The sequence below is a fragment of the Cyanistes caeruleus genome, chromosome 2 (assembly GCF_971803275.1).
Source record: "Cyanistes caeruleus chromosome 2, bCyaCae1.hap1.1, whole genome shotgun sequence".
NCBI lineage: Eukaryota > Metazoa > Chordata > Aves > Passeriformes > Paridae > Cyanistes > Cyanistes caeruleus.
Window position 1 is genome coordinate 32,757,686 of NC_141702.1, and position 72,089 is coordinate 32,829,774.

Consider the following 72,089-nt stretch of genomic DNA (forward strand, 5'->3'; position numbering starts at 1 on the left):
CTTCAGCATTCTGCAGGCTAATGGTAAAGCAGCCAAGGCTTGGGCTGTCCCCAGAAAATTTGGACTTTTGGGAAAAGAAGAAAAAAGGGATGCCAGGACAATTTAAGCAGTGCTCTGGAGGACTGACCCATTGCTAGGGCAGAGGATCCCTTTGCAGAAACATGAACTATATCAGCAAGACCTGAGGTTTCCCTGTGGGAAAGTTCAGACCTGAACAGGTTAACTCAGAAAAAACATATTAGATCTTTAGAAACAGCATCGGTGGGCAGCTCTGCTCTGTGAAACAGAAAGAATACCCAGCACATGGCTGGATAATCCTGTGATATTTTGAAGAAATTGTGCCCCCTGCTGATTTAATTAGTTTTTTTAAGCCTCAGCTCTAAACCTGGTGAGAACATTCGAACATACTGATTAGTGTTCAAGGTCAATAACTCAGATGTCCTGCTGGATAGTAAAAATCTTCTCTTTCAACACTGAAATAAGATGCTTATTATTGATTTGTTGGAAGCAGAAGGCAAGAGATGAATGGCTTATCCTTGCAGGACCAGCATTCTGAGGCCATGTCTAGCATTTTACATGTCCTTTGCAGTATTTAATGGGGAAATAAAAGCCTGGAATAAAACAAGCAGAAATTTGCGACCAGGGGGTTTGGTGGGTTTATAAAGCCTCTGTTTGTGCCTTAGTTGCATGGTAAAATTATCTAATTTTCTAGCAAAAAATGGCTACCCATTTAAACTGATCATGACTGATTAACAAAAAAAATAGATCACTGTGGAACAATAATCACTGCCCTTTCATGAGATGTGTGGTTATACCACAGTATCCCACATCAACTCTCTCAATGGCCAGCAGTATGAAAAGATGCACATTTTTTTCCTAGGAAACCTCATCTATGCCAAACTAGTTTGCACAAAGATCACCCCAAATGCTGGTCAGACAGCAAAAGAAGGAAAGAAAGGAAGAAATCCCAGCAATGCACTGTCACAGGTATGTGAATTGGGTTCCAGCCAGCCCCACATCCAGCACAGTGGGGCTGGATATGGGCTCGCAATTCCCAGGAAAGGGCAACAAGCCCCCATTTCCCATTGCCCCATCTCCATCTGGCAGTCTGGGGCCACTGGAGCTGCGGTACAGATGTGGTCCTGATGGATTTAAGCTCATACAACATTTCTTTCCTCTAAAATCCTACTTAGTGTGCTGCTTTCCGGTGCTGCACTGTGCTCTGCTATTGTTAATGCGGCGATCAGGGACATTTTCTTTTGGCTTCCCTCTCCCAGTCGCCAGACCGCAAACCTGTCTCCACTAGGAGGTCATGGAGTACCCTCTAGTGGATATTTTGGAAAACATCTCTCAGCTCTTTATGGGCCCCGGGAGCCTTGGCAGCAGCTCTCTGGAAAGCCCTGTGTTTATAGTTAAGGTACACAGGGGATGGATTACAGTAAGCACAGCACATGCAAAGAGTTGCAAACCCTTACAAGAGCTCCTTCTCTTTGGTTAAATCAAACATGAAGGGCAAACAAGATTAAAAATCAATACTTCGAGACAAATGGCTTGATTTTTTTTGATTTTTTTTTTTTTGTCTAGTAGATGTGTACAAGGCAAAAAATACCTGTAAGGAAAATCAATCTGTCAATAGCATTCAATTTCAGTTTTTAGAATAGCCTGAGATGGCAACAGGCCCCCAGCCTATGGCATCCAAGTACAGGCTCCTGGGAGAAGCAAGAATATATCCTTATGATTGGCCTCCTTACCCTTTATTTATTAACTTCATTAATCATCTGGGGTTTTTTATAAATTAGTTAACTCATTTGCTTGTTGCTTCCCATGATCTGTATGTGGTGGATTAACCTTCCCAAAAAGCCTAAATCCCTCCTGGCTGCTCTCTCACTCACACCCCAATACTCAGAAAATGTGTGAGAAAGGTCTTGTGTCACAGGAAGGACAGAGACCTTGGGAACTTGCCAGTTAGCATCACAGGCAGACTTGAGGGAGGTGAGTGGAAATATTTTAAGTCGTTGCCAATTAAAGTAGATTCAGGTAGTGAGAAACAAAGATATACATTAAAATATTACTTTTCTCCTCACACTTCTCACAGGCTCAGATTCATCCCCAACTCTTCTACTTCCCTTTACCCCCAGGCTGCACAGGGAGATGTGGGAATGGAAGTTTGGGTCAGTCCATAACTGCTTTTCCCCTGTTCCAGCATGGGGTCCTCTCTGGGCTGCTGTTTTTTAGGATAAACATTCTCTGATTCACTGATCCTCATCAGTAGTGGATTTGTGCTTCAGCTCCTGAAGCACCTCCTTCCCCACCCCTTTCCATCTCCTCCTCTGCCCCTGGTGTCCCCTCTGCTGTTTCTCACTTCTTCCCTCCTCCTCCTCTGCCCATCCAGAGTTATCTGCTCTTTCTGATATAATATACATTGTACAATTCTGGTACAATGGTACCAGTAACATGTTCACATTTTCACAAAGTGTTGAGCAGCATTAGTTTCTGTTCCCATCATCTGTCAGTCTAGTCTTGTCAGTTTGTCTTGATTTGATGTCAGACTAAATGTTGTTCCATTAGCATGCTCATCTTTATGCCTTTTATCAGTGGCTTTATGATAATGCTCTGTAAGATTTCAGGAGTTTCCCTGGTACACCAGGATGTTCTCAAAATGAAGATGAGTAGGTCAATTATATCATTGGCAGGTTTTCCAGGCCTTCTGAGTATGGAGCAAGGCTTAAACCTGCTTATGTCTAATACAGGTTCTTAATGTCCTCACTTGTAACTTTGTAGCTAAAAAAAAAATCACTTCTTTCATTATGCTTGAAAATACCATCCTGCTTCTTTCTAAATGTGTAAGAGAAATCTCTGTTTATCTGTTTACATTCTCTTGCACTTCTCCTTAGTAAGGATGTTGCTGCTGCCTGCTGTTTTTCAGGTTTCTGTCAGGATTTCCCCTTTGTATGTCCTGTTTCCCTTCTGGAGCACAAGTTCTGAGCTGGTCTGTGGGGTGTTTCATACAAAATACAGACCTTAAGCTGTATACACAGCTTAAAAGGCTTCAGGGCCTCTCCTGGTGGTATGTTGTAAATTCATCTCCTTTTTAAACATTTTTTTCTTGTGGAGCTTTTGGCCATGGCTCCTGAAATCAGGCCATGTTATTATGCCACATTCTGAATTTTCAGTTTCTGAACCATCCTGGTGGGTGAGGTTTTGCTTTTTTTTTCACTGGGAATTGCCATTATTTCCAGGAAGTGGCTGGCTCCCAGTTTGCCATGTTTTAAAAGAAAACCAGACTGTCTCTATGTGCAGGTAGGTAACAGATGGGCCAGCTGAGGCTCAAACCCTCTATCTAACCTCTTATTTCAGATCCTCCATGGTACACCCTCCCCACTAACAGCTGAGACACCTCCAACCCCTTCTGCCCAGTCCCTGGGTTAGTCAAGGTGTCCAAAGAGTGAATGCTTGGAAAGGCACATCTTCAGTAATGGGAAGAGGTTATCTGAGGGGCTTCTTGGTCATTAAAAATTGGTCCTGACCTGAGTAGAAAATTGGGTCAAAATGTTACCAGAGAGACCTCCTAGGTTAAATTGTTCTATAATTCTGTGCAAAAACATGGTATATCACTTAGTAAGCTGGCTGAACATATTAAAGAGGCAAAGATAGGGTACAGCATGAGACACATGACATAATTACATTGTTGAAAAAACTTTATTATTTTAAAATTTATTTCCTGCAGTAAAAAGTCTATAGGAAGTATGTAGCCATTCTTTAAAAACTTTATATTCTCTAATCCAATGATATTTTCAATTGCTTTGAAGGTTTTCAGTTGATGACAGCCTGCAGTGCTAGTGCCCAGGGATGCACCCAGCACACGATGATGTACATTTCTTTGTGAGCTTCTCTGCTACACAGAACTTGTCCTCTCTGTTAAGTGAGACACTGATAACACTGCTGTTTTGAAAGCAGTGAGTCACTTGCATTTGCTAATAATACATTCAAAATCTGTGCCATTTCTGGCTGTGTTTTAGCCAGGGCTCTGAGACACCCACCAGACAGTGCAGGGCTGTGGGAGGAAGTTATCCAGCACCAGTAAATGATAAAAGTGATTTTCTAAGAAACTGACCCCAAGATGCACACAGCCTTGGCTTGTCAGAGAGCTCTGCAAGGGCACATCTACCACACAGGAGGCTTGTGCTGCCTCTCCAGAGTTAGCAAGTCCATGGGTTTGGCTTTGAGAGTGTAGTGGTGAATAAGGGAGGATTTTTTTTTTCTTTCACTTACTCCATATTCACATGGCATTGGAAAACAGGGTGTATTGTGTTTGCACAGCAAGGTTTTGGTACCAAGGGTCTACAGCGGAGGCTTCTGTGAGAAGGTGCTAGAAACTTTCCCCACACCCAACAGAGCCAGTGGGCTCCAAGATGGACCTGCTGCTGGCCAAACTGAGACCATTGGTGATGGTCATAGCTCTGCTGCCATAGCACATTTAGGGAGGGTGGAAATGTACTGCCCAGGAGCAAATTTAGGCCAGAGAGGGGTGAGACTTTGGGAGAGGAACACTCTGCAGACACTGAGGTCAGTGAAGAAGGGGGAGAGGAGGTGTTTTGGGTGCCAGAGCAGAGATTCCCCTGCAGCCTATAGTGCAGACTGTGGTGAGGCAGCTGTGTCCCTGCTGCTCAGGGAGGTCCATGGCAAAGATCTACCCTTGAAGATCCCACACTGGAGCAGGGCAAAAGTGAAAGGAGCCCCCTTTTGAGGAGGAAGGATATGAAGAAACCAAGTGATAAATTGACTGCAGCCCTCATTCCCTGTGTCCCTGTGCCACTGGGAGGAAAGATAAATCAGGAGTGATTCAGATAAATTCAGCCTGGGAAGAAGGGAGGGGTGGGGAGAGATGTTTTCAAATTTGTTTTTATTTTGTGTTTCTCTACTCTGGACTTAATTTGCAATAAATTGAACTAATTTCCCCAAGCTGAGTTTGTTTTGCCCATGACAGCAATTGATGAGTGATCTCTTCCTGCCCTTATCCTGAGCTGTTTGTAGTATTTTCTCTCCCCTGCCCCAGCGAACGAGGGGAGTGCTAGAGTGACTTTGGTGGGCACTGTGCATCCAGCCACCACTCAGGGATGTGCCAACTCAAGCACTAAGCAGACAGGCTATTTTACAGAGCAAGCAGAAGTAGTTTTTTTTCCTGTGTGATTTCAAGCATGAGCAACAAACATGTATAGCAAAAAATAAATTGGCTTAGCCAGTGCTTCAAAGGGTGTGAGCTGCCACCCATGGTAATTTCAGTGTGATACCTGCCGACTTCCCTTTTGCAAAAGGTCTCTTGAATGATTCATGCTCTCACCTACTGATGTTCCTGGCTTCTTAAACCACACCACTAACCCTTTGCCTTGGACTCAGAATTTCCAAATTGTTTTTAAAAGGTGCTTGTACGTGTGTGTGTGTGTGTGTGTGTGTGTGTGTGTGTGTGTGCCTTCTTTTGAAGGACAGGCAATCCCAGCCTGTGCCCCAAGAGACAGACCTGGCAGTGGAAAGTCACCATCCTCCCTAGCCTTACTCATCTTCCTCATGCTTGCTTTTCCTCTTGAAGGGATGGAGTGTGTCCTCCCTACCCACAGGCGCCAGCTGAGACAGAGATGCCAGGAACTCTGCATCTCTTCCTGGGTAGTGGTGCCTGGCCCTTTCCTGATTAGACTGATGATGCTGACCCAAACAAAAAGCCAGGATGAGCAGGCACTTCCTCCTACTGCTTTACTACTGGGCAGAGTAGGGAAGCACCATGTTTCCAAACTCTCCTTCTTCTGGATCCCTCCATACTAGCTCAGATGTTCCCCATTTAAAGAACTTTCAAAATTCTTTTCTAAAATGCATCAACATTTTTTGTTTTAATTAGCCCTGATGGCAATGACTACTTTTGAAAAGGCACAAGGAGCTCCCCATCTCTCCAGGCCTGCAAGTGAAGCTGCAAGGCAGTGGCATGGTGGGTGGCAGTGTTTCCCATGGTGGCAACCCCGTGAGAGTCCATGCTTTCCCAATGCCTCCTATGACTGATCCACTTAGGAAAGCAGCTCTTCTGGTTATGATTAGCTCTTTAATCCTTTTCTCTCCCTTTCCAGAAGTGACAACTTTTCTGTTTGCACCTCCATTGCATCACCATTCCCCTCTACAGCTGCCCTGCATTTTTTTTGCCTAACAGCATGTAATTAATCAGCTTAGGTTTGTAATAAAATATGACGCCCATTTAATAGACTGAGTCACTGGCAGAGTCAAGCAGAATGAGCTGATGGGAAGGATGGCAGGGGAGATAACACAGGGCTGTCAGCAGGCGAGGGACAGGCCTGCCTTTCCCAGCCAGTGCTCTTTGCAGGCAGCCTGGGCGACACCAAGACCAAACCTGCTCGTGTTTCCCTGTTGCTTGGTGAGATTTTGGCATGTTTTCCTGCCTGAGCCAGCGCTGCTGCAGCAGCAGCCAGACTGGTCGATCCTTTCTGTAAGCGGTGGGCATGAGCTGAGCGTTGGGCTGGGAATGAGGACACACGGAGAATGAGTGGAGAGGTGACTGCCAGCCCTGTGGGGACACTCATCCTCTGGACAAGGTGGAAGGGTTGGACCCCACTGATGAGCCTTTCAGGGGGAAGCCACCAGTCTCATCCCTGAGCTGTTGCTGGCTTTTCAAAACGCTTCCATATGTAGTATTTTTTGTTGCTGGCTGTGGTACTGTCACATCATTAATCTTCATTAGAGGGTGATAAAATACTTATACAAAAACAACTCATAAAACTGGCTGATCTTTGGCACTGTACTACTCCAAGTGCTCCAGAGTTTCAGGACAGAGGAGTTCTGTGACGTTATAAAAATTACTCTCCTGTGGCTCAGAGCTAAGCTAAAGTCAAAGAGCAGCTGACAAAGGCTTCAGGGCTTGCACACAGGCAGGTAAACTGGTGTATCTTGGAATGCTCATGAGCAGCACCAGAAAGATGCTGGGCATTTTACAATTTATTTTGCAAGAGCTGTAGAAAAATTAAAAAAGTGCAGCACCTTGATTGGGAGATGGGTGCCTGTGTCTGTATATCTAGATATATGTAGCAAAAATAAACACTTTCTGATTTTCTGGCTAACACAACTACTGTTATGCTAGAAGCTTTTAAAACAAAATAGTTTTAGCTGTATTTCCAAAAGTTATGGATATTTCCATGTGACTGCTTTTCAGCTGTTTGTTAGAAAATGCTTATCCTGAGTTTTTTTATGATGTAAGCTAATTATATCCCAAATTAAAAAAGACCTTATTAATGAATAAGATACTGGGATTTGGCATTTGATTTCAGCATTCAGCACAATTCCTGCTTAATGCTGTGCAAACTAATTCAGTCTCTTATCCCAGACCAGAAACTACAAAAGCTGTGACGGTACAAATCACGCGTTGCGGGACATTCATTGCACGAGAAGATTCAGGGTGCTCTGGGGATGGGCAGGAGAGCAAAAGCTCTGCCAGTTCTCGGTGTTTCTCCACACCACCATGTCCCAGGAGGCAGCAGTGGCTGCAGGACCTCATTTCCAGCCCCACAGTGTGACAAGTTCCTGCACTGAGCTTGCAAATGCGGCACCAGCCCTGGATTAGCCTGCCACGCTGCAGAAGGAACAGGATCAAAGGAGAGAGTCATCCTTACCCAAGTCCTTGCAAGTCTTGTTTCTGGTTGTTTACCAGGTATTCCAACCACTTTCTAAATGTCTTTTTTTTTTTTTTCCTATTAATGAAGAGCTAGGACTAACGCAAATTACCTACTCTGCTTTTTACTGTTAAATTAATAATATCCTTACTTTATAGCCCTGCCAGGAGGGATAACACTACTGTTAAGGCATGACACCACACTGCAGAAAGAGTGTCTGCTCAAAACTTGTTTAGTCCTCTCATCCTTGCCTGTAAACCACTGGAAAACATACAAACCTCTCAAAATTTGTACAGTAGCCACTCAAAGTAAACTTTAAGTTTTCTTGTGGTCTCCTTCCCCTGTTAAGGTAAGGAATACCCCAAAGCTAAACAACTGAGAGTGGTCTTTTGCCAGTGTTGAGGAGCTCTGGAAAGAGCAGCTTTTGCTTTTGTGGTAGGTACATGCCAGAAAAGCCATTTTAAGATTGCCCATCAGTTAAAGCTCTAAAGCCGTGGAGGTGGAGCTGCAGAAACGCCCTTCCTATTGATGCCAGAACATTATTTAGCTCTTCCTTAGAAAACATCAGCAGTTAGGAAAGGCTCCAAGTTTTCCCAAGGAAATACTGTAATGAAATGCATCATCCAGCTGTCTGTGCCTTCACCACCACTCACCTGTACCCATCTTTTCATCCTGCAATCTGGCAACAGCTCACAGGTTGTGCAAACCTGCTAAATTCAAGTGCCACCCAAAAAATGTTTTGCAAAGTGCAGTTTCCAGCTATGGGAATTTTCCCTTTCCCCACTAAAACACCAGGAAGAGATATTCTACATCTGCTATTTTTATTTATTTACATACTAAAATTGATGCTCAGTCAATCCAATTGAGTCCTCAAAGGTAAGCCAGTCTCAAGAAATAGGATTGACCAGTGATGAGAATCTTGTCATTTTAAAAGTGGGTCAGGGCTGAATATTGCTATGCTTTCTTATCCTTTCAACTTCCATAGGACAGCAGGGCCATCCCACTGGGTGTGGATGAATTCCTCCTTGCTAACATACAATGCTCCTTTTGCTCTGGAGTTTCCAGTTTCAAGACCTGAAATTCTGGCATAAACATTCAGATTGCATTATAACAACAGCTGAAAAAAAAATAATTAAGAAATATAATTAATTAGCCCACCCCTATCTCTGATTGAGTGTATCATCAATCTCTTCTCTAAAGCATTCTTCACAACTGTAATGGCTATTTTATCTAAGCATCAAAGAGAAACAGGCTCCTGCTGGGGATTTAAAACCTGATACTGATTTTTTAAAAATAAATAGCATTAATAAGCAAAAATGAGGGCATCTCTTAATTTGGTTGCTTTAGCTACTGAAATAGAAGAGGGCACAAAAAGGACAGTAAGTAATAACCTCAATGAGCACAGTTCAGGGATTTTTCTTTCTTTTACCTTATTCCTCAATGCTGAAGAGAGACACGACAAAGTTGTATTGAATGCAATGACCTTTAAAACCTATTTAAATCAAGGAAATAGAACACAAACAATCCGTTGAGTTCTTTAATTTCTTTTTCTGAATGCCTAGGTCCTAAACATAGCTTTTACAGCTAATAATCTCTATACCTGGCCTAGTCACAGTGCTGTGAAAAGCTGTCAACCATATTGATTCTGTAGCAGATTATGGAATTCTTTTAAATTTGTAATTTAGATCCAGAATGCACTGCTCACCAGGTCACAATGATGTTGAGAACTAATCTTGGTGCCTGGTGTTCTGCTTATAATGGGAAATTTGCTCAGTGAAGGAGGCACTGCACAGCATTCTGCTGCTGTTTTAACAAAGAACTACATTGCCTCAAGATGTCATGCTGCCAAAATTGCTACACCAAAAATTAAATAGAGAACAGAGTCTCAAATCCTTTGTCTGGCTAAAACACCATGTTATTTTCAGCATCTTTGCAATGCAAAAGCAAGCAGCCCACTAATGCTTTTTGCATCTCTTTGCTCCTACAGCACATTCCTACTCCCCACGAAAACATGCATCAAGAGATAATGTGAAGAAAATATCAAGAATATTTTGGTCAGATTGAAATACCCGCTTTTTCCCCAGTCAATAAAAATTCCGAAGAAAACACATGACAAAGAAAATGGATTCCTTCTACTTAGTGCATCTCCTACAAAGCTGAGCAACCATCTTCTAATAGTTGCCATGAACTGCAGACAGCCCAGTGCTGCTCCCAGGTAGTCAGTGGCTGGACCAGAGGCTGGAAAAGTCAGACTCAAGGTGTTGAAAGAGTGAGAAATTGTCTCACTGCCAAAAATGTGCTGAAATATATTTTGAAAGGCACCCTGTGAATCCGAGTATGAAAAAAATTACAGGCTTGCTTAATTTGGAATTGAAATTGTTGTTCTAATGGTTCAGCTTAAGGATTCCAGTAAATCAATCCCCCTGTAGGTTTCAATGGGCTTCAGACGAGACTTTCTGGATCCAAGAGATTTTACAGACCTGTGAGACAGGCAACTTATGCCAGCTGCTTATCAAGATGGTACTACAGGTGTATTCCATAGTGCTGGTGCAGCTAGAGGCATTAAGGAGAGTTTGAGTTACAAGCATTGCACATACAAGTCTCATATCTCATCCCTTATCAAAAGCAGATTTAATAAAGTGCCATAAAGCAAGAAAAAAAATCACCCATGCATTGGTCTGCAGCACAAAGCGGAGTTTTCTCAGTAAGAATTCTGCCACAGCCAACACTGTGTAAGTTCAAAATAAGTTGCCACTTTTAGTATTTTGGTAATTATACCTTCATTGTAAAGTCTTCAAAAAATATAAAACCAAAACCAAACCAAACCAAAAAAACCAACCAACCAACAAAAAAAAAAAACCCAAAACCAACCAACAAAACCAAACAAACCAACAAAAAACAAAGTGGAAAAAAAATAAAGGTTGTGGTCCTTATTTTTCTATTATACTCCAAATTTTCTAGTGTGCAATGTGAGGTCTAGATGATATGTAAACTTTTATAAATTCTGTTAGCATAATGGACTGTTCTTAGTGAAAATTCTCACTGAAATAAGTGAAACTTCACTTAGAGAATACCAAAAAGCATCAAAAGTCACAGTGAGGGATTTTACCTGTGCAAGAAAACTTACCTGACCAAAATAAAAAATACCTTAAAGTCAGATTTATATCAAAATCTAGTATTTATTAAATTGTCATCACAGAAAAGCTCAGTATAAAATCTCTAACAAGGTGATATTATAGCGCAGTAAACTCTGTTTCTCACAGCCAAAAGCTCTGGTTATGAATGTACACTGTGCCTTCATATCATAGAATACAGTACTGGAGTTTGTCCTTGTAGCCCTGTATTTGTTAAGCAGGAAGACAAAATTTAATAAAAAATAAAATAAAAATTTGAATAAAAGCTGTTCTTTCTCTTAGTTTGTTGTATCCAGAACACCCAGTTTTGAGATCATTAATTGAAAAATATTACTACTCAACCTGCTCAGACTGTGCAGCCGCTATTTGGCATTTCAGACTGCCAGAAAAGTCACTTCACATGCCCCAGTGACAAATCACAGCAGTAACCTATTCCCTGAACACACATCTCAGTCCTCATCCACAGAGCCACTCTAGCAGAGCAGAAAGGCCTGCACAGTGGTTCAAGAGGACAAAGAGGAAAAAAGGGGACTTTTTCAGTAAAGAACTAGCTATTATCTAAAATCTCATTTTCTGACTAAATCCTAACAATGTGGTGGGTTTTTTCCTATTTAATTGGAGCAGTTCCAGCATATTTGGTTTACGTCATGCAACTAAGAACTGAAAAGCATGCCAGCCTCTCTACAAGTACTGAATCCAGGGACACATTTTCTTCAAACTCCGTACTTCTTGCTGTCAGCAGAAAATGTTCCAACAACTCCTGCCAAGTTTGATGTTTTGAGAACAGGTAGAACTACAAAAAACCACCATTCCTCCTTGGCCCAGGGATTTCTTCTGTGCCGTCTGCCAAATGTGCGGAAACCAGGTCAGACACCAATTGCCAGGTGAGAATCTATTGCTCAGTAAGAAGAATTCCTATCAGGCTGGGTACCCTGTGCCCTAGAGTGGCATTTGAGGTGAAGCCAGTGTACAAATGATGCCATGGCCTTCAAACCCTTGACTGTAAAACACCCCAAAGTTTGTTTTAACATTTTACTTGCTTGCAGCTACTACAAGATCTATGACATTTATCCCACTCTGGAATAATCTAGTAAGCAAGCACCTGACCTGAAGATACATGTACAAAAAAGAAACAAAGCAGTAACAGAAGCTCTGTAAAAACAGGCTTTGAGCAGTTGTACAGCAATTTTCAGCTTTGAAGGGCTTTGTGTACTGCAAGAAGCTACTCAGAAGCTCTGAAGATTATTAATGAGAAAATACAAAGTGAATCCTGCCAATGCAGGAGTACGATGCTTGTCATTACCTTCACTCCAATCACCCTCTTGATTGTCATCTAAGACAGAGCAAACTTTTATGTGCTTCAGAATGTACTTATGCGCAACTTGTATACTACTTGTATACCATTACAGCATCTGTAATGAACACACAGCAGTAATAGTTACAGGGTAGTCATTTAACTCCTGCAACACCTAGGGGCAACAGCGAAAACTAGAGGAGAAATTACCTCATGTTCTCTAGCTTTGGCCCAAGTTGTTTCTTGTATTTCTCTAGTTTTCTCTCATAAACACACTGTAAAAAATACTAGCCTAACAGCAGTTTCCTCATCAAACAAATTAAGGCTATACCACTGCAAGAACAATAGTTCTCTATCTAAGGATAAGGACAGAAAGCAGTTTGAATCGTTTCAAAAATCAAAGATTTCTTTTTGTTTAGCACACTAAAACCTACCTGACATTGATTTGACAGATAGCAGCGATGCCATACGAGCTTGTTATCAATTCCCACCTACTGAATCAAAATGCAAATAGCTTTTTCCCTCCAAGCAGCACTGACTGTGTGGTGCTCTGGCAGGAACTGCACTGTTTTATAATGTGCACTGATCAGGGCCTGGATGATCAAGAGACAAACTTACCCATCAATAAGTATCTTTGTAATTAAGTCAAATGTGATGTCACTGACATGTCAGGCAGTCAAAAGAAAATTGTGCCTGCATTCACGAGGTGACCTAGAAGTCCAAGCAAAAAAAGACACTGAAAGGCACCAGTCCATAGAAGGCTCTGCCTTCAAAGCCACCTTGGAGTACATGTTTCATGTGCGTGTCTGAGAATAGCCCACGTTCACCCAGTGCCTTGAGCTGTGCAAGAACACAGGAAATAAAACCCTTCCCCCACCAAACCCCAATTTCTCAGATGTTAAGAAGCAAGTGATGCAAAAAAGAAAATCAAACATCAGAGGATCCAGTCTATTCTAGCCAATCATCTGATGAATCTGATCACGTTCTTATTTTTAATTACTGGTGGGAAAAACAGTTATGTTTTCATAATAGAAAGATGCCTGCAGAGGGAGCCTACCCCAGCACATGTTAATCATCTAAAGGACGAATCTTGTTCTGAACACTTGGTGTATTTTCTGATTCCAGGGAGGATGTAAGCAATGGATTGAAGCAATAGCTGAGAATTGTGCAAGATATAATTGACCACACCATATTTTGCTATGATGGCAGACTTGATTCTCTGCTACTTGACATCCAGAGTAGCTATTTGCACTGAGATTCTAGGAGAGCAACATAGGTGCAACTTGATATTATAAGGTTGATTACAGAGATCATGCTTGGCAGACAGTGAAGGGACCTACTGTACCCAGCACATGTAACCACGAACTGCACCTAATGCCAAAAGTGCTCCAGATTCTCTGGAATGAGACACTTCATTAACACCACACAGTGTCCATCAAAAGCTAAACTTCATGGCTAATTGTACTCCTAATTGTTAACACTTCCAAGACCGAAGAAGGAAACCTGGGAATCTTTTGTTGTTGTTTTAAGTTGACAATTTTCAGTCAGTTTCCTAAGGGTGATTTCAAAGCCACTCCACTATTATCTGGGGACAATATTCAAAATTAAGAAGTCCCTGTAACCTTAAAACGGGAGGATGTGTCACAAAAATGATTTTCTCAAAGTCCTGGGCAACAAAACAGATTACATCACACGATCTGCACAACACTGAAATTAGCAAGCATCTTGATGCAAGATGGGACACAGAGAACATACTACAGAATGTATAAAACCAAACTCAAACAGCATGAAAAAAGTAATGTTTATTTTTAATGTTTACAAAAGCATGAACACCTTATGCAAAAGCAGCACCCTGAACCATACATTTCCCCCAATCCTCCTGGGATATTGGCAGAAAGCAAGTATTTTCTCTGCTCTTTAGTGCTCAAAACGTACTCTGCTGAGGTAAATGGGAACCAACCCACGCATTTCCATGGAGCTCCCTCTGCTTACAGTAGCAAAGGGGCCGGCACATCAGACTGCAGTGCACTGAGATGTCATATGGGTGTCTTGCTTTAGGTATCAAATTAGACAAGTCTGTGTTTCTAACCAAGAGAAATACACTATTCAGATAGCTAATTAGCTCCCCATTCTCTTCAATTTTAACTGAAATAGATCCCATTTTAAATATGACTCTCAACCCATACTAGCTTCAATCAAGGTTTAACTTGATGCACCAGGAACAGTTTTATTCAAGTTTTTAAGAGATAGCTAGTGCTTGTAAGCTATTTTAGGGCTGACATCTCGCATCATAAAAGCTATTTGTCCTTTCTTGCCTCCCTTCCCAGCACATGCAGTTCAAGTGTTTACTCTGAAGAAATGTGCCCTTAGGTAAACCTGAAAAAAATGTGCAGCATTTTCATTTTGCCTTCACCTTTCTCTCCTGATCTGGAGCTGGAAGTAATTGATGGTCCTGAAATCAAATAGGCCATGCTTTTGAACTTACAGAGAAACATTTGTTTAATGGTTAGACTCAGTCATCTAAATGGTCTTCTCCAACCTAAATAGTTTTATGACTCTGTGATTTATTTCTAGAAGTTTTCTGAACAGAGAATATGATTGCAATGATTTCAAAGACTCACCTGGAGCAAGTTATTCATACTAAAACGATCCCTACTATAATACAGCATAATTCCCCAGCTACCCTGAGTTGAGATCCCTCCCCTCAGAATCTACAACTGATGCCTCAAAATATTTATTACACTGGTAAAAATGGCTCTGTCTTGTCTGCCATCCTATGTCTAAAATCACTGACAAATACTATTTATGTTTGCAAGACTGATATAGGATCTGTGGAACAAAAACTGCTTCATTTTACTGCTGGAGCTGTAGGAATCATTCTATTAGCTCCTGCCAAATTCACATTCAAGAAATGTAATTTACTTCACATATTGAAATAATCTGCTAAGAACCCATACATATATACACACACACATACACTATGTATGTGTACACATATATACACACATGTATAGATAATTTGTATTTAATTTTACACTGAAAAAGTGCTAAAGTAATCCAACAACTGTCATTGCTAGAGATGAGGCTAAATTAAATGGTATTACTTATATGGCATCAAATATTTAGAGACTCTGGTCCAAGAGCTTCAGAACTCTTAGCAAAAAAATTATCATTCATTGGCAAAATAAGTTTCAAATTGTTTGAATTTAATTTTTCAATAAATTGAAAGGATTTAGAAAAACAAAATCCCAATAACCCTGTAAAGAGTAATAGTACTGCAAAAGATTGTATAATTTGAATTTCAGTACTGTGTATAGAAAATACACATATTTATACATACTTTCATGGCAAAACTTTAAGGTTCCTCAGATTCAAAGATGACACTAATGAATCTGTCAGTATTTCACATGTGCATTATTGCCTCATATTTTGAAAAACAAAAAGCTGTACAAGTTCAGCCCTGTATTCTGTGAGTCTGGCTGCATAGTCAAAACAGAAATATTGCACTCAAGACCATGCCTACAAAAATGCACATTTAATAAGGCCATTATATTCAAGATTGTAATGGGACTTGAATTACATGAACAATCAAATATATCATAAATAGACCTAGGAAAGTCATACTGCAAAAGATGTTCTCAAAACAGCAGTGTTCCAGTAATTTAATAACTGGGCTTTTTTTCCCATGAAATAGCAATCTCTCAAACTGGTTTTATGCACAGGGCCAGACAACATGATGTGTACATACACATGCATTCTCACAGTGAGCTTTTTCATGTTTTCTTAGAATTACCCCAGCATTTGACAGTAGGCTTCTACTCTAGCTCTGTCAACAAGGTTCAAGTGGCAATCAACTTTAATCCACTTCCATGCATGATGAGGGGGAGAAAAAATTTGACTTTCATTTATTTAAATATTTAACGTCATGCAAGACATAATTCTTAACTCAGAAAGTGGAGCAAAGACACAATTGAACCTGCATGGAATACTCCCCAGTATGCTGTTGCAGAGCCAGATCACATTAAGAGCATCAGTTTAGCTGATCTGGCTTATTGAATGAATGACAGAGCAAACAACCAATTTAACACGATTCAAGGAATGACACAGATTCAGAAGTTAGCTGCCCAAATCCCATGGCAAATAGAAAGAATCTACCCTTTAATCACAGTGGGGTATTTGACTTTGAAATTACAGGAGGGTAACTGTACTCACACCAATCACTACCTTGGAGTAGCAGGTGTGCTGTAAATGTGCTTTGTAGTTATTTACTCCTTTAGCCATTCCAAATTTACTGAGTCAGCCAGCATTTTGGCTTGGTTAAGGGTAGTGGCATTTGTCCAAGAAGGAAGGGTAGATCACCATCCCTCTTCCCCATGCCACACTACATAAATATGCAGTTCTACAAATGCAAAAAGCATCATTACAAAGGCTGGAAGAATCAAAAGACACAGCAGATAAGAAACTTAATGGTCACGTGCATTTGAGTTCAGCAGAGACAGTTTTTCACAATCCTATATTCTGCCCAAAAATCCACAGTGGTGGTGATTAGGGATGAACCACCTTCCAGCTGAACCAACTCCAGCATTAGGAATTACTGTTTATTTACAAAAGACTATACCCAAAACTGTTTTTCCTAGGACCTGTTTTCTGAGTTTAGATTTATTTTTTTTTTTTTTTGAGACAAGACAAACCTGAGACACAGAATATGTGACCTGCTTGCATATTATAACCAGTCAATGGATGACTGAGACGCAAAACTCAGTTAAACGTGTCACCCACTTTACACTCAGTTCCGTGTACACTTTCTGCACCAATGGTGCCGCTTGCCAGATGTATGTTTGTTGCTACCTCTGGGTATGTTTTTGGCCAGAGCTGGGGTGGGGGGGAATGCATTTGGACAGTAACAATGCAGCTCTTGCAGCGAGGGCCAAGGAACACAGTAATTCAGGATATAGTTTCTAATTCCACCCATCTTCTATTCATTGCATGCTAAGCAGCTCAAAATGTATCTCTTAGTAATCACATTATTCAGAAGGAGTAAAAATCTTTCCCTGTTTTCTTCACAAAAGGAATGGTAAAAAGCCCTTTATGTAACATGTAAATGAAAATCCATCTGAAAGTTTCTAATTATTTTAGCAGTTTTGACTTAAAATGGTGGCCTGTCTATCAGCAATACTTTGTCTAGAAGTGTCTAACAGAGTTTTGACAGGTATCAAGCAATAGCAACATTTTCAATGTTTTATGTTTGCTGTATTTAGTACTTTTAAACCAAATTCTCTCTCCCAAGAAAGTGATGGTTAGTCTTTTAGTTAGCATGACTACCCATGCACACAACATTTCAGAAATGGAATTACATGCTGTTTTCTCTCCACCCTAGCATTATCTTACCATTTTGAGTATCAGTCAGTGCCACAGATTTAATGCAGGTCACGGACAACAAGCAGCAAGCCTATTTTTTACTGCTTGCTTCAACCAATATATTCATTCATATTTATACATTGTTAAAATGTATTCTTGACTTGACTCTACTAAAAGTACCACTCCAAAATTTCAGCTGACATTAAAATGATGACTTGATCAAAGGATATCACCAAAAATCCCTTTTACTCCCACAAGGAAACACACGTTCTCCTGAATTAGTATTAATAGATATTTAGATTAGAGGAGTCCATATTTCAGAAACCAGTTATTTAATGCTCAATATTCTTTTCAGCAGATGAAGAGGTAGGTATATTTCCACACAAGAAAAAATAATAAAACAAAAACCAAACTGTAACAGATACTCAATTAAATCAAGTAATGTCTGAAAAGTCAAACACTGTTCTGACAGCACATATTTTGTGAAGGTACTCTCCAAGGAGGACAAGAAAAGTTGCGCATTCTGATTAGATAATACGTCATAATTTGAAATTTAATAATTTTCTGGAAAGAAAGCACAAGTATTCAAATGCTACTTCCTTCCCCTTCCCCTCACCCCCCCCCCCCAAGAAATGTGGGTGCCTGTATCAATGGTAGCATTAACTTTTGGACTGCTAAACATGGAATCAACTGCAATTCTTCCTTACATTCACCAACACCAGCAGTCTACAAGTTTACACAGAGACCATATGCATGATAATTACATAATTACAATAGAAATTCAACTTTAGTGTTGTTCTTAAAACAATCTTCATAAATAATGAAAATATCTGTGTTCTAGCTCTTCAGTAACCTAAGGTTAATTGGTACAGATAGTGTTTTTTTTCTTCCTTTTATAAACCAAACTGGAGGTTCCTCACTGCCAACAATGGTTAAGGCCTGGATCAAGTTACTCTCCTTTTGCTTTTCCCTTTTTCTGCTTTTTTCCATTTTCCACCACCGCATTATTTTCTGGTTTGCTTACTCCATTTGCGACAGCACCATTTGCTATTTTGCCATTCTTTACAGGTTCCTTGGGCAGCTTATATGTCCGATAGTAGAAGTTACCAAACAGGAAAATGAAGGTGACAGCATAGAAAATGACACCCCAGTGCATCCATTTAGGGAAAGGACAATCAATATAAATAGACAAGGCTGTGTGGCCAATAGTCACATGGAACTGCACCTGAAAGACAGAAAATATAGAATCAAAAACGTCTGGATATATTCTGTAGGTATGGGTGCATCCATTTATACCGATTCATTAAGTAATGAAAACTGCTGAATTGGGAGGTGGTAGGGAAGCTATCTTTGGCTGTCACATTCCTGCAGGCACATCCATGCTTGACCAGGAACACCAAATTTATTGTAGTATCTGGCACCAGTTTTCAGAAACAGGAAAATGAGAAGATAATGAGAAGATAATAAGAAGATAATAAGTGAGCTCTACATTTTGAACACCTTTTTGTTATTCAATTGAAACAACCAGCAAGGAAGCATTAGACTTTAACTCACACAACAGTTAACTATGCTGTGTATTTTTTTTCAAAGCTGAATAAATGCTTCCACCTCCAGGAAGTACTCTAATTGAGGAGTGTCAGACAGAGAAGAACTTTTGGAAGAAGCAGCATCTGATCCAAAGCTCTGCAAATGGAAATCAAGGCAGAGGCAACATCTTTTATCCCAAAAGGAGGAATTTTACTTACCAATTGCAATATGGTCAAATATCGTTTCCACCACAGGTATTTCTGAAATTTAGGGCCGCAAGCTGCTAATCCATAATACATGTACATAATGACATGTATAAATGCATTCATTTGAGCTCCGAAAAAAGCTGTCCAGGAACAGAAGGAAAGACCATCATGTAATTTTGGAAAAGGAGGATTTTTCTCCTAGTATTACTTGTATCGTTATTTTTAATAGTAAAAATTACAAAGCACAGGATATGTCAGGATTCCATCTCCAAAATATTGAACAGTATAATTCAGACTTGTCTATAATGGTCTAATGTATAATACAGGCTGCCAACATGTGCTGACACAAACAAATGTAAATGCAAGTAGTATGTCACATCTTCCACGTAACTACTTATGCCAAAGCTTTTTGGTTTCTGTTGAACAGACATAAATGACATCAATTCTACATTGGTTGTTGTAGTGTAACTGCAATGGTTTTTCCAAAGGATTATTACAAGCTTTATTTGACAATGTAAAGTATAAAGTACCAGGCTCCAAACTTAAATCTTTTAAACTGTATTTAAAAGCAAAAGGTTCATTTCTCAGCAGGAAGTCAAGAAACTCACATGGAAGTCTGATTAAATAAGCCAAAAAAAGCCCATACAAAGCAAAACTTGACTCGTGTTTATAAGAACTTTAAGGCATTGCCAGGTGAGTTTGTCTAAATTAATAATCATTCGTTTCTTTATGATTTAAGATACCCAGCATACTTTTATATATGTATCAGTGCATAGTAGAACATTTTCCAGAATGATTCATGTTAGACCCCTGTTGACAGTTTCATTTGCATTAAGACCTCTTTGCTTTGTCAAGATTAGCAGCCATTTAACAGAAACACATGATATCTTGTTAAGGTATTCTTACAGTGACAGAGTGGCTCAAAAATGCTCTAATGTGTAAGATTAGGGCAATACAGACAATAGCTGCTGACATCAAACAGCTCAGATGCCCGTGTGGCCTGGACCCACTTGTTAAAATAGGGTCTAGTTCATAATAGACCTGTCTATGTAAGCAGTGTGCTATCAACTAGAAAACAGAAGAACACAGATCTATCCACATTTATGCAGTGGTGCTACACAAATGCAGAAAAGCAACTGCTACTTTTCCTTTTGCAGGCTCTAGGAACTATGAGGCAGTGCTAGAACACCAAAACCTGAAAGAAATTTAGAAATAGTTGCAACTGTGGTATTAAAAACTGCTGATATTTAGGATGAAAATTCTGTAAATGCAACAAGGGAGAGGGCCTTTTGAGATATCCAGGGAATTTCTCAGCAAGACTACAAGTAACCATCCAGTCTCCAATAATCTTATTTTATAAGTGCAGTTACAAATAAAGATCATTAAATATCTGGTTGAGTACCTGCTTCCTGCATATTATCTGAGAGAAATTAAAAGGCAGTCACAGATACTAAATTTACATTATTTCTTCTTTGCAATTAGTACACACTATCTATAGTAAATGGGAGCATAAACCCCCCCATGCATTAAGTATTAGTGTGGTTCAAAAAAACCAAAAAACAAACCCAAAGTATTAGTTTGGCATTCATAATATGGTATTTTGTGTTTACTATATGGTATTTTCAGTGTTGCAAGCCTACAAAGCACACATCAAACAAAACAGGGCATTTTCCCTGTACCCTCAGATCTGCAGAGTTTTCAATTTGAGAGAGACAAGGCTAAACAACAGGAACAAGAGTACAGTGTAGACAATTAAAAATGTGGCAAATGCAATAATAAAATTATTTGATGGAGGCTTTAGCAAGGAAGCAAGGAAAAAAAAAAAGGCTGATAATGAGTTTAGACTTGTGTCATTTTGAATAGGTTTCAAAAGTGATTTGACATTTATTGGCTGAACTCCAAGGGAAGGTTTCAGAATTTTATACATGCTTTTTACAAAAATAAAAGTAAACCTCAAATTCATATGCAATGCCAAAATAACATCTCCACTGACTTCATTAAATTTGCATACAGAATGTTGCCCACAATTAGATTTTTCAGCTCCCTGTATCTGCAAAAATTTAAGTTAAGCAAGACACACATCTTCTGTTTCACACAGACACAGATACTTTGAAAGGCAGCACTTCAGGCTTGCAATTGATGCTCATGAGGAAAAGAAAAGAAGTTTTGCAATTCATTAGATTATTGCCCTGCTATCTTTTCCTCCCCCATATTTCCCACAGAGGGAGACTGTATGCATTAATAAACAGTTTTGTATATTATAAAGTCAAGTCTATAAAATTTTCTTCTACTGCTCCCAAACAATAATAATTCTTCCTCTGACCCAGTCAAAAGCAAATGAGGGGAAGGGAACTCACCTTGTCCACCTGCAACCCACTTGATACCAATCCACCACAAGGTGAACATGGTGAAATGGTGATAGACATGAAGGAAACTAATTTGGTTAAATTTCTTCCTCAGGATGAAGAATACTGTATCCAAATACTCAATTCCTTTAGAAACATAATACCACCATAAAGCAGCAGCTATCTGCAATGAAAAACAGAGAATCCATAAGTTTTAGAGATTCCAAGCTGAATGGAATAAAGTTCTCACCATCTATCTGCTCTAAGAGAAGGATACCTCTTCCTTCCCTAAATCCTGGTTAAATGTTGAGGTGGAGTCAAACATCTAACAGTATGAGAACAACAAAAAAATATTCATTTCATCTATTCTGGACATGGAAGAAGATTATGGAGGAAGATTATTCTGAGCCAACTGCTCACAAATCACATCTGTAAAAAAGAGCTGATATAGTTAAAAGCTTTGCCATATCTGAACAGTTCACTGGTTAAACACATGAAGTTTGTGTCCTCATTCTCTCCTAAACTTTGCAGAAGTCGTCTCCCACAGGGCTTCCCTTTCTAATGAGGCAACACTGATGTGGTCAGAACAATAAGGCAAAAAACATTATGATAAATGAAGCTGCAAAGGGGAAACCTTCAGTACCACAGGCATAGGGGTGGAAAGGTATCAAAAAATAGTTAGATGCAGTACAGATTTCACATTCCTTATAGCACTATTCCCTCAGCTTCTTCTGCCCTGCTCAGTAACTCCTTCTCTAAAGCAGCATTCCCCCAGTGGCTCTCTGCTACTCAGGGAGTAGAAAAAAAAGAGACCACAGGAGGCATGAAAACTGAACAGATATAATCCATCTACCCAATAGGGAAGTGCTACACACCCAAAATTCTTTTTCTAATCCACCCATCACAATGCATCTTGCCCAGGATGCAACATAAACAGGGCTTCCTGCTGAAATTAGGATATTGTCAAAGCAAGTTAAACCAAGAAGCTCTGTGTAGCAATATGCTAATGCCATGATATGGAAGTATGGTGGCGGTAAGGACTCCCTCCCAGATCCCAAAACATAGCAACAAGTCTAGTTTTGGCATTGTAAGTCATCTAGCTTGTTATGCAAGGGTGGGACCAGATGGTGACTCACACAGGAGTGGGGAAAAAAAAAAAAAAAAGTTGGAATTGGTACCACCAGCAAGGAGAGCAGGCAATGTCACAACACACCTATTTGTAAGAAGTTAGCCTTGTCTTTCTGGACCAGTTGATGGTGAACCAGACTTTCTCAACTTAATATGGTATGAAATAACCCTAGCACCCCCTCAGTGTCCAGGGAAGACAGAAGAAAAGAAAGTTAACACGGAGTAGCTTCCCTTTCCAACTACACACATATTTTTAGGTGAGACAAAGGGGAATTATAAAGAGCTGTAGAGAGCAATGCTATAGCTCTGCATGGTGTTTTCCTCCACCTCTCCAAACCAGTGGGACAGAACAGCATCTCTCCACAGACTAAGTTTGTCATAGCCATAACTGGTCTGGTGAACAGCTTAGGAGAAATTACAGCAGAGGCAAAAATGCAGCATTGGAGAAGAGTGCTACATATCTGCATTGCAGGCTCTGCAGTTTCCCAGAGGGACTGCACATCTTACTGATGCCAAACTGCAGCCTTCCAAGTACCTGTTAATGAACTTCTCACTCTCTGGATGTGATTGAGCCCACTTCAGGTCTTGGGAAGAGCAGGCAGATTTTTTCACTTTTACACAAAGAGATATTAATATCTAAAGCTGGAGAGAGGCTTAATGACAGAAAAGTGACTCCCACAGATCTTGGAGTTCCCAGACACACAGGCAAGCTGCAAGAATCATATATATGTATATTTATATACACATATATATATGCATATATTTCTCAATATCCAGTACTGCCTCTGGGACAGGCAGTCAGGTAATTAATGACACCCACATCAAGGTTTGTCTCACACCCAATGGGTTAGCATAACAGTCCAGCATCTTTCACAGGTCTTTGCTAAAGTTGCATCTTTTAAATAAATTAAGATAAGCATCTTTTCATTTCACAAGTTAACAATAAACACTTTGGACTGTATGTCTATAAAATGACAATCTAGCACTGCAATACTCGAGCTCTTTGGAGGTCCTCCCCTCAAAGGAACTTCGAGAGAACCAGTAGGTCAGTTACAAGCAAGCTGCCATAAAATCTTTTATAAATTAAATGAACATTTTTGTATCAAACAGGGGAACAATAAGTCAAATAGGCAACAAGCAAATAGCCAATTTACTGTGACATAGAGGAAAATATAAAAATCCTACAAAAATATTTGTGTCTTATACCCAAAGTGCCACAAGTTCAGTATATGTTCTTGGAAAGGTCACACTCCACCTAGCACAGAAAGCAATTACAGTGCACGGGTAAAAATAATCTGAACTTTTGATCAAAATGCTTCCCATCACTTAAGAAAAACAACAGGATTCTTTGAAGGATTATACCTGCTGATTTTGTGTTCCTGTAGATTTTTTTGCCTGTCAGCTTCTTTGCTCTCTTACTATCATCAAATTTTCTACCATTTACTCTCAAACCTGATAGGTTTTGTGTACTGATGATCTATTTCAGTACTTCCAGTCACTTCTGCAGATGTTCTCATCATTAGCTTACAGAAAAAAATGAAACAGATGTCAAGTCATTTGCCTGAGGCTGTGCATAAAAGCAGTGAAAAAGGGCAGAAATAGAGGAGAACAATACACTGGTATGTAAGCTATGTCAGGAGCAGGCGGCTACTATTAAACTTGTTTTGCAAAGCAGCAGAAATCATGACCTAACGTGTAGCCTTTGGACATTGTATGTAAGAAAGATTTAGTTGAAAAGAAAAGGAAACATCCATTAGAAAGACACATTGTTGTAATGAACAATACTAGTCACAACCATATATTTTCTGGTAATTTTCATACGTACCAATCTAAGTCTGTTAAAACACCAGATGGCACAGAAAGATTACATTACAGCCTAGGATTAAGAGGTTCAACAAGAGGTCCAATCCCATGTCCTCTGCCTGCTGCAGGGTTTTTGACTGGAGGGCTGTTTTATTACAGGACTCTGTTTCTGCACCATTCTCCCTCATTTTGGGTTGGAAACGTTTATCCATTAAGGGTTATGAAGGGACAGGTACTACTTGGAAAGTCACAGCAATGTGAAAAATTAAAATAAGCTTTTATAGTGAACCCTTCTCCCTCTTTCAGTTTTAGAATTTTGTTTATAGAATTTGTGAATTTGTCTTTTTCATAAGAAGAAACCACTCAAAGCTCTACACATAAACACAAACAATGCAGATTACAATTACAATACAGAAAACAACCATTGCTTGGCTTCATGATTAGAATCAGCACGCTTCAAGTAAGTTAGCTCTTCAGAAGTGCTAATAAAATAGATAAACTTTGACCTGGGAAACAAGAGGAGGAATATGACTACCTACAGATACCAGCATACATTAATTTAGAGCTACAAAACTGTTCACTTCAAATACTGAGGTTCCCAAAGGAGTACTACAAAACATGGATTTAACATCTCAGGCCTTTTTATTTATTATTTTGACTCTTAAACTATAACCAAAAAAAGTTTTTGCAAGACACATCTGTAGATCCCTCTACATACTTTCTTAGAGGTTTGGTCCCTCTTTCTTGTCTACTATGAACATTTATTTTTTTTTCATAACACTACCACTCAGCTTCCTGCCAGCAGTCAGTACAGTGGCTACCCACTACATTCATCAGGTAAGTCCTTCACAAAGGAGTTTATTTCAGCAAATGTTTCTGCAACTGGGGATTTTCATCTGCAACTGTAATTTTCATCCCTGCTTGCTCCAGTTGTCCATTGTTTCTTGTAGAACAGCCAGGGGAGACTGAATGAGATTAACATGTGCAGGTAGGTTCAAAACAGTAAGCACAGGGATCAACTTCTCCACATTTTGTGCAAACTACCCGCACAATTAACTATAAGTGAAAGCCAGAAGATCAATAAAGGTGAAGAAAATATACAGACAAATACATGGAAAAATATCCCCCTAAAGACTGGCAAAACCAAAGAGGCTATGTCTGACTTAAGAGGTCTCTGAGCTACAGGTTGCTGTGCTGCTAAACTGTACAGGGAAAGTGCCACCACATGCCCTTACACTGTTCCCTTAAAATCACTGGCTTACTGTCTTGATACATGATGTGGGTTGGGAACTGCTTTCTGGGAGCTCTCTATACTTTCTTGAAGGACAAAGGATGGTTTCTTGACCCCTTATTTTGATCAAGAGCTTTACATAAAAGAGGCCACTCAATGTGATGGCAACATCACAGCGACACATTCCCAAAAAAGCCAGAAACAGAGGCCTTACCAAGACTCCTACACTGCCCTTTAGACCGCTAGATACAATTAGTTTTCAGTTTTTCAATATTAGTTTTCTCAATATTTGTTCCAAATATCAAAGCCCCAAATTACAGTCATATATGAAGATCTGCTTTTCAGAGCATGTTCCACAATGCCTTCTGGGCTCAGTGCTGTTTCCATGTGAGTTAGTCCCAGTCTTCTTTATCTGAGCAACACAGCATTTATTTACTCATTCCCTTGCAAATATGGTCATTGCACTTGTCATTGATTCTACTGTTGCAGTGCAGCATTTCTCTGCAGAGCAAACCTCGTGCCAATAAAAGCTAGACATTTAGTATCTAGATCTATTAAAAGGGTATGAAGGATGTGCTGAAAATGCTGAAATCAATTCTACACTCAAAACTGCAAAAACACTTTAAAATTGCTTTTGCAGGTTTATATTATGAAAATGTTGGTGAAAGAAATCTTGAGAAGGGTTTGGATTTTTTTTTGTTTGTTTGTTTTTATTTTGTTTGGTTTGACAGTGTCAAAAAACAACATACCTTCTAAATCCAGAGCATGATAGTATAGCAAGACAGAAATCTGTCTCAGAATCCTCAGTTAGATGATGCACACTTGTGGAAAGTATAATTTTCTACTTGCAACTTATTTACCTAAACTTTGAATTCTTTCAAAACAACTACCAGAAAATTATTAAGATAAGAATCTTGACTGATAGCATACTATGCAGTTGCTGCAGCAACTTGAAAAGACTCAGTTTTTCCCTCCTTCCTCACCTCCCTCAGATGCAAACTGAACATGCTACAACTTAAAACTTGTGGGATACGTTTTATGCAAATCCACAAATCTGGGAAATAATTTTAAAAAAAAAATTTAAAGAATAATAAAATTCAGGAAGTCAAAAAAGTATATATTGTTAGAGTAACCCTTTCTTTCTGGACATAGTATAAATACATTCTTCAAGTCATTTTGCCTTTATTTTATTGTATTATAATGCTGTGCTTGTCATAACAAACAAAAATGGATGATAATTCTTTTGAGCAGGTCTGACCTCTCCACTGCCTCCCACAAACAAGTGCACCTTGTAAAAGTGAGGGTATGAAACAGAGTACTGCTTGTATTTAGCTAATATAAAAATTCTTTCAACATACACCACACCAGTCCTCAATGTCATTCAGCTAAGTACAAGGGCATTCTGTTTTCCTTATCTATGAAAAACCCCAAACCTGTCAAGCACTTGCTACACTTTTCTAGATCTTGTTTTTCAACAAAATTTTTAACAGAATCATTCTATTGACTGACATAGAGAGAGCACTGTATTTGCAAAGGTGAAAGATTGGCAGCTACCATAAGGCAAATAAAAATCTACACACAGAGTTGTTCTGCATTATCAGTCATTATAAATATGGTCTAAGGCTCAAACCTTTCCTTCTCACTGCCATCCTGCCACATGCACAAGCTTTTGACTAACACTATCCATGAATAGCCACCACACAGACAAACATTTTTCAAACCACTACAAACATAACCCATACTTTCACTGCATTTTCAGGAACATGTCCTAATCTGTACATGAAACTTGCAAGAACAGCTGAGAGATTCTCAAGTGTCAGCTCAGCTGGAAGATAAAGTCCAGCACATGAGCTAATCAACAGCATTACGAAAATGAACAAGGATGTGCACTTTGCTTTTAATTTGGATGTTTTCCAAAACCCAGATATTTGAAATCTAAGATTATACAATGAAATATACTGATAATACATTTGCCAAATGCCAGCAAGACCTCATAAAGCAAACATGGGTAAAGGAGACAAAAAGTTGCCTCACCAGTATGGGTGAAGTGCAACCACAAGATGATAAATCTTATTTGCTTTGATCTAGCTAGAACACACCACCTTTACTGTGGTTACCCTGGTATCCCAAACTTCAGCAAATCTAGGAACCAAAGTACGCACACAAAGGTTACCCTGGATTGTACAACTGTGCATGAAGCCAAGGATGGTATCTTTAGACTCCCCTTACTTGCAGCAGTCAGATCAAAGTTAGCACAAATATGCTGATGCACTTTGGTTAAACCTGCTACCTACGATGTAGTCAAACCTGAGGTGGCCTGTGAGGATGTAACGGGATACAGTCATGGCTGACAGCAGCTGTGGAAACACTGTTTCCAGAAGAGCCTTAAACCATCATGTAGTGCTAGAGATTACACACATTCATATACAAATACAAAAAGGAAATACTCACCCTAACTTCATAAACATTATCTGAATAATCCACAGTCTGGCAGACATAGCTGTACCCTCGAGCTCTTGATGACAAGAACAACTGAAAATATTAAAGCCATACATGAGGGGAAATATAATACGTAAAGCACATTTATGACAATTATCAGCAAATTTCTTGCTACATCAAACTTACCTGAACAGAAATACTTAAAAATTTCTAGTCCTGAGAATTCTATTGAAGAAAGCAAATATTTAGTACTAACAACCTATTATTACAGACTACTATTATTTTTTTACTTATCAATTAAAAAGAATGTACTCATTTTTCCCTGCATGTATCTGCCCAGATAATTTAGAGCCTTGTACAACAAATTCTAGTATGATCTTAAGTTATTTGGACATGAATATTCCTTCTGATGGCTCTAGCTTTAGAAACAGAAAATACCTAATTGTTTTCACTGCAATTGACAGAAATGCTATTCCCAGTACGGATTCAAGAGAACACTATTCAAGAGACAGGGATTAGATAATTTGGATCTACAATTCTTAACACAGTGTAACAATCAAAATCCAGAACATCCACCCCCACTTTGAACAGCCAAAGCTGAATACACACTAAACACAGTGAGGAGAAAAGGACAGAGAAAAGTTCCCCATTTTGTGCCAACAAAAATGGCCTAAAGCAATTGAAGTGCTTCTGTAGGGCCTCTCCAAATTAAGCACGTTGCAAAAACCTGGACAGGAGAAGATAAAATTGACATTTGAGCAAGGTTCCATTGGAAAGAAGTACACTTCTCTAGAGCAGCACAAAGTTCAAGTAATACTTCTAATCTTGACATTCATAATTTTATTATCCAAGAATGTTTAAAGCTAAGTAATACTACTCTATTAAGGATCAAAGAGAGATAGCAGTGGAGCAGACATAAATTGGGGTGATAGAAAAAGATCTCAAAAGACCCTGTCATGGATAGGCACTGACTAGTCTTACCACAAACCTGACTTCCATCTTATTTAAACTGAACTTGAGTATAAGTTGATGTTTCATTTTGCACACAGCACCAGGAGTGCAGTCAAATGCAAAAACAAGTGTTATGCAGGAAAAAAAACCCACAGCAGACAAAAGCTTGTGAACCTCTGGACTTATTTGCTGCATATGTGTTAAAGGAGGAAAATGAAAGAACTGTCCACAGAAATTAACCTAGAAAAGAAACTGAACTACTTCTGCATCATCTAAATCCATTTACAAACTACTGGAACTAACTGGAGCTCCAGTGTGGTCCCACACAGGCAGAAGCACATCCAGCACTAATCAAGAAGGGAAAGTTTAGTTTGCACTGTTACAGAAACCAGCCAATCTCTACTGTGACCTACTGGATAACACAACCAAGGTTCCCTTGGTAAAAAGGCAGTAAATTGATGTCACCAGACTGCCCTGAAGTAGAGTAAGAAATTCACGATTTTGTGGCAAAATAGAGTCTATTCCATTGAGACTTCTGCATGTTCTAAACAAAATTTGCTCCAAATTTGAACTTGAATTTGAATTCAGCATATGAGTCTTGCACTAGAATTGTAGTTCTTTATAACTTACTATTTAACATAAGCTACCACAGATGAACAAAAGAGCTTGCCATCAAGATGGTTATTTAAATAACTTTTAAAGGCGTTTCACATTCAAATTCTGTTCTTAGCAGAGTCTGGAAATTTTACAGTCGCTCACAAAATACAAGCAGTATCATTTTACTCCTAACAATTACATTAAAACTTGTGTGAATTACAATAGTGGCACAGTGGCACTGTAAACTTCAGAAGCAGAAACTGCCTTGTTACAGGGAACAACTGAAACTTGAACACCTTCCTCCTATCAGTCTCTATGATCAAGAAAAGACACTTGCTGGAAGTACTGTATCCATTGCCTTCACATCCCTTGAATAACAACCTAACATTAGGAGAGAGATGGAAACACTGTGTATAAAGTGATGAGCTTTCAGCGTATCAACAACAAGTATGTATTTGCAGTCCTACTTCATGTTAATTCAGTGACTTGGAAATGCTACAAGCACATATCCAATAAGGAACATAGGTCTGAAAATTATTTGACTGCAAGTTTGGTATAATTCAGCTTATGGATAAAACAAACAAGTTTAAAAGAATATGTGAAAAAGACAGGCATGGCAGTAACACTGTAGAATTAATTTCAGGAGTTTCAGTTTTAGCTTGCCAAGATGATTAGATGTAATCTCTTCCTTCAAATATGCTTTCATGTCAGCATTAAATTCTTTTATACCTGCTGCACTTTGTTACTTAGTTGAATAGTCCATGAAAACAAAATAGACAAAATGATGCTTAAGGTGAGATGGCTAAAATTTTACTAAACCATGTCTTAAAGAGAGGCTGAAATTTTATGATTAATGATTTTATGCTAGAAGCTCTAGGAAAGGGTCAAAATGTAGATCATCATCATATATGCCATTTTTTCCTGGCAAAAGTACAGAACACACAGTTCTGCAATGCTGTAATTTTAACTGCTCTGTTCATTTGCTTACTTCTGGAAACAGATTTTGCAAATCTATGATCAGAAGTCTGCCAGGAAGACAACTCCTGATCCACACAAGCAGCCACGGCAGCATAAACTTAGCATCAGCCATATTCTGCACAGCTCTCCTTGAATAATAATTACCAAACTGTTAGGTAATCCCAGTTACCTACTGCACACAGCTGATCCACTGCAGTGTTACTATTCATTTCCTCAGTGCAGAAAATCCAACAAAGGAAAAATGCAGCAACAGTGAAACTTATTACAAGTAACACACTCAGAACATTGCAAAACAAATATTAGAAGCCTGTATCCTTTTATTTTTATTTAAAGGTACAGCTCACTTCATTTTTACTGAAGATAACTTACAGACAAGATACTTTTTCTCACTACAGACAACGGACATCTGGATTTCTAAATATTATTAACACATGGAAAGTGTAAACAAACAGTTCAATTTCTAACAAGATACATTCTGATACCCTTTAGGATTATTAAGATGAACAAAAAAGTATCAGTTACAGGTGTTAAATCTACAGATTTTATTCTCTCCAGTATTTAGACTAACACAAATCTAAGAACTTGAAATATCTCAAACACAAATTCTCTCTATAGACTCATTTAGTGCAATTATTCTCAAATAGAAACTGCCTATTTACAGAAATACCTCAAAGGCAAACTCACCTTTAAAAGTCTGTGCAAAACATTCACTCTCAACAGACACCAAGAACATGCAACATCATTTCATTTTGACATCCTCAAACCTCAGCAAGAATTCCCTCTTGCAAGAGGGCATACACACCTCTTTGAAAATGAAGAAGTTGAGCAGAACCATTCCAAAGTTGTAAACAACCAACAGGAAGCGTAACTGGAAGGGCTCTCTTGTCTTCATCCATTTGGGGCCCAGCCAGACAGTGAGGAGATAAATAGTGCTTATAGTCAGTGTTGGAAATGGAGACTGCATCAAGGGCCAATCATCAACACGTTTGTCTGGGGGAGTGAAGCAAATAGAAATAGTCAACAAGGTCCAAATAAAATATATTCCATCATCACTTTAAGCACTGAATTTGTTAAGTATTATTTTCTCCTGGAATAGCTGCATCAGATAGTAGAAACACAATGCACTTGTTCTTTCTAGGAAGGTTAAAGAAAATGGTTTTTTAAAAAACTCCACAATATCACATTACCTCACAGAGAGATTATGTCATTCAAGCTCTGCTGTCCAGTTCTACGATCCAAAACAATTAAGCAAACGGAATCACATGAGCCCAAGGAAAAATCAACCCACTGATCACCCCAAACAAATTTTGCTTATGATGAATAGTGACTCAGTGGCAGTATGACCAAATATTCAACACCACTGCAAACAAAAGATACACAAATTTGGAAAAATACTGATAAAACCAGCAGCTTTCATTAGTTTAAAATTAGGCACTAGAAAGTCTCCTATCGATTTTATACAGGTTGTATGATGATAGATAACCTTTTCTATTTGATGTAGGTCAGCCTCATATTTCAGACAGAATACTAACAATGTTACCAGAAAACAATCAAATATAAGAGTTCTAAAGGGATTGCTCTAGTCAATCTGTGCTGCCATATGGGAAACAAAGGTTTTATCTACAGTCTCCTTCAGTCACTCACAGGATCCAGTTACATTACACATATTTCAGAGCTGAGAATATGCTATATTAAGTTCTGGATCAGTATGAAAAAAGCAGTCTTAGCCTGATGAACCAGTGACATCCAGGATTAGAAGACAGCTCTGCTAGAGGAGGGAAGTGAGACTGCAGTGACACTTCCTTATTTAGTGCCTATGTTGTCCCATGTGTCACATGCCCCCCACTGCCCTGAAGGTTAATATCAAGTTGTAGCAAGACATAAAAGGTAACTGCTTCAGAACTATCAGAACTTCAGACACTGCCCAGCTCTATGATATTAACTGGATTATTTTCCAGATGCTTAGGCCAGTTACAGTTCCTATGGAAATCACATCAGAGGGCTCCTTGGGAAACTCAAACTTCTGAAACACCTGCCTTCAGTCAAGTGTGGGCAAACTCACAAATGCAGCTGCCCAGATATTTTCCTGGAGGACAAGTTTCTTTAGAGAAGAGTAAGTCAAAGATCATGAAAAATCCCTATAGCATAAATTAATTCCAGGTTGTATTCCTGATCCGAGGCATACAACCAACAAGCTAGAAAACCTTTCTTATCAAGACAAATGAGGAAACTACAGAACAGTGCTGTCATTACTTCTCCTACATTTCTTTCTTGCTTCATTTGCTGTACTTAAGGCCATAAATTAGAACCTAATTTTAGGAATAAATTTCATGAGGCCCTCTATTTCTAATAAATAACAAGTACTGTGATCTAGGGAAAGCGAGCGTGCAGAACACAGATTCTTCTTCCAGATTACTTCACAATAACTGAGCTGCACATTCCAAGGTGCTAGGAGGTCTAAAAAGAACTGGAAAAGAAGAAAGAGAAGACTGACTGCTTCATTATGGCTGTTAATACCATATGAGAAAATTCATCCTAATGCATGGAAACTTCAAGAAAGGACACTGATGCTGCCAGAATGATGGGATTCAGCCGTGTGGCCACAGCCACCTAAAGAAGCCAAAGGCAATATAGTGTGAGGACTACAGGGAGGAGTGTCAAAAAATCAGATAGATCAGCTGTAGAAACACAGGCAATAAAAGAGGACCTGAACAGAGTTAGAGACAACAGTTAGCACACAGCAAGCAAGTTCCTGAAACCACAGAGAATACCACCTACTGAAGTTGAAATCACTACTGCATTGCAATTATTACACTCTTATATCCTTTACACCTTAGTTCCCTCTTGCCTTTAGGAATTGCTCTACCAATCTGAATATAAAAACAAAAGATAACACATAAAAAGAAAGAAAAAAAAGAAAAAAAAAAGAAAAAAAAAAGAAAAAAAAAGAAAAAAAGAAAAAAAAGAAAAAAGAGAAAAAAAAGAAAAAAAGAGAAAAAAAGAGAAAAAAAGAGAAAAGAGAAAAAAAAGGAAGAAGGAAGAAAGAAGACGGAAGAAGGAAGATGGAAAAAGAACAAAAAAGAAAAAAGAAAAAGAGAAAGAACATCATAATCTATCTGGTACCAAGTAATAGGCAAGGACTCATCATGAAACAAGAAGAAAGGTGCCAGTTAAAAGACAGCTTTGGGAATAGTCAATGAGTGACATGCTTTAATCAAATCCAGATCTGCCACCACTGTAGCGTACAGAGTTAAGAGCAGGTGAGGCAAGAGACACAGTTGCTTTCCCAGGATTCTTGCAATAAGCAATATAAAGAGGATAAAGACGACAAGACACATTAGAAAATCTGTCTTCTATTTTCTAACATAATGTTTCATCATATCTTACACACTAAAGTGGAAATACGAAGAAATGTGAAAGATGAAGACCTGAATTTTAGCCAGGAGTTGAACATTCACCCACTGCTGAAAATAGGAAACCATGATCTAGTCCAGATTTCTTTTTGTGTCAGGAGACAAAGCTTTCTAGAATTCTAGTTGAAAGAATAAGGATTCACTAGAGGGTGAAAGGAAAGACAAAAGGACAACTTGTATTAAAACCCAGCTGCAAATAGGCTTTGCCTCACACCTCACCAGCACTGTAAACAATTCTTCCACCTCCTTTCCATAAATACTATAAACTGAAGAACTTCACTGGAGAAAACCAAGAGGTATATTTCATTAACTCTGACTACACAGGAGCACCCGAGAAGCTGCCATTACTCTTCCATACCATGGTTTTGATACGCTGACAAAAAACCCCTCCAACTAATTAAAATTAGAGCTGGTATGTTTATTACATGCCGGGCACATCCAGGAAAATTTTCCAAAGGCATGTGCGAAATCTACAGGGCTCTTACCCCCTTTATCTACAAGAATCTTACATATTCACATCATTATTTACTATGCCTATACATACACATTACCTAACCCCACCTACCCCTGCTTTGTATTAAAATTAATTCAAAGTCCTTTCACGCCTGTGCAGTTTCTTCATTCAAATGGCTCAGCGGGTTCTGAAATGGGTCAGTGGTCTCCTAAGATGAAGTCACGGGTGTCGTCCTCGTGCTAAACTTTTCACCTTTTTCTTGATGGCAGGCTCCCTAGCCTCTTGGACATAAGCCATGGGTTCCCATCCTGGTTCTGGCTGGTTTCTGGGCCCAGGTGCAGTTATGCTTTCTTCATCTTCACAATGGCTCATCTTTCTTGTCTCCTTCTACAAACACAACTAAGTCAAGCAAATAATACATTGACTTAGCTTTACTAGGTCCATCTAATAATTAATCCTTTACATAGTTTCTACCCCTCAATCAAAACATACTGCCTCTCTCTTGCTAGCTACATTCTTAGCTTCTAAGTTCTTTTAACCCTTTGATTCAGTTTCAGCCTGCTACTTTCCCTCTGCAAAGGGTTTTTGGACAGTGAGCCACTGCATCTCAGCGAAGTCTAAGTATTTACATGAAAAACATGTATTACTGATACACATCTTGTAACACACTGGCCAGGGAATCTAACATTGCCATTTGGGGGGCCTGACCTCTCCTAGGACAAATAATTATACTTCAAACACAAAATGCTTCTAAGAGAGGGAACACGGTAGGCAGTTCAGTTCCAAAGTACATCCTGGCCAAAACAGTAGAAGAGTCTATTCCACTGTGCTAACTATGAACACCACTTTATTTTAATGGCATCTAGGAGCCTCTGCATATAATTATTTTTAAGTAGTACTGTGGCATCAGAAAACGTGATACTATTAATCCCAGGATGTTTTCATCACAGGATCTCTCCTGGATAATGCAAAGTAACTTGTTGCATTGTAAGTCAACTCCATGTATCATTCCGAACCAATTTCAAAGTACAATACCAATTTCATTTCACTTTGCCTGGCAAGCCTGCTTGTCCACGTTCTGCACAAAAAAAACCAGTAAAATGCAGACCCTTGCTCCAAACTTCTTTTCAGATGCTGTCTTTCAAACCAAGATAAATTCAAGATCTTAAGTCATCTGCTCAAGTAACAAACATTCCAAGCTACTCTAACACCTTCCTTGCTCCCATCCCCCAGCCTGTTTTAGCAAAACCAGCATAATTTTGTGTCCTACTTACTAGCTGGTGCTGATGACCACAAAAGACTTCTGAAAAATTACGGAGAACTGGAATAGCTTAAGGGGCCATATGAGTGCAATAAATCCTGCAACATTTCACACAGAACAGAGATATTTTTACCTCAAAGATGAAATAAGCTTGAAATAAAAAGGCCAGCTCCCTGAATTAAAAAAAATCCCTCCAACTGCTGTAAAGCAAAAAGACCAGTGCCTTTACCTGATTAGAATTGACAGAGATTGACTGAATCTTTCAGGGGATTAATGCGTTTGTCTTTCAAATCCCAAGACCCAGATTCTAATTCGATCACAAATAAAATGTCTGCTGTGATAGCACAGCCTGTAGTACAGTGTTCTTCTGGTAAGGTGAGAAAAGTTTTAGAGCAAACATTTAGGGTTGCACTTTATAGCAAAAATGAATTCAGCCTATGCTAAAGCATCTGCTAACATGATCCTGATAGAAAATTACCATTATGTTAGAAAATATGCATACACACAAGGCTTGCCTCTCATTTTGTGTATACACATTCTAACCTTTCACCTTGCAAATACAAAACCCAGAAGAACTTACATTTATATATTTATATGTGCACATATATTATATGTAAGTATATATTTTATTATTTATATATATAAAAATAATTGAAATTGCCCCGAGCTACCTACCTTTGCAGAAAATTAATTTTGTGAGGAAATTAACAAGAAATACACACAAAAACCCCTTTCATTTCTTCCTTCAAAGCAAGAAGAACAGGACCAGTGCAAAGTCTAAATTTCCTGCCTGGAAATGTCCAAAGAGGACAGAATTAACCTACACTGAAATACAGATTGAAAGTGAAAATTAATTTCAATATGTAAGTCTGCAGTGATGGTGTTCTAGCATTAAAAATCACCAGAAACTTTTGAGAAACATACTGTAATTGTTTTAATAGTCCAGGCATTTCTGTTAAATATGGTTCAGCATTTCCTTTCTAATAGAGATTTTAGATGGTTACATTCCTTGCATTTTATTTAGCCTATGATCAATTTTTTCTTTCTCCAAGAAGTAAAAACTTTAAAAATGAGCAAACAAATGCATAGTACAGTTACTTTGACATTCACCTAGAGAAATCCTGAAACAGTACAATGGTGATTATCCCTGCTTTTAAAATTAGTTTTAGGGAAAGTATTATATTACAAAAAAACATGATTTTTGCAGTTCCCTGGGTTCTTGTTAGGTTCAAAATAACTACTTAGAAAATCTTTATTTTTAATTTAACAACATATGCATTCCTTAGCTATAAGGTCGCTACTCACTAATTTATCTGGAGAGACTTTCAAAGTTATTAATAGCTATTGATACTATTCTCAGCGCAAAGACACTTACAGTGCCAATCCAGCACATCCATCTGTCCAATTACATTTCTAAAGACACTGCAGAAATGATGGCAAGCATTTAAAAGTGGTTCTGTGAGACCTCTCTGCAGATCACCTTGATTTTAACAAAAGTCCTCTCAAAGCCAACCTCAAGTTTAAGAAAGATTTCCTTAAACATCTGAAGTTTTAACGTCACAATATAAGGAAGACAAAGCAGTATTACCTAATTGGAGTACTGTTCCATGAGCAATAGTGTTTTAATTATCTAAGAATTTCCCACATCTTCTTAGTTCCACTACAACTGAAATAATTATAAAACAAAAGAACATCTATAAAAAAACAGGTGATAAACATAACTTCACACACCTTAAAATATTTACAAAGTTTTCACACTAGATCCCTTCAATGACTTTAGTGCTCCCTTCCCTCCTCCTTTTCTTTCTGGCTACAGATAAATATACAACATATACAACATTTTTATTAGAAATATTGGTTCAGCCATGTACATATTTACAAGTGAATACAAGATTCAGTTTGACTACACAACCACTGTAGACTGGATCTGTTGAAAGTATCTTCAATAAGCATCTACCTGATTAGACCCTATGCTTTTAAACTAAACTGAGAAATACATCAGAATAATTTAAAAGTAGATTTACTGTTAGCAGTTTGTAGAAATTCCAAGAAAAAAGGAATGTTGACTAACTAAGACCTCAGAACAACAACACTTAAAGCTATAAACTTAACCTTTATAACAGTACAGGGCTACACGGGCTGCACATTTTGAGACTGAAGATTGATAATGAAGCAGCATTGCAGGGTGAAAATTGAGAAGCCATGTATTTTTGGATTGAAAACCTATACAATTAAAAATTTTCTATTCACTTACAATTATTTTAATAGAGCTGTTTATATGGCCCCAAACAAATTTTTCTTTTAGGTCGTCATTGTTTGAATTAACTTACCTGCTTTGCTATTGATCATTCACTGCACAAATTGCACTCTAATCCTCAATTCATGGAATTACAGAATCATTAAAGTTGGAAAAGACCTTCAGGATCATTGAATCCATTCTATGACTGAACACCACCATGTCAATTAAACCATAGCACCTAAGTGCCATGTTTAATCATTTCTTGAACACCCCCAGGGATGGTGACTCCACCACTTCCTGGGGCAGCCCATTCCAAAGCCTAACCACCCTTCTAGTGAAGAAATTTTTCCTGGTGTCCAACCTGAACCTATTCCTGAACAGCTTGAGGCCATTTCCTCTTGTCCTGTTGCTAATAATCTCAGTTTTGAAAGTTTGTTGGTTTTTTTTTTTTTAATAAGAAATCCTGTAACAGCAGATTGAAGCTACTACATTAACTAAAAGGATATCCCTATAGCCTCATCCATGTTTCAGGCAAAAGAAAAGTCCATGTCTTCTTAGGAGGGATTGTGAAGAGAGATTGCTGCAGGAAAGCAAAATGATTGGGACAAAAAGAATGGCCACTTTATGCTTCTTTCTTATTGATCATACTTGGCAACGTCTGCAGTCTTCTGGCACTATAGGTATTTCTAAGGAGTTGGACAGGGTCAAAGATACCTGTACCTAACTCAGAGATAATCTAGTATCACCTAAAAAGCAAAGGCCATGAAGCTTCCATTAACACATGTATAAGCTAAGAGATCTTTCTTAGAAGAATTTTCCATTTTAGTACAGGATATGTCTTCTCAGAGGCAGCAAGCCCTGCTGAACATATAGGAGCTCGTTGTAAAACTTTAACTAGACCCACTGCATAAAGTTGCTCTCTACAGCCAAAGAAATTAAGATTAGACTTTAACTAGTTAATTATAATTTTCTTTCTTAGACCTATCATTTTTTTCTTTCCTCATTTGGGTAGTTCTGAACAGTTATCAGATCACTCACTACTTGCATTTTTTTTTTTCTTTCTTTTTAAATTTTTCTTAAAGAGACATTTCATCTCATTCACCTGAAGTTGTATTTTCCAATCACAAAATCATCTACATGGCTCAACTCTGGACACTCTACAAACATTTAAATTGGCCTTGCACTGGTTTCTCAGGAACCAGTCAAGCCCCTGCTGCTTTATCTCACGAAAAATTCTGTATTATCATAATGTCACAGTACAGTGGTAATGACTGGCAAGAAAACACAGGTAAGTATCAGAGAATCAAAGAATGGCATGGAAGGGACCTTAAAGATCATTCACTTCAAACCACCCTGTCATGATCAGGGACACCTCCCACTAGAGACTGCTCAGAGTCCCATCCAACCTGGTCCTGAACACTTCCAGGAATGGGGCATCCACAGCTTCTCTGGGCATCCTGTTCCAGTGCCTCACCCACCCTCACGGTAAAGAATTTCTTCCCATGTATGATACTGGTAAAGCTAAGGATGATATGACAAAGGTTCCCAAAACCTGGCAAAAAAAAAGCGTAATAGCTGATCTGGTTTAAGTAGTATTTTTAAAAATTAATTTATACAACAGTAGAGAGAAAGCAAGTTTTGTTTTTTTTTAAATCTTGGACAATAAATCTAAACATCTGAGTTCAGTATTTTGTCTATCCTTAAGCTTTAAATAGTCAGGAACAAACTTGTTCTTGACCCAAACAAATTAGAGACAACAAAATTTTATGGTAAGGTATGTCATTTTAACAAGCCATAGAACATAAAAATAAGGTGAAGGAGTAAGAATATTCAGCCTCAAGAACTGAATAATGAGAGAACATACCCCAAAAATCAAAACAAGGAAACCTGCATATTCTAATTTTGCGGTACAAAATCTTGTTGTGGTCAGAAATGAGAGATGCCTACACCAAAAGCAAGAGGACTACAAGGAAGAATAACAGGTACCACCCACAACCAGTTGTGGCTTTGTTTTGAATTTCAAGGCTTTGTAATTGACTGCTTAGCCTTCTTTAAAGCTGTATACAGCAACATAAATTCAAAATGCCACAGAGCTGAGAGCAACATCTCCTGCAGCTAATGAACACCTGTGTAACGTGCATGTGTTTCATAAACTCCCATTAAAGAAACAGGAAGGCCTAATCCCAATTTGCTGTTAAAAGGCCAGATGTATTTTAACTAGCCTTCCAGTTATTCTGACCAGCATTCTAGTCTTCTCAGGACTCCCATCACTCAGTCATCAACACCATATTGTCTTTGTGCCTATTTACAGCAATTACATGATACACGTGTTTCAGACAAGGATAATAATGGAATTACTATGAAGTTCAGGACACATGACAATTTACCACCAAGCCTCAAGATTTTCAAGTCCAAGGAGATTACCTTGCTCAAATTGTATTCGATTTATCTCCTCCATTGATTATGATTACTTGTGGGGACAGTACAAATGCTCTGCTTCAAGGAATAATAAAAATATAATCCCCACTGAAGCTTACACAAGATTTGCAAGATACAAGGCCTTGAGGCATGAAGCATTCTTCTGGTTGCCAAATCTTTTCCAAACATCACAAATGCAAGATGCACTCCCAGTGCAGAGACACCTGCATGCTTTTTCTTAAATAAGTTATGGAATAAACAGATGAAAGCAAACAAAACCCCCAACTCTACCACAGAATGTAATTTTATAAACTAGTTGCAGACTTTATGATCCAGTCTATGTATTGCTAAAGTGATAAAAGTACTGCACAAAACACACTCATGAAGGTTTTCTTCTACTGAAACTTTTATTCAGACTTTTGTGGGTTTTGCCAAAACTATTTCTCAGAGCTCAGACCGGACATGTCTTTACTTCACACTAATGTGCTGGGGTTTGGCACTATGAACATAGTTGTAGGGGTATCAGTAAGCAGTAATACAAACACAGGATTTATGCACATCCAATGTTGTAATAACAGATTAGTCTGTTGACCCACACAGAGTTTTATAATGCTGAAAGCGATGACCACAGAGTATGATGATCTTCTCTATAGACAGATATTGCTACTGGATTCTCTCAGTTTAAATATAAATTCCTTGACAAATGTGAAAGGTTATTAACATCAGTTCAATAATAACTCTGCAAGGTCTTATCCACTGCAGAGTCAGGTGTTACAGACTCAGCACACATACAGGACAGTAAATTCAGCACTGATACATTTTTTTTTCTAATGTTTTTCTAATGTGCTAACACAACAGAAGTCTAGTGATGCTTAACTACATAATAAATGTAAGCAACTTACACTGCTGCTCTTGTAACACAGATATTTGGGGTTGCAGATGAACATTTAGAGAGTTTTAAATGCAGTGCTTAAGCATGTATGAAAACCAGCAATGGCAAGTGAAATCTACCTAAGAATAATACCAGAAAGCTACAGGAGAAAATTTGCAAGAAGCTGCACAGAAAGCTCTCTGATAAACTACCTGGTTTTCCTGTTTGCAGTATCACAAGGATGCTCCTCATCACTTTGGTTTTACAGAAGGATAAATGAAATGAGACTTTTGTTTTGATTAAAAACTACAAAAGGAGTTACTGAAATGCATTAGCTCTTCAAAGTTCAGAGGCAGAAGTAAATTTGCAGTTGTGAGATACATTAGGTCTTCTACTAGCTTAACACAAATACATCAGTCAAAACCTCCAAGGAAAAACAAAACACTAAAACATTTAGAGCTTAATTCCTCAACATCCCTTTAACACAAGCAAAAATGACAAATTGGGGGTGAGGAACCAAACATCAAAAAAAGAGACTAATTTTGAAATGCTGATTTTAAAAATATGAACTGAATGACAAAATGCTCTTAAACTAAAAATGATGAAAAGAATGATCAGTATCTGAATCTTACATTCCCTAATCACACAGTAGCAAAATCATCAGTTTGGAAGCTACATAATGTCCACGTTCAAACAACTGCTACAACTAAATCTTTTCAATTCTACAGTTGTGCTACCTTCCATGGTAACACATGGCCCCCAAGCTTCTCTAATGGTTTCTGCAATGAAGTTTCTCAGTCTTGGTAAAAAATTCAGGGGTCACTGAAAAGGAGATTGGATAGCGCAGAAAAAATCATGACCTAATTATCAAAGCATTTTGGTGTACTCTGTATGTATTTCTATTGGGCACATCTGTTCCTGGCAAGCCACTAAATAATAAACTGTAGAAAATATGATTATGAAGTCTCCTATTGACAGCCCAGCTAGTCAATTTAACTACTACCTACTTTTTTTTTTTTCTTTATACTACCTCAAACCATTTAAAAACAAGGTGTTAAAATAATATTCTAAGAATAGAAGAACATAAAATCATGTCAGAGAGATTTGCTGGCTCAATAGAAAAAGTGAAAGACATGGGCTATAAATTCCCTTCTTCCAGCAATATTCTAGGAACATTTAGAAAGCAATAAAACAATTTTTTTATTGGTCATAATTTGGAGAAGGAATCAAGGAGATACTGTCTATAAGCAGATAAAAAAAGAAAATAGGAGAACACCATAGTCAAGCATGTAAACTAAGCACAACATGTGCAAGAGCTGGAAGAAGACACTTTTAGTTATAGCAGAGATAGATAAGAGGAATAGGAAAATATGATGGAAACAAATCAAACAGTCATGAGTTCATGATTATGCTGAAACAGAAAGTGAAACTAGGGATGTGGTGGTTTGACCCTGTCTGAAGGCCAGGTACCCACCAATGCTGCTCTGTAACTCCCCTCCCAGCTGGACAGGGTAGAGAAAGCAGAAGAAAAGGTTCATGAGTTACTCAGAACCACGAGGTTGGAAGAGACCTTCAAGATCATCGAGTCCAACCCAGCCCCAACACCACAACTAAACCATGGCACTGAGTGCCACATCCAGTCTTTTTTTAAACACATCCAGGGATGGTGGCTCCACCACCTCCTCAGCCAGACCATCCTAATACTTTATCACCCTTTCTGTAAAAAACTTTTTCCTAATATCCAACCTGTATTTCCCTTGGTGCAGTTTAAGACTGTGTCCTCTTGTTCTGCCAGTTGCTGCCTGCAGAAAGAGACCAACCCCCACCTGACCACAAACACCTTTCAGGGAGTTGTAGAGAGTGATAAGGACAGGGAGAGGTCACAAACCTATTAGTGTCATGGACAAAACAGACATGACTGGGATTTTATGTGAATTTATTAGCAATCAAAATCTGAGTTGTATAATGAGAAGTAGAACAAACCTGAAAAACACCTTTCTCCCAAACCTTCTCTCCTTCCTAGGCTTAACTTCACTCCTGATTCTCTACCTTCTCCCTACCAGTGGCAATGAGAGACAGGGAATAGGGATTACAGTCAGTTCATCACACGTTGTTTCTGATGCTGCTTCTTCCTTAGGAGGAGGAGTCCTTCCGCTGCTCTGGTGTCAGGAGCAGAACCAGAACACTGCTCCCACAGGAGACAGTCCTCCATGAAATTCTCCTGCCTGAGTCCTTCTCACAGACTGCAGCTCTTCACAAACTGATGCAGTGTGGATCTCTGCAGCCCTATGAACCTCCACAGACATCAGGGGCACAGGTGGCTCACCATGGTCTTTCCCATGGGCTGCAGGGGAATCTCTGCTCCAGCACCTGGACCAACTCCTCACCTTCTTTCCCTGACCTCCATGTCTGGAGAATGGTTTGTCTCACATATTCTCACTCTTCTCTCTTCTGGCTGCAATTACTTCTGTGCCATTCCACCCCCCACCTTCTTAAATATATTATCGTAGAATCACAGAATGGCGTGGCTGGGAAAGGGACATTAAAGATCAACCACTTCAAACAACTCTGTTATGAATGGGGACATCTTCCTCTAGACTGGGTTGTTCAGAGCTCCATCCAACCTGGCTTTAAACATTCCCAGGGATGGGGCATCCACAGCTTCTCTGGGCAAGCAGTTCCATCACACCATCCTCAGAGTAAAGAATTTTTTCCTAATACTTAATCTAAACTTCGTCTGTTTCAATTTGAAGCCATTCCTCCCTATCCTCTCACTACATGCCCTTGTAGAAAGTTTCTTTCCATTTTTCTTGTAGGCTCCTTTTAGATACTGGTAGGATACCATCAGGTCACCCCAAAGCCTTCTCTTTTTCCAGGCTGAACAACATCAGTTCTCCTAGCCTTTACTCACAGAGGGATGGTGCTCCATCCCTCTAATCAACTGGGTGGCCCTGCTCTAGATTTGCTCCAATAGGTCATTGTCCTTTGTGTGCTGGGGACCCCAAGAGGTGGAAGCTGTACTCAGTGCAGGGTGTCACAAGAGTGGAATAGAGGGACAGACTCAGCTGCCTCAATCTGCTGGCCATTCTACTTTTGATGGTGTCATTGTTGTCACAGAGACTTTACTACTATCACTGATTGGCTCAGTCTTGGCTAGCAGTGTGCCTATCTTGGAATGGGCTGGCATTGGCTCTGCTGGACATGGGGGAAGCTTCTAGCATAGCCCCCCAGTACCAAAACCTTGCCATGCAAACACAGTATAAGGGAAGAATTCCATGGTACAAGCACACACAATGCCACAGACAGAGTGAACACTCCAGGACAGGAGTTAAGGATCAAACCACTGAAATTACTCAAGTCACTAAAGAAAGAAGTTGAGTTGCAGGACATAAGCAAAATAAAACCAAGAGCAATTGATGCCCACAGGCATGTCACACTATCTTGCATCAAATACAAGCCAAACTGAGGCAGCTTATTCTTCACCTTCCATGAGAGAAAGGTAATCTAGCTCATGCTTATCTTGAGATCCAAGCACACCCAAAGGGAGTTAATACAAACCACCTTCCACACTGTTCATCTCTAGGCTTGCCTTGCAGCTACTTACTGCTTTGCCTACAAGCTAGGGTGCAGTACTCAAAACCCCAACAAGGCTAACACCTAAGTATTGCCAAGCCTGAATCTCAGAGCTGCCTTCATTTACATCCTTAAAATTCCACAAGACTTTGAAGTTCATACACTCAGAAGCACTTGAGTTTGACAACACTGAGCATAGCTGTACCCACTTGTCATCACACAAAATCCAGTAACTGTATTCAGCATCTACATCCTCCTAAATGAGGTGTCAGTCAGACAGTCCCACTCAAAGAGCTCCTTATGAAGTGCACTGGTACCTCCAACTTGGTTTCCAAATGCAGCTTGAGAAAGCAAAGCCTTGTCATATATTTACTAGTCAGAGAAGTCCTACCTTATGGATGAGATCTGTCCTTAATATCACACTGTCACAACTTATGCGCTCCAGGAACACTCCACTCATACCAACACCCTTTAAAAGCCCAAGCTGCCATTCTTTTAATGGTCAACTCTTTTTAGATAAATGACCTCTCATTTAGCTCCAGTTTGTCAGGCCATTCAGGCATTCATTCAACCCTACTTGCTTTACCTCAAAATACTCTGCAGTACACACAACAGCCTCTTCTCCCCCTGAGCCTTATATCCTAGCAAATTCTTCCTCTCAAAGTCTTCTCCATATCTGTTTGGAGTCTTTTAATTCATTCACCTTTTATCTAAATGCTCTCCTAATCCATCTGAATCAAGTAACTCCAAAAACCTGTCTGGACTGGCAGAGGAAAAAGAGGAGTCTTGCTTCACCCACTCCTCATGACTCCTGATCTACAAGACCTTAAAAGGAACTACATGCTATGTCCCCTAAGCTTCCTCTACTACCTGACCTTATGCAGCCTTTGACACTCTTCCCTGGTTGCACAGGACAGCTGCCTTCAATATAACCTCTTCTGGTGGTTCATATCTATAACCACAGCCCTGCCACATGCCTCTTCTCCCTGAGCACAGCACAAATGCAGGGTGACAGCTACAAACGCTTCACATGTAGTCAAGGTACTCCAACTAGAAACAGGCACCTACGAACAAGAGTTCAGCCACTATCCATGATCAATCTATGTAACCAGTGGAGTCTCCAGGATGACTGCACCTGCTTCATAGCAAGGATATTTCAACTTCTCAATTCTTCACCTCTGGCTGCAGTATGGGGCTCCAGGACCATGTACTCATTTACACCTCATGATGCCTCAGCTGAGAAACAGGATTCACTGAGAACTCTGCAACAGCAATTTACAGTGTGCCGTATTTTAAACATCTAGTCATTTGGCCTTCTGCAGTAAGTACTAAGGCCATGCAATCAGCTTGGTTAAATTCTATATACAGCCATTTCCTGATCTCTTCCCATGGATTCACCTTTAAGAGTATTCATAACAACTTGTTTCCTTCAAAGATTTCAAGACATGCTACACACTTTCAGAATGAATTTTCAAACATTCAATTATGTTCTTGCCATTTTGTCTACACATTTCCTTTTCCTTCTGGAATATGATGAGTGTTCAAACAGAAGTTTGTGTCACAGTATTACTGGTGCTCTTTGAAGGTTTTTTTTCTGTTTCATTTCTTTGCTGGAGCTGAGATTTGCACATCATCCCTACAACTTCTCCTCCTTCATTTTAGGAAAGAGAAGTCTTCCACACATAATTCAGCTTCTCATTCATAAGAGTTCATTTTGCTTGATGCTATTCCTCATGACCAAGGTCTTGAAGTGTGCTTACCCAGGATCTCTAAGCAGACATTTCCCCCTCACTAATGTACTTTTCTGAATGGTGTTTCCATTTCCAGAAATGCTTGATATCTGTTTAGTTGATAGCTAATTATGTTTTTTGAGTTTTACAGTCTGGTAAAATCTCCTGATGATGAAACAGGGATAGAATTTCCCTCAAACACCCAGCAAATTGCCTTCAATACCAAGCCTTCTTTTTTTCCTTCACTAATAAGTTCCCTCCCTTCACGAACTGGCAATTAAATGTCAAATGAATCAAGTAAACTGAGATGCTCCTATTGCTCATTTTAGTTGACAGCAGCCTCATATGATCAAGGCATTAACATTCTTTACTTTTGTAATCAATTTCTCCAAGTGCTGCTTCTGCCACAGGATTTCCTTTGTGTTTCTGCCACAAGACAGCCCAGTGAGACAGCTTCTCCATCTCCCTGTCTAATCCTTGTGCTTTACCTAGTAATGGGCAGACTGAAAAAACTGTTCCTTTGACAAGAAAATTGTATCTGCAAGACAAGTATTGTGTCAAGTGACCAAATCTGATGCTCAGCTGGCCCTCAGAAAGTTTAGGAAAACGTTCTGCTTTGTTTCATTGAAACAGACTTCATGAACCTTAATCTCACCCTTCATTCTCTTTCCCTGTCATCACCCTCTGAAGCACTTTCACTGGAATTCTACTTGTCTCCAGCTTTGGCACAAATCCTCATCTACAAGGGATGACTTGCACTCAGAGTGTTCTGCTAAGCACCCCAGTGAACTTTTCTCGAGCTTAAACTCCCAGGATTCTTCGGTCATACCCAGGTTCTCCGTGGGTGAAGGTGCAAGGGAAGAAGAAATGTGCTTTGTTCTGGTTCTGTTCCCTGGACTGAAAAAGCAAATGAACCTGAACTTCCTGGCATTTTCAAATTAGTCCCAAAATCTCCTAGCAAAAGCATTTATGGCAATCGGTTTTCTCAAGGAAGCTGCTCCACTGGTTCACTTTTCAGGCAAGTGGCTGTAAGTCTCCCATCCTCTTTGATCAGTTTCCCAGCTGATAAAACTGGCAGTTGATGTTGCTCCTGAACAAGATGCTACGTAGAACACCACCCTACCACTAAAGTGAAAGTTTGCATCTCTCTCCTTTCCTACTGATGGAAAAAGTCTGTAATCTTATTAACTGCAACAGCTGTAAATAGTTGCTGTTCCAAAGCAGTCCCACGTGGCCTGGGATGGCTCTGCCTCCTTTAAACTCTTGAGCTCCAAGAACAATCATTCTCACCCAAAGTCAGAAAAACCTTCTGTTCCTTAGCTCACTACATTCAAATTAACTAGCTCTTCTAAAGAAATCTTCTTTTCTAGCCGTGGTCTCCTATTCCCCCCTCTCCAACTGACAATGGTCTCTTCACCCACATTTTGAGATTTCCACACTCTTCTTTCCTGGATTGTGTTCTGAGTTATTCATCTTAATAGTTCCCCTGGACTCAGCCTGGAACCTCCCTTTAAGTCACTTGCTCAGTCATCTAATCATACCCTTAATCCTTCCTGGCAAATCCAACCCCAACTAGCTACTTGAGCTGAGAGAAAGAAGGAAGCCCTGCCCTAGCAATTACATGGAACTGGTCCCATGCCCTCACAGAAATAAGGGCATGGAATTCCTAGATCATATTTCCTGATAGTAACTGTTCCTCCGACCACCTTTTTTTTTTTTTTTCTCTTGATGACCGCTAAGAACATGTATTTTACCTTTCTATATCTTCTTGAAGTTTATGCCTTCCTAAATAGTGTCCTTCAGCCTTCTAAGTGAACATATGGTTGCAATGGATTTTGGGCTTTCATGAAAGGTGACTGGAAAGTAGTCAAGGAAAGAGAGAAAAAAAGTCGTTTTTCAACAAATGAACAAGCAAAAACATTAAGCTAATGCTGAAAATGTATTTGATAATGTATATGGGGGAAAAGTCACAGAACACTGCTATTATTCCCAAATGCAAGACTTAAAAAACCAAAACCACAAACAAATCAGCTTCAGACAGCATACTTAATGCTAAAAGAAATTGGAACATCAACTCAAAATCCATTTAGGCTCATCATATACTTGGTCTTTTGGGGTTTTTTTGGTCTCAGAAAAGGTCAGTTGGTTTTTAAATAGCACAAAGCAGGGAAGGAAAATGATCAAAACTTTAATGTGCAAAAATAAAGCAGCACAAGACTCAGTGGGATGTTCTGGCACAGTTCTACACAAGTCTCATCACAGGAGTCCGAGGCAGCAGGAGAAAACACCTGCTGGCAAATCAATCTTGCTGAATACAGAGAACAGGACTAAAGACACACAGGTATTCAATAAAATGGAAGTGGGAAATGGAGAGAATAAGTGTAGGAGTAGTAGTGGGAATAAAATTTCTTCACATTTTGTTGTGTAATTTTGCTGTGTAGTAGTGTTTCAGTATGATTTATTGTGTAATGCTATTGCATAGCATCATTTGTTGAGCAACTCTGCTGCGTGGTATAGTTTTTTTATTTAATGATATTGAACATTAGGCAATGGTCTTGCATGCCATAATTTGTGTTTTCTGTTGAGCAACATCACTGTCATAGCTCTTAACACTAAGGTGAATTGCATGAATTCATCACAATGCTGAATTCACAATTTTAACATATCATAGAATGGTTTGAGTTCCAAGGGGCCTTAAAGGTCATCTACTTTCAACTAACCTGCCATGGTCAGAGATACCTTCCATTAGAATTTCAGAGCCTTGACCAATTCCAGGGATGGGGCATCTTCAAGTTCTCTGGGCAACCTGTTCCTGTGCCACATCACTCCTGCAGGAGGAAATTTTTTCCCAATTTCTAATCTAAACCTACTCTCTTTCTGTCTGAAGCTATCACCTTGTCCTATCACTACATGCCCTTGTGTAAAAGGTCCCACTCCTGCTCTCTTGTCGCACCCCTTTAGGTACTGGAAGGATGCTGTATGTATCTGAGATGGCAAATGGAGACAATTATTTTTGTCAGAACAAAGACACATGCAGAAAAGCAGAAAACTGAGCAGGTATTTTTGCAGAACTTAGGGTATTAAAAAATTATTTCCCTGAACAGCCACACAACATTGCCTCATGAATATCACTTTCTTATCCTGAGCTACCTTGTAACCACAACGGGAGACATTACATGTTTCACCCATCCCTACCCTACTGCAAAAACTACAGGAGAATCTTGTTTCACATACTACTGAGTATAAATAAGAAGTGTAATGTGCTTTTCATGTGACTTAGGCTCTACCCAAAACTAACTTTGCAGGGACCTGCTGAAATGAAGCATCAGAACAAGAAGCTCTTCACAAAATAGGACTGATTACTTCATTACAATGGAATCCTGCTTTAACAGCGATGCTACTGAACTTAAAGCAAAAATAAAAAAATTTCCTTTAGCAAATCAGTAAGACTTATGCATATTTTAGGAGCAATAACATGTCATCCTACTACTGTGTAACACCCTCCGAAGAAGCAGAAAAGAAAGTTTGTTCTATAGGTAATATCACTGTCAGTTACTTGTTACATCCTTTGCATTTACTTGTTTGTTCTTCTCCCCCCCACCATTTTTGCTCACAATAGACACTGTCTATTAACAAAGTTAAATAAACATTTTTGAACTTCAAGAAATAGTATAAGAACTTGAAGCATTTTATTTTTCAATTAAATCAAGTAATCTACAAGGTTATCAACTTTGTACCCCCATCTATTTTTATATTCATCTGAAAATGCTATTGATTGACTAGAACAGCATCTCTTTCATGTGTTACCTGGCAGACTATGAACAATAGTATATTGCAAGAGTCAGAGAGCAAACACTGGTAGATTACAATGCAGTGCTGCTGCAAGCATTTTTATTTGCTCTCATATTCTAGCAGTTTTTAAAGACAGAATAGAAAAATATGCATGCGGGCTCAGTTTTTAAAATATTGCAAAACACAGAAGTTATGGAAAGGAAAATTGTGAAAAAAAAAAGTGAGCTACTTCCATCTATAACGTAAGATTAATTTATTATCTGACAGATGGCAGAAGGGAGGGGGGCGGAAAAGCAAAGACTGCTGATGCAGTGAGCTTCCCGTCTGTAAATGAAGGCCCCACATTCCCACTTATCACACTGCCACGAAATAAATCCACAGTTGCATGCACTCCAGTTTTGCTCTGTGTGTTTCAAAATAGCTAAGCCTCCTCGCTGTGTGGACAACGAAAAGATGAAGAAAACATCCAGAGGAGTAAATGATCCTTCTGTCAGCTGCCCGTGGCTACTCACAATAGCAACTGTGAAAGCTGCGACTCCTTTCATTCGGCACACGAGACAGAACCATTCACGCTGACCAATAACACTTCCAGAGCTACCGGTCACTGCAGCAAGATACACCTCATCTGCTGTCCGAGCCCTGAAAGCTGCTCTTGCACATTTCTCCATATCCCAAGACATTTACTCTTCCTTTCAGCATCTGCCACACTGCAGTCGCGGAGCGCCAATACAGGACTGGAGCACACTGAGAACGGGAAACAGCAGGACTGACCCAAACACGTTTAATACAAAATGAAAAGCTGCTGCACTGCCGGTAACAACCATTTCCTCATTTCTTTTGCTGAACTCCACGCGATGCCGACGCGGGGCTCCCACCTGCCGCAGAAGCCCAAGAGCGCCTGAGCTCCGGCACGACTTACCGGAGGACCGCGCTTACCTCCGACATCAGATCCCCGTATGACCGCCCCGGGGCACGCCGCGGCGGCAGAGCACCGGAGCAACCGCGGCCCTGGCAAGCGGATTTCGCTACGTCCGCCCGGGGGACGCGCTCACCTTGCCGCGGACCGATGCCGCGGGCACCCCGGGCCGCTACACGGGCTTACGGCCGATGAGCAAACGCCGCACCGAGCGCACCCGGAGGGGCGAGGAGGACAGGCGGGAGCGGGGGTGGGGGGGTCTGGCCCCGCCGGGGCCCATCCCGGGCAGCCGGAGCGCGCTCCGCGTCTCCCGGGAGACGGAGCCATTTTGAGCCGCTGCGCATCAGCGGCGCCGGGCACGGCGATGGCGGGGCCGCGGCCGCCCTGGCGCGTTACCTCGGATGCTCCAGGTCCAGCGGTAGAACTCGAGGGTGTCGTTCACCACGCTGGACACCAGGCCCATGGCGCTGGGGGGCTCGGCGGCGGCGGCACCCATGGTGAGCAGCAGCAGCAGCGGCGGAGCCGGCAGACCTGTCTCGGCGCGTGCGTCCGTGCCTCTGCGCCGGGGCTGCTGCTGCTGCTGCCCCTTCTACAGCCGGGGATGTGATTTAAATCTCTATCTCTCCGTATCTCCCCTCCAGACTCCGCCTCGCTCCCGTCACCGGCTCCCGTGCCCCGCGGGCAGGGCGGAGGGCGCGGAGGCGGGGGGCGGCGCGGCGGCGGCCGCGGCTCCGCAGCTCGCTGCTCGCGGCTCGGCGCTCGGTGCGCAGCGCCCGGCGCGGTGCGGGGCGGGGGCGTCACGTGGCCGCCGTCCCGCTGCCCGCCGGCGGCGCCCGCGGAGCGCGGCCCCACGGCCCGGCACGGCCCGGCACGGCACGGCCGCGCAGGCGCCCCGCGGCCCCGGCCGGGGCAGGTGCGGGAGGCGAGGGGACCCCGCTCCTCCTCCCTCGGGCTGCCGAGGAGGCGCTTGTTATCTCAGGTGGCTTTTTACGTTCAAATAGAAGATTCTTTATTTTTTAATTTTTTTTTTTACCAGGATGATGGAGGGGGGGATTACTATTTCAGCCAACTCCTATTTACATTCTTTCTTTTCTCGTTGTAGCAGTAGATTTTTCTTCTCTCTTCCCCTCCTGCTACCCCTTGACAGACATGCCGAGGTTGCGGCGTGAGCGGTGCTGGCGTTACCTCCGTCTGTGCGCATCGAGGCTCTTTTGCTGCTTCCAGGAGCCTCCGCTAAGATCCCTTCTCCTCCCAGTACGGATAACACCAGCAACCGCAGCGGGACCTCGCTACCTCCCTGCCCCACCACCCGGTGGCACCTCCCTGAGCAGCCTTCTCCAGCCGCCACCGAGTTGCCCTTCGCACACCTCCCCTCATCTCCTGGACCAAGGCCTTTATGGTCGCTTCACGCAGCAGAGAGGTTCAGCTCCCCGGAGCGTTGCTGGGTGCTGCAGGAGAAGCATCCATTCTGCACCCTGAGTTTCAGTCCCAGCAAACCCTCTCTCTGGTGTGAGGGCACCTGCTGCTCCCCACACCCTTTGCTTCTTATCTCCTCCTGGCCAGCTTGTCTGTCCCGTGATCCTGCATAGTGCACATGGCTGCATGACACCCTCGGGAGAAAGGGGCAGGAGGGGACCTGCTCCAGCCAGGTTGCAAGCTTTCCTCCTAGCAGGCAGCAGATCAGATGGTGTCTGCCTCTCCCTCCTCCAGTGCAGCAGCGCCTCTGTCACTTGTTGTCGCTTGGTCTTGGTGAGCACAGCTCGCACTCCTCCCGGGTGAGTCACCCCCGGCTCAGCTCCCGCACTGCTCTGGCTGCTGCGATCCCAGCCCTGTGGACAGGAGAGGCACACTGGCCATCACGAGTTACTCCGCTGGAAGCAGAGTCACTGCACCCAAACCGAGTGGTTGGCAAGTAGGGATCACCTTCACTGGGAAGCAGAAGAGGAGCTCTGTCAACAGCTGGAGGCCTCGATGGACAGGGAAGTCCAGCTTATCACAATGCTGGCCGAAAGTTGGAGCGAAGCAAGGTTCTCCTATGCGGATGTATGCACAGGTGCTACTTCTCTCACACGAGAAGAGTCAATCAAAATTCTTCATGAAATACGGTGACTTGAGTTCTGCCTTATATTGATGGCACTGATCATGGCAGAAGGTCTGGTGAGAGCTCTGAAATGGATCTGTCACTGTGTAGGGCAAGGTGAACACCAGTCTGCTTCTCAAGTTGCAGGCAGACAGTGTAGAGTTAGCTGTGTTTCCTGTGCCTCCAATAGGCAATACACCACTGGGGTGTATTGCTGGACATTTAGTATCCTGATATGTGGTTAGCATTGTCTAAAGCACAGCTTCAGAACTTTTTGTAACATTATCGTTTAAATCAAAAGGAAACCAGGAGATTGAGTCATAATCCTCAAATTGGTACGTGGCCATTTGCATTGGCCACACGCTTGAAACAGAACAGGCTGCTGAATGAATCAACATGACAAAGGTTTGCACTCCCCTGCCCTGTTGGGCAAGATGTGGACTTAGGAGAGTGCCGCCAACACAAGAAGTGAAGATCCACAGTCTAACAAAGAACAAAAAAGGAGCAAGACATATTAGCAATATGAATATTCTGTTAATAATTATTTATATTATAGCCTTCATATGCTTACTTCTTTATTAGAATGCCTATTTATTCTGTGGAAGTATTTTCTGCACAACTGACACAAATAATAGTTGTTTATAAAATGTCTGTATCCTCCTGTTTCATCTATTTCCAATTTGATAACTTTTCTTAATGGCAATTAAATTCTTTCTATTAGCAATATGATTGTACACAGATAATTTTACAGAGCCATTAACTCTTGAGAGGAGCCACAATCGAATTGCAGAGTTTGGACAACAGGGAGAAGATGAACTATCTAACCAGAGTAACTTCCTCTGTGCTTTGAGATTGCCTTTAAAAAAATGTGCTGAAATTTATGAATATTTTCATTAGTTTAACTTTCAGCCTGCAAATATGTGGATGTGCTTTTAAGATTAGGTCTGTGTCTGTGGCTTCCAAACACATCTCAGTTAGTTTTCCACATTTGTGCACCCAGCAGGATATGCTGCCTTAAGAATGCTGAGACCATGTCTTCTACTTAAAGAGAGCAGAACAGGGAGGCATCCAAAGGCATAGTATCAAAATATCCTCCAAGGAAATCTCCAGCACGGTAGTCAGAAAACGATGACTTTTCAGTATCATTAGTTAGCCAGTGTTGTCATCTTCTACTTGGTAATCTACACGTTCCTAAAACCTGGACATCTCAGATGGCCAAATTTCTGCCAGGAAAAGGCAGATCTCTGGCAGCTGATCCCAGAGGAACACACACACACACAAATTCCCAGCTGTGCTCCAGCCATTTGCCCAGTGCTCCAGGGTGCTTGTGCTGGCAGCAGGCAATTGTGTGCTTTGGGAAGGGTGCAGAAGGTTACAGGAAGTCATGGGACAGGCGGCTCTAGGAAGGTCTCCTCCCAGTTCCCATTCCAGATACCAACCAGATATTGTATTTCTTCCAGATATTTTTGTAAAAAACTCCCAGTGATGTGTCATTTCAGAGCTGTTGCAAGCCATTTTCTGCTTCTTCATGAGACAAACAAATAGTGATAGAAATGCTACAAGTTGCTGATGATCAGTGCCTTTAGTCGTGCTTGTAAAAATGCATTTATGCATTAATTTCTGTGAAGCATATGCTATCATAATGATTGATGAATCAGCAGATGCTTCTGCACGAGTTGAAAGTATTCCCACTCAGGTTTTGCTTCAGGTTAGCAAGGAAACTGCTGAAAGGGGAAAATGTAATGCAGGTATATTTGGTAATATTTATGAAGTGTAGTAGGAAGAAAGCAGTCAGAGATTTGTAAATTGCCACCAGTAATCCCTCCAGGCAGCTCAATAAAAGACAAAAACAGCAGTAGAATAACTCTGCCTTGCTACAAAGAGAATCACCACAACCAGGAGCCTACCTGGTGGGAAAACATAAAATTGCTTGAATCAACACACTTGACAGGTCTAAATGTTACATGATGTGATAAGGGACAATCTGTTCACTTACCAGTAAAGAAGGTGCATAAAGTATTAAATGTGTTGAACATGACCAAATTTAAATGTTGAAAAAACATTTAACTTTAGAAATGTGTTTTAATTACTTTAATTATTGAATTCTCATGTTTTTTTTCATTTCATACCATCAGTGTCTTAGGAGGGAAAATGATTAAATAAATTAGCACATTAATTTGCAGTGCATGGAATTTTCTTGCACAGACTGTCCAATTGAAATGCTCCTTTCATTAGAACTTTCAAGTTGATATGCCTTATAAAGACTTCTAGCTGAGCCAAAACAAGCTCATTTGATCTTTCAATCAAGTACAGGCTCAAGTGTGTTCATATGCAATACTACAACTGCTGTCTGCTTTAACAGAGAGGCTTATTTAAGCTTTATACTATAAAAGCTTAAAAGAAGCTGCTTCCATACAACAATAATTTTTAAAAATAATAACATTAAAACCAACAATGTGTCTTTCAGCACCAATTAATTTTATTTTTTTTTATTACGTAACATACTGTTAATTCCATAATTTGAGGCGGGGTAACTCTGCACACAGGTATTCCACAGCACAGAGAGTCTTCCATAGGACCTGAAACAGATCCTGCTTTTTGTTTTCTAAACCATCTGCTAGATGCTATCTGTCCTTTCATACATTTAACTGCATCAAAAGAATTTTTTTCCAAACCATATATATTGGAGTAATGCATCAGAAAGTGTCCAGAGATGCTAATGCTCAGTGCAGGCTTTGGGCAAAGCTTACCTTTGATGTAAGTTCCCACAAGGTTCCACCTTGCTGTTGTCACTAGTACTGAATTGGATTTCTCATATGTGTCAACTTCATGTTTTGAACACCACATTTTTACTGTGGCTCTACCAGAAATATGAGAATTAAAGTGTGTTTAATATCCTGGTTTAAATGGTCAAGGGCCAGATTGAACGCTCCCATTGAAGTAAATGCAAGTTTTGTTTCCAAAGGGTTCTCTATACATATTGACACTTCCTTTTCATCTTTCTGCATAAAAATTTGGTGCCAAGAAGAAGATGAGGAAGTGGTGGGCAGCTTTCTCCAAAGCCTTATCAGGCTTTACTTGCAAGTAAATATAACTGTGGTTTGACTCAGGATCACTATATTTAGAGTTTTTTTCCTAAACTGTAGAACTAACCCAATTTACTGCAGTCTGGGCAGAGATTGGAAGTGTTGGCCTGCAGTGCTGGGCTGCATTCGGCTTAAACTGCAGCTGTTTAGTACTGGTTCAGAAGAGGAGCCATTAGTCCAGTGTTTCCCAGTGCCATTTTGAGAGATTAATTTCTAATTGATTCCTGTGTGGGAGATGTCACTAACCATGAAGCTAATGTGTATATCCAGTATATGAGATGTGTTGTATACCCAGCAGGTACACATACGTTCATAGCTTTATCTGTGTTTCAGCTTCCTTTTTAAAACAAGTGCTCAACAGACACGAGGATGATAAAAACCTGTATATATACTATCTCACTCTGCCTTAATGATACTTTTCTTACATGGTTTCTCATACTTTTACACAGCTAAGATTTTTATCTGCAGCGATATCTGTCACAGCATCTATCATTTGTGAGGTGTGGCAAGCAGGCTTTTGCAATGAGGGCTTCATATGTGTACATGCTGGAGAAGGACGATGCTAAACTATGGGCTGATGTTTTGAGGGCACTGTGTTGAAATGACAGCAACATGTATAGTCAGATCTGCAGCAAGTCGCTAACTACCAAATCCAACCTTTTCCATAGGTGTGTGTCACTGCTACTGCACCCACTTCACTGGGTGTGTCAGCCTCCTGAAGGCGTGTAGCTGTTTGTAGGGATGATCTTGCACCTTTGCTTCTGCGCTAGTAATGGCCTGAAATGTAGGGCATAGTCCCCTGCAGAAGCTGCTTATAGCAATGTAGTCAGGTGGCAGGGCGTTGGTCAGGCAAGCTGGGTGCCACTGTGCCATCTCCGGCTGTGGCTGTGTGAGTATGGGCGGTAACAATGGTGCTGCCCATACCCTTTATCTGTGTGGTGTGTGTGCAGGACAAAACTGTGGTAAAGGAGTTACATAAAGGCTGTGTCAGCCTCTGGGCCTCTGAACTGGTGTGACCTGGCCCACGCTCTGCCTTTCGCACGGCCAGGGGGATACGCTGTGGATCTGCACGCTCTGGATGGACAAGACTGAGTGCCAGTCCTCATTACAGGTGTGTTGTCTTATCCTCAGAAAATCATGTGAAAGTATTTGCCACAGGCTTACACATTTTATAAACAGTAGGTTAGCCATATAGCCCTACTGAGGTAATCTGGGATTATTAATTTAATTTTATGTATGGGGAAACCAAGCCTAGAGAAAAGCGATGCCAGTTTCAGCCATTTGGAATGGAATAGGGAAGAATTTTTTGGCATGTCCCTTAAACTAGCTATGTCTTGGCCTCTCCCTGGTATAAACCCATGGTTCACAGGTATTTCCAGTGCCATATGCAGACATGGGCATAAACCTCAGGATTTGGAAAGATCCACTGGGTAGCTGAAGGCAAGACAGCCTATATAAAACATAACACCTCCTATGCTTGTATAGTGAAATCCCAAATTTCTTACTAAACATAGAGCTTTTGCTCTAAGTTTTTGTATAGTGACTACTGTAAATTTTTAGTTGTCAGGATTCACAGAATCCTTTGTAGAGAAAGAAAACTTTGTAGTAGTTGTGTGTATGCATGTGTATAACACAATAGTGTTTCAAGAGGAAAAGCAAGAGCAGAAAAAGATGATAGAACTTATGACTATTTAGTTGCTGAAATCAGAAATACAGTCATTACCTTGTAAAGGGCCTTGAAATCATCTTCTACCACATCCTGTTCACAGCCCAAGCTGCCATGCATCCATCTCTCCTGCCTGGGGATAGGCAGGGAAATCCCCAGGGAGGGCTGCTCTGCAGGCATCCTGTGCTTCCTGCAGGGATTTGCACTGCCCATTACAGGGTGTTGTGGCACTGGGCTTGGTGTTAGCCTCTGAGCCATCCATTCTTAGCGCAAGAGGCAATTAATACTCAGGAAGATTTTAGCAGGATTACAAAGCTCTGGTGGGAATGAAGTCACCTGTCCCCAAGGTAAGAGTCACAGCTCTATGTGGCTGAGAAACGGACTCCCAAAGGGGAAGCTGACACCTTAAACTGTTGGGTTTTTTAAAAGAAAATTATTGCCTATGAGTAGATGCACAAAATAAGCACATTTTATCTGTATGCACATTTTATGAACTCTGCATCTGCCCACAAATCTTTGTTTTGCCTCAGGTCGTGTCTCAAAATATTAGGTCTTATCTGTGTAATGGAGCAGGATGCTTAAAACCAAAACCTGGGCAGCCTGACATTGGAAGAGAATCTATGTGTTAGAGGCAATATTCAAGTATGTCCAAATGACAAAGGCCAATTAGATACTGTGATGCCTGCCAAAAAAATAACAAGTCACGAGAGGCTCATGGACACAAAAGAACCAGGATTGTTTGGTCTAGACCTAGTAAGCCATAAGATTTAAAAATGGAAAGCAAAAGAGGCAAGAAGTTATATAAACTCTCAGCTCAAAAGAAGAGGACCTAAGGAAGATTACTGTTGTGCAAGTTCCTGGGGGCTGCTCCTTTGCAAGAAAAAGGAGCCCAGGAGAGTGAGTCTCAAACCATGAGAAGCATCAACTTCTGTCTGCAGGACATGATGCAGGTGTGAGGCGGCCAGGCTATCTGAATGGGGAATTCCTGACAGGACATAGATAGGAAAAAGGGATCCTATGGGATTCAGAAGAAGGCATGGGCTGCTCAGGATAAATACAGAAAGAATGCCCAAGTCTGAAATGATCGCATTAAAAAAAAACTACTAACCAGAGTAAAAATTGGTGAAGTACATGAAGGAAGCAGGAAGAGGAAGAATAAGGCCAAATGAACAGGTAGCCTAGTAATGAAGGAGTCAGAAAGGTGGAGGTTTTTACATCCCAGTTTTTATTGGCAAAATTTGTTGTCAGCCTTTCCATATGTTTGGTAGAATATAACCAGTGTTAGAGGTAGGCTGAGTTAGGGATTACTCAAGCAACTTGAACACAGAGCCAAGTAGGAAGCCTGACTGATATCACTGCAAGACCATTTTCTGTCTCTTCAGGAGGTTACAGTGATCAGAAGCTCCCAATGACAATGCAGAAGCAAATGTCACACCCATCTTCCAGGATGAGCAGGAGGAAGAGCTGGGGAAATAGAGATCACCTGGCTTTACTTTCATCTTTGTGGAGTTTAAGGAGCAAATCCTTGTGTAAGCCATGTACAGGCACATAAGAGAGAAGAAAGTGATTGGGAAAAAAAAGGTATGGATTTACCAATTGCAAATTGTTCTTGACCAACCTAATTACATTCTTCATTGTAATGACTGGATTTGAAGATGAGGGCAGAGAAGTGGATGCCCTTCACTTTGGCAAGCTTTTGTCTCTGCTCTTACAACATCTTTGGAGCTAAACTAGACAGACAAGGTAGGTGGGTTTACCTATTACTTTAATTCACTACCTGGGTGAATTAAAGTGAGTAAAAAAAAAAAGCTGGAGCAACAGGCTGAAAATGATGTGTCTATTTACAAGTGGTATTCCTTGGGCATTCATATTGGGAGCAATATTATTTAACATCTCCATTCATGGCTTTGACAACAGAACAGCTTGTATCTTCCACAAGTTCACAGATGATACCCAAATGTAGGGAGCAGTCATTGTGCTGGATGACATGTCTGCTGTTGGAGTCACCTTGACAAGCTGAAGAAATGGGCTGACAAACGTTTTATGAAATTCAACAAATGCAGTCCTGTGTCTTGGACAGAATAACACCATGTGACAGTACTGGTATCTATATGTGTGTGTGTGTGTGTATATATATATATATGATATATGATATATATGATATATGATATATAGTAGCATTCAATATACCAGCGTGCTCTAGGAAAGGTAGCTGTAGGTACAGGGCTAGCTCCAGGTGTATTCAAACTCCACAGAGGCTATTTAACTACAGAAGGGAAGTGAGACTTTTAATTTATTTTACATTTTTACACCATAAAATATTGGTACCTAAAGAAAAATGCAGTGCAAGGCAGTACCTGACTATAAATAGAGAACCTATCTCCTGTATTTTGCTGACACAGGGGTAAGGGAGTGCACCAGAAACTTCTGCCAAAGTGCAGGTCCATGCATAACCCAGTGCCAGCCCAGAGCTGCTCAGTGGCTCCAGCACAGAAGATGTGATCCTCAGGCCTGCTGGTTATTGTGTCAAGAAGCAGCTGAAGCATCTTTCTTGGTTGCTGTCACCATCTCTTCTCTGCTTTCAGCCCAGACTGGCTGCCTATCAAATAGCCTCCATGTAACTTTTCTCACTTCTAATTTTTTAAACTCACGTAATTCAGATGCTTATAGAAGCTTTATCTTACAGGCAAGTACAATTACATTTATTGGTCAGACTTCTGATCTTCAAATAGTAGGTCTATCTAACAAAATCTGTATTTCATATTACATGGTTGGTGGCCATTAATTGCTTACACATTTTATTTTTGTTTTAATGAAATCCAATTTTTGCTTTTTTAATTGAGTCCTGAACCTGAGTCATGTTAATGAGTTACAAGTTTGTGAAATCAACCAATTTTATATTTGAACATATTTTCTCTAATGCACATTAAATTAATGAGTGTTTCAAGATTAGAGAAAAATCAACTTTAATATTTAAGGGAGTCATTTGGCCAATTATTTTAATGTTTTAATACTCTTGGACTCTGAATTTTCCATTTCTGTGCTATTTGGGTTTTTTTTTTTTTAATATAACCAATATATTTAAAGATCTGCCTCCATTAAATTATAATATTACCTCAAGTATTTCAAATGGGATAGCTTTACTTAGTGACTTGTGAAGTGGCTAGGTGGGATGCAAATTGCATTCTATTCCATGTGTACTGCATTTAATGTGTTAGAATTGACAGAAAAGATTTTGCATGACATGTAAAAATGAAATCTATCCCTACATGTATTTTTTTTTTCTGATATGTGCAAAAGTATCCTAGGACACAGGCCACGTGTCCTGAGCTATACTTTCAGTATACTCCAATACATCATAAAGGATTTCTGATCAGGTGATGTTTATAATCCTGAATTTACTCAATTTTATGAATTATACAGATTAAATCACACTGTAAAGGAATATTTGTGAATGTACAGGTGTAATAATAACCACAACTACTCTACTGTATAGGATTGGCAATACTGTGATTAATAATTATAACAGCAGTTACAATACAGCCAGAGTATCCAACATGGTCATCACAGGAGTTTTGGAAGACCATTTTACCTAGAAAAATCAAACACTAAACCATATATAGCACTTACAGAAACTATTATTGCCACTTGGGCTCAGATTCCATTTGAATGTTTAGAGATTTTTCTTGCATGACAAAATGAAACATGTTAGACTATCTTGCACTGTATCCTAAAATATGAATAGTCTATATGTCTTACATATGTATAAATGGAATTTTTTCTGTGAGTGGAATACATCCACTGTATAACAACTATGGATTAGAGGAGGTTGAGAAAATATTCTATTAATTACAAATAGTAATAGTAATAAATTACAGTTTATCTGTAATGCCATAGTGACTAGAATTGGAATCCTTACACTAGAAATCACACCCACAGCAGGAACAGAGACCTTACCATAAAGGCCTTGTAAAATAAGCTTAAATAAAAATATCTCACAGGCAAGTCGAGTAAAACACTCTGACATGGCTGCATGAAAAAGCCTTTGGCCCAAGGAGGGAAGGCTAGGGAACATGGCATCTGGTCCATGTTCTGCTTGAGGCTGCCAAGATAATATTCCTCTATAGGTATAGTGACCTATAACAATAACTTGCTGATCTTACTGATGTTTAAATGGGTACCTGAGATGAATTTACCTCCTTCACCTCTTCCTACTCCTCCTTTCCTTCTTCCAAATTTCAGCTCAGCTCTGATGTTAAATTTAAATGGATTCTTGCTGCATATTCAATTTCTGGGGCTATGGTTTCCCATGCATTCAATAAAGAAAACTGAGCTCATGCCTGCAGAACTTGGAGTTTCCAGAGTTTCCAGGTGATTCTCCAGTGTTGTGTCTTTATGCTTAGAAGCACAATGTAATGGAAACCCACATGTGCAGTAATAAAGCTGGGTACACACTGGGTACAGTTTTTGTTATGTGGCTGTCCAACTTGATCTTAAAGGAACGGTGGGTACAATATAGGTGATATTTTAGCCTTATCATTCTAATAAATATGTAATAAATAGTGGCAGCTGCTTGATCAAAATGGCAAGTTTGTGCTTAGTCTCACTTTCCCTTGTGCACCTGCAAATTTTCTATGAGCTGCTCCAGGGTCCATAGCCAGTGAGGAGAAATAGGTACTTGTAGAAGAAGATGTTTTCTATCACTCTTAGATAAAAAAGTCATTGCTTGAGGTTTTCTGTCTCTATCAATGCTATAAAAAGCCTAGAACAGTGACTAGTAGGTGTTAGGTGACTAAGGAAAATTAATCTCACCCTTATGTATAGTTTAGGTAAACTTCACCCATTCTGAGCCAGTGTGTATATTCCCTGTGCACATACAAGCAGAATGTGCTGTCATAATACGAATAATTAAGAATACTTTTCATGTATCTATCTCATTCACCCCAGGATATCCTCTGTTTATCAATGCTAATTAATGTGGCTTCATAACAGTCTCATGAGGAAAGAATTGCCCCCAATTTAGAGATGAAGAAATGGAGCCATAGCATATTGAAATAAGTTGTCCCCAGCTGCACAGAAAACCAGTGGCATAAATGTAAATACAAGAGGATGCCTCACAATCATAGCCCAAAGATAAGGTAATCATAAGGTGTGGTTCCCAAATCAATACCAACAGTGTAATATGGTCCTTGCTTCCGGCCTATTCAAAGTAAATAGGTTGAGGTGTGGTGTGCACAAGGTAATTCCTGATGAGTTCACATCAGTCATACACTAAACTTGGTACAGATATAGCCAGACTGAGGACAGAGCAACAGGGTCAAATACCTGTTCCACATACTTGACATATTTGTGTGTATTTATGATTAATTTATTTTGATTCTGCAGAATCCAGTCTTTCAGCAGAGAAACAATTTGATAGCCCTGACGAGAAGGACTAGGGGTACTGGTGGATGAAAAGCTGGACATGAGCTGGAAATATGCATTTGCAGCCTAAAAAATCAACCATATCCTTGGCTATATCAAAAAGAAGTGTGACAAGATGGCCAGGGGAGGTGATTCTGTCCCTCTATGATGCTCTGATGAGACCTCACCTATGTCTAGCTCTGGGGTCCTTAGCACAGGAGCAGGTCCAGAGGAAGGCAGTAAAAGTGATCAAAGGGCTGGAGCACCTCTCCTGTGAAGATGGGATGAGAGTGTTTGGGTCTTACTCCCTGGACAAATCTTCAGAACAGCTAGGGCAAAGCCCATCTGGTTTAGTCTGAAAGCATGACAGAGAAGCATTTTAGGAGTTTGCTAGTGCAGCTAATTTAATTTCAGGAGCATGAATCCCTGCTGCCAATTTATTTTTGGGGACATAGGTATCTATTGATGGCAGGTTTTGTTCACACCTTCAGTGGGCTTGATATCCCTGTGTATGAGCTTGTCTTCAATACAGATTCGATGTATATTTTTCCCCCACAGCACTCCTCTCCCTTCCTGGCTTCATTCCCCTACTGCCATTCTTGTCCATCCCTTCTTATTTGCATGTATAAACCTGTCATCAGAGTGAGAATGGCACAAGCCAAGGACTGTAACTGTACTGAGTTACAGTAACTCATCAGTGTGTATCACCAGAGCTGCAGGAGAAATCCTGTGCAGCTAACTCCCTGCTTTGCTATATGGAAGAAGCAAACACATGTCGCTAAACTACTTTCAAAATATTATTCATATTATTCTCTTCACATTTTTATTTTGCCCGCTTTTTCCCTTTTCACTCTTCCATGTACTGGAGAACTTCCTTATGAGTTGACATTCGCACAATGTTTCACTTTCCATTTCCATGTCTCCCTCTCCATCCCCTACAGAGTTCATCACAGTTATGCCATCCAACACAACACCAAGTCACTTTTCCTGCTGCTATCTGGGTCACGGTGCGGTTTGGGTTAGCTCCTGGTGTGAGCAACCAACAACCAACTCCTTGAGCCACCATCATCTGCTATGACATAACTTTGAACAGAGTTTGAATGAGAGCTCTCTCAACCTTTTCCTGCAGGATACAGGTGAAAGTAACTGAGAGGCTGAATGTTAATAGCAGAGAGAGGAGAGAAGAGACCACAATGACCATGGACCTCAAGGTCAGCCACTGGCAGTGGGTGAACCAGAAGATGTTCTGCTGAATGCTACGAAGCACTGAGTAAAAGCTGTGTCTTAGAGAATGTGTGACAGGAAAAAGGTCCACTGATCCTTTTTACTGTTCTCAGGAGTGAATTGTAACAGAATGGGAAAGAGACTCCTGAATATTGCTACAGTATCCAGGTTTATGCACTGATTTTATTACTGGTTTACAGCTATGGTTTGTATTTGTCTTTGTGTAAAGATGGGAAAGAGCACTTCTCTTGCACCACTTCTTTTTTTTCCTGTACCTGGTAAACGATGGAGGAGGAAGGGAAATTATCTAAGCATACAACTAAGGCCTCTTTCAATTCATCTTTGCAGTTTGCAGAAATATGAGAGATTTAGGTATGCTAAGGAAGAGCTTCAAAATTTTTGTAGCTCTAATATAGCAGTAGACTAAGATGAATTAGCTGACACTGAGAAATTATCCCAAAAGGATGGACTGTAGAACTTGGTACATTTACAGTCTTGTACGGCTTGTGCCATTTCTCGGCAAGGTTTTTCTGACTAAGAGGGATATGGAAAGGCTTGTGAAACATTTGCTTTTTTGGATCTCCTCTCATAGTTCAGCTTGTTTTCATGCTTGTCTAAATTTTCCCTATAGCTGGCAAGGGACACCTCAGACCACTTCATACCCCGAGAACTGCAGTGGTCAGTGAGATGCTAACGAGTGCTTGTTTTCAATTGCAACTTCCATAACTCACACATGTTGCAGTCCATAATACACTATTGAGTCACCAGGTAGTGAAGAAATCTCCTTTGCATTAACAGATGGAATTATGCTTATCTTTCCACAGTTTGCTTGTTTTCAGTCTCCGTTACTAATGTGTTCTGGGACCTACCAAGTATGAAGCAATAGTGAAACCATTTATGGTAACACAACCACGATGCCATACATGTTGTATTCTTATTATTTTCCCTAGCAGATCCTCCTTACATTTTCCCAGTTATTAAAAGTTTTTACTAGTTAATAAGGAAAAATAAATTCTTAACAGAGCCCTCGGTTTATTTTGTCCTAGACTGCTTCAGAGCAGGCTTCTAAATGCACATTATTTCAAATGGGACTGTCATGTTGATAACATGTCATGTTGATGGCAATTCCTAACAAGGCTTTATTTGCTTAGATTAAGAGGAGAACATTTTCCACCTCTTCTATTACAAAAATATTTTCTGATCTACCCGTGCTTTTGCTTTTGTACATAATGCTTGAGTACCCTAAAAATGGTATTATGTACTTGGAAATGGAAGGGGAAACCAAAAACATTAAATGTAGGTAGAGTCTATAAACCCAAAAGTCTCTGATGCACAACATAAATCAGTCCATAACAGCAGAGTGGATGTGCATACCACACCAATGCACAACACCACGACATGACACAGGGCTGCCTGACATTCCTTCATTCCTAAGCCATCACTGTGCAATAAGGGATATGGGAGCAGGAGGCATTCCTCATTTTCCCTGACTGCTTCCCCTTAGACTCAGAGGGAGGGGATAGAATTTCTGTCTGTGTGTGCCAGATTTACCAGCTGAGTATGTATGGGGATTATGTATGCAATTAGAGCCTGCCTTTATCTGCTCAGGTAATGAAGAGATAACATGTATAGTGTGCAAGTGCTGGCTCTGTTAGCTTGGTGTTCTGCAAAGACATGGCCAGGACCGCATCCAGGTGTTTCCCTACACACTGATGTTTTCACTGTAGCCTGCACATTCTTTCATCTTCCTGCAATTGGCACCATGGTAGGAGCAGGTGGAATTCCTTGCAGCTGCTGTGAAAGCACATGCTTTATAATGACCTTAAAGATTAAAATCTCTCTTGTCCCAAAAGGCAAACATCCTAATTCTTTAACAATGTTTCAATAGGTAACTTTGTTATGTCCCTGGAGGTGTTCAAGGCCAGGTTAGATGGGCTCTGAACAACCTGGTCTAGTGAAAGGTGTCCCTGCCTGGACAGGAGGTGGAACTAGATGATCTTCAAGGTGCCCTTCCAATCCAAACCACTCCATGATTCTATGATCCTGTGACTCTGATACATACACATCCTCATGCTGAGTACCACTTGAGAACGATGGAACAGCAGTCTCAGCAATTCAGTTTCTGTGTGTTTATTTAATGGATAAATAACATGTGTTTGTTTACCACTGATGATCTTACTGGCACTTGGAAAGTCCCATTCCAGACAGCTATTATTTCAGGAATATTTGCAGAATTTTCCTATAACCTAGAGGTATTATTTCAAGGCCTGATTTTGTATGTGTGGTGTCCCACTCCTGGGAAAGGGAGCATCCAACAGTCATAGATGCTTGTGGTCAGAAAAGAACAACAGAACTTAGAGGGTCCTCAAAAATTTACAACGTTATGCACTTGGCATGGAAATAGTTATGAGTTAGTCCCTTCTGCCATAAACACACACTGGTGGAATTTGAATAAGGAACAGGGTGAAAGAGAAGAGAGAGGGAAAGATGGAAAGACAGAAGGCAAGACGGAAGGGAGGGAGGGAGGGAAGGAAAGGAAGGAGAGGATGGAGAGGAAGGAAGGGGAGGGAGGGAGGTAGGAAGGAAGGGAGGAAGGATCCAGCTGGTAGGGTGTCCAGGAACCTGTGTCTGCCTCCTGGAACAGAAGTGAAATGTGCAGCAGTAGAGCAGCATCTGGATGCAAATAAGACAGATGTAGTTGAGGAAACAGATGGGCCTTTCTGCTTGGGAAAAATGATGTGGATGCAGAGAGAATAAGAGTATACAGTGTAAACTTGGGAAGGAATTCTCTCAAAGAGGATGGGATTTTTTGAGAAGACATGAATATAGTACAACCAAAATCATTCCATCGGAGAGGCAGTGCACATGTAAATCTAACTGTAGCTTCTCTTACGAGTACAATACAACCACCTTTCTTAGAAGTATATTAAAAAGGGATTTGAATGCTCAGGTTATTCCTTCAGAACTGTTCCAGAGTTCTTCAATTCTGTAATGGGACTTATTTTCTTATATTTTTGGTTCTCATGATGCAACATTTTGATAAACTTACAATTCCACAAAAAGCTGTGTAAGTATTGCAACAATTATGCATTCCCTGTTCAACATAAAGATCACATCTGAGACAACCATCTCTCAGAAGTCTTATTTTAAAATTATCTTTAATAAATTCACCATTTCAACAGATGGAATAGAGAAAAGATGAAGATGCATAATGGTAGAAACCCTGATGCAAAAATGTGTTCCATAAAATATTCATGTCATATGAATTACACCTCCTATACAGCTATGCAACCCAGTCACTCAGCATATGGTAAGTCATTTAGGAAGCAAAAAGTAACTAATAAATATAAAACAAACATGACAATGCATTTGATAGTTCTGGCATGTTTGTCTAGAACAAAATCAATACCATAGTCAATGCTGCATTATTAATATTGCAGAGTAATGTACATACTCAAATGATTAGTCCACGATGACAAAAAAGGGATGTAATTCCATGGAAACTTCATTAGTGCAAAAATTATATTGAAACACTGTTGAGTAGGAGTTTCAAAATGTTCACAGTTTAGTGGGATCTCTTTCTGATAAAATGATCTCATGTTTTACTAGTTTTTTTCTATCTGCCATGCACTGTGTGTTTTTAATTCCCATCTAATTTTGGTGCTCATGTCTCGACAGTGATCAGAGATACCTCAGCCTGACTGGTATTTAGATGTACAGCACCAGCCATACCCTTCAGCACAGGCAGTACTTTTTGAAGTCTGACGTTGGTTTTGGCCTCAACCTCACTGTCAGGACCTCTGGAATGAATTATGTAATGGTTTTAAGTCCAACAGGACCGTGAAATTAACATCTGTGTTAATGTATCAGACTCACTGCATTTCATTGTATCACATTTGTATTGAGACAAAGAAACTTTTGACAAAAAACATTCTTTCAGAGTAAATTTAACTCAAAGATGATTATTCATAAAGTTCTCTTGAAAGCTTTATGTCAGTGCTTATGCTCAGTGCTGTGCTTTGTCTCCAGTTTTATCTTCCAGACACTGGTTCCTTGGAACTTTTTCCCACTAAATTAGAGACCACTGTAATACCTACTTTTTTCTCCCCACAAAGATTAACAGCATTCAAGTTATGTCTCAAACACTTTTTTCTTTTCCTTCTTAAATAATAAGGCGTTTTGTTCAAGTCTGAGATATTTTTGTGATTTTTTTGTGTCTTTTAATGACAAGTTTTTTTAAATGAGTCATTTGCTCTTGACTAATTTGAGACTCCCCAGCACCGCATGTAAAAATAAGATCGTGTCTGAGCCCCTACTCACTAACCACATGATTTTTATACATGAGAATTAAATAATTTGTTTTCACAATGCCATCATAGTTTTAAGTTTTCTGTCCTTAACATCCTCTGATATAAATAACAGAGTTTCCTAAGATACATCAATGTTCTGGAGCAAGAAAGACTTTTTCTGCGTGGATGAGGATAATGTTAGAGACTATTTAAATAAACTGGACATACTCACCAGACCTGATGGGACACACTCACAAGTACTGGCCAATGTAATTGAAAAGACACTCAATTATCTTTGGAAGGTCATGGCCACTAGGGCAGATAACCGAGGACTGTAAGGAAGCAAATTTCAGAAAAAATGGTTCTCTCTTCAAACATCCAGAGCATCCTATAAAATGTCTCTTCTGGCCTTTACAGGGTATTCTACAACATACTTCCTCAGAAAAGGTGTTTTTATATAAAAAAATCGACCTAAAAATCATCTCATGATACTATTAGAAAGTATTTAATTTTAATTAATTAATAAATTAATTAAATTTACTGATACATACCTCTTTAATATGTAGCAGCATTCACAAAACCACAGTTTAATATGCCATCTCTGTAAATAAACAGGGAAGTATTTTGATTTGTGGAGAAGTCTTGAAACATGCCTTTGAGCTAGATGCTGCAGGTTTCCTGAATGGAAATAATTATTCTTCTCAATTGCAGTCACTGTCCCTGACCTGCAAGCAATCAAACTTCGGAGAAAAGCAAGGGGGCAGACGGCAAGCAGTAATCTAGGGATCTAAAGCTCCCACATATCAACTACTCATCAGTATCTCCCTATGTGTCTACTCTCACATTGTGGTAAAGGTGAGCTCACTGAGAGTTGACCTGTTAACCATATTCTTTGGAGGTTAAAGCAGACAGTAGTGCATGGTAACATGGGCAATTAGGCTAAATTCAGACTCTGCCTTAGCCCACAGTAACTGACTGATATGTTTCTCTCTTCAAGGTACCTTCATGGTAAAAATATATATAAATATATATATATATAAACATGTGGTTTCTTATCGGAAGACACATAAGATAAAGACTAGGGCAAAACCAGATCTGATGTTATTGGCTGCTCTGCCAGTCTTCTGGCCAGCTAGTATAAGGCATTGTGGTACTTTTTGACCTGGGAATTCAGATTGCAATGAAAAAATCAAAATGAAGTGTATATATGAGAAAATTTTGCTATGTCTGCTTAATGATGGGTGAGAACTAGGCAGACTTTTTTTAAGATGCTTTGTGGGTCTTTTTGATGTAGAAATGAAATAAATCAGAGACTCAGATATCATGACTTCAGAGAGACAGAAAGCACTTTTCTGGACAAAATGGGACTCAGGGACTCAGTATTTTGTAGAGTGCTCAGAGAACAGTATATAAGGAATTTGATTTGTTCAACCATGAATGCTTCATTCTTTCAGTTTAACATGGAGAAAAAGAAATCTTCCTTCTGATCCATTTAATTATGCTGAATTTCCACACTACATTGTGGAATTACAGAAAAATTCACTACTGCTCTAATAAGATGTTAAAATTTAACTTCTATTATCTTAAGTTTTAAATTATTTTTTTTAAGTAATGACTCTGGCAAATAAGACAACCCTTATTTGTAATCTGTTTTTCTAAGGCACTTTACAAGTATTAGATTATATTTTTGTATGAAAGAGTTGTTACTGAGGCACAGGATACGCCTGTGTTGGTTAGTGGTGGGACAAGCAGGAGTACCTGTAAACGCTCAGGATCTAGGATTTACAGAAATGATAGAGATCATCTGCTGAAACCACTTTCAACATCTTTACAGTAGACTTCCTTTACTGACAGTTCATATTAATTGCTAATTCTAACATATTCCAGTCATCTCTTTGCACACTTTTTCTTTATGCTAGTTCAGTCCTTGGTCTTTGCTGCTACTTTGTTCAAAACACAGGCCATTTTCAATGGATTCAGTACTTTCTAAACATCCAGTGGGATTTAAGACGCTAATAGCCTAAAGTTTCCAACAGAATCCTTCAAACAGTGTTAAGCTTGAAGGGTTCCTGACAGGTTTCTCTATTTGGAAGACAGCCCTCGCATCATTTCTTGGCGTTACGGGATCTTCCTCTTTGACAATCAAGATATTTCATTTGGTCATAATTAAATTCCCTTCTCACCACTGCAAACAGGCACAGGTTTTTCAAGCTAGTTTTCATGCTCATACACTGGAGCACCACATGTGTAGAGAGCCTCCTCACTGAGAATGAGGCTAAGTGCCAATGTCCTACCAAGTAGCTACTGTAGCCAATAATCAAGTTTTCCCAGTAGAGATACATATATATATATATATATATATATACTAGCTAGGGTCAAAATGTCAGCAGCCTTGCCTACCTGTGACTGCTACTCCAGTTTTGAAGGATTTGATATCAGCAATGTTAAGAACACATGCTTGCTTAAAACAATGGTCTTATTGTCTTCTGAAGTGTCATAACCGTGACTTTCAACCTTCCCAGGGCAAAAGATAATAAACTGGACAACTGATGGGGTTTCTCTGCTACACAGCATCAGAAATGTGCACTGCCATGGTGATCCCCCTTTGATTACTCTCGTATTTTTCTCCCTGGGGAAAAATCCTCTTGTGATGCACTCTAGGTATGGGACAACTGTTTATTCATGGCCTTACTTTTAAAAAGAAGTTTTGTTTTGTCTTGTCTTACCTCTGGGTATCTATTCCATGCACGATGTAAACAAGTGTTGCTGCAAGACTACCACATGTAGGTCAGCCCTTCCAATGAGCCTGCAGTTACCTTGGCAGGCAACCAGGAGTAATGTTCTGCATAGCATAACCCACTGCCTCCACTGGCCTCTCCACGGGCTCACCCACAAATGGGATGGACAGCAGCAGCACTGCTAAGAAGCACTCTGTGGGCTGTGCTCTGGGTAGCTCAGATAACCACAGTGCTGATAATCGTACCTTCAGCAGCCGCCTGGGATATCCAGCGAATATCAA

At 40.0% G+C, this 72,089-nt stretch overlaps 1 protein-coding gene across 2 annotated transcripts; it reads right to left on the reverse strand.

The window, feature by feature from the left end:
- Nucleotides 1-17,765: 17,765 nt before the first annotated feature.
- Nucleotides 17,766-52,097, reverse strand: ELOVL4 (ELOVL fatty acid elongase 4). Of its 2 annotated transcripts, none has more exons than XM_086876371.1 (6): nt 51,719-52,097; nt 31,458-31,645; nt 28,142-28,222; nt 21,541-21,712; nt 19,196-19,323; nt 17,766-18,675 (listed from the first exon to the last, which is right to left on the reverse strand). In XM_086876371.1, the coding sequence occupies exons 1-6, from the start codon at nt 51,816-51,818 to the stop codon at nt 18,400-18,402; spliced, it is 945 nt and encodes a 314-aa protein (XP_086732497.1). In that variant the 5' UTR covers nt 51,819-52,097; the 3' UTR covers nt 17,766-18,399. The 2 variants fall into 2 exon arrangements, with proteins under 2 accessions (XP_086732497.1, XP_023778097.1); XM_023922329.2 differs by lacking the exon at nt 51,719-52,097 and adding an exon at nt 51,459-51,625.
- Between the last annotated feature and the right edge of the window lie 19,992 nt (nt 52,098-72,089).

Excerpts from the sequence above, each read along its gene's own strand:
- ELOVL4 (XM_086876371.1), bottom strand. The coding sequence starts at position 51,818 with ATGGGTGCCGCCGCCGCCGAGCCCCCCAGCGCCATGGGCCTGGTGTCC. Across the intron at positions 21,713-28,141 it reads ATAATGTTTATGAAGTTAGG|ATAGCTGCTGCTTTATGGTG; the intron begins GTGAGTATTTCC and ends TTTTCATTGCAG. Across the intron at positions 18,676-19,195 it reads ATTTGACCATATTGCAATTG|GTGCAGTTCCATGTGACTAT; the intron begins GTAAGTAAAATT and ends TCTGTCTTTCAG.